Raw genomic sequence first — 72,089 nt, forward strand, 5'->3', positions numbered from 1 at the left:
AGTTAAACCGCAAAAGAAAACATTTGAGAAAGCTCAACCTATTTTATTTACAGGTAAACTCTTAAACATCATTATATATAGTTGTTTTAAAAGCAAAAGGTGCAAATTTCTTATAGATATGTTTGATACATAACTAATGCAAGACACACTCAAAATATTTGAATAAGTTGATTTTGGACCCTATATATTTGATACTTAAATATCACACGTTAATTATATTAACATCGTTTTGAACAAATTAATTGATTTATAAGTAGAAATATTAAAGGTCATATATGAATTGTGCGCCGTTGTCGATTGAGGAATGCAAACGTTTTCTTACCTTATAAAAAAAAGGTCATATATGAATTATATTATTTTTCTTCAATTACAATAATTAAAGTTTAAAACAGGCCGCGCGAAGCGCGGGATACTACCTAGTTAACAACATTACCCATTTTCCCATATAAATAATCCATCAACAAACCCTACCCCTTCATTTTATAAAAACTCTCGTCTGACCTCCCTCCCTCCCTTCTCATTTGAGTTTTCTAATTGACAACACTATCGCCGACACCGCATCTCCTCTTATTTCATTCATAATAAACTCAAATCATCCTCTTCTCTCATTTATAATCTCGTCTAACCTCGCTCCCTCTTATCAGCATTTAACTCTCCTAAATCTTCAATCTTCATCACCATCCCATACGAGATTTATGCCTCGCACGATCCTAGCTTCGTTTCTTAGTTAGATCCTCATCAAAGATGGCACCATTGATTAATAACTTTTAGAGGTCTGATTTCTTTCATTTTTTACTCGCATGCAACATAATTATCACAATTCGTGTTTAATTATTTTAAACTTGTTAAATTATTTTTACACTTCTTAAATTAGTTTTCTCGTTTTTATTCGTTTAGTTCGATTATTTTTAATTCTCTATAAATTTTTAAGTAAATATCATTTACCTGATTATTGTTTATATTTTAAAAGTTGATTTTTTAGTTAATTATTAGTTAATATCATAGATCTCTTGATTTTAAATTTTACATTTTTTTATTATGTTTATAATAGTAATTTCACATATCTGATGATTTTTTTAATTTCTATAAAATTATTTCCTGATTTAAAAATTGGTGATTTTTTTATATATGTATCGTAGATATTGTGAAAATTGTTGCTTATTTTTATAAACTATGAATAAGAATATTCATAAATCCGATAAGTTTTGTAGTTTTTTTATTAAAATGTTGTAAATGTACAAATTTTATTATAAATATTTGTATAAAACTAAATATTTGTATATTAAGATATGTATTTTTGTGTTCTGCATTTTGGAATGGATATCTTATAGGGAGAAGGTGAGGAAGAAGCTTGAAGTTAAATTCCTGAATACACATGAGTTTGATGAATAATTTGTAATTTGATGTTTTGAAATGATTATTTGTAACATTTTGTAATTTGTTTTTTTTTGACAACGGAAGGAGAATAACTTACAATGTTCTACCAGTTACAATGTAAGCTACTCGACCAGGTAGCACCAGAAACCCGATAGCTAAATCTAGCACTACAAAGCCATACCTAAGAAAAACATAAATATAATATAAAGCTAAAGCTACAACATTAAGATAAACTATAACAACGGAGCAGTGATGGTAACGGATAGAAGATTGGCCATGTGTGAGAGTACCAGCTTCATAAGCATATGTGACCTCCAAAAACCGTCGATACATACGAGCCGCAGAGAGACGATAACAAAGTGTACTTACGCTCTTGCGAAAAGAACGTAGAAAGACAAATTGACAAGCAAGACAATGAAGTCTGTCGTCGACGGAGTTAAAACTCCTACACCTTAGAGATCGACTTCTTTGATCATAAGACCAACTAAACCAGAGATACAGAATGCAGTGAAGTAGGACCGAAAGGAGCCCCGCAATCAAATTCCGAGCCAAAGCAACCGCCGTCAAACTAGAGGAAACCTCAAACGAACTAAAGGACAAGACACCTAAGTTCGAATAGGTTATTATTAGCACATGCAACGAAATTATTTGGAGGGAAAGAAAATAAAAGCGATTTTGATAAACTGACATTTAATCTGAAGAACCTCCGCAACCGACACAACCAAAATCACGGACCACCCCTGACAGGCTAAAGTCGTATGCCTCAAATTAACAATTTATATCACTTAAATCCAAATACTAAACAGTAGTAAAGCAGAAATAAGGGTTGAACCCAAGGGAATCAGATTAACAATTTATGCAAATTATAATGTAGGAAAAATCGATCTTTAATGTAATTAAAGATCGTAGTAACAAAGGGGGGAGGTTTGAATTGATTTTCTAATAAACTAAGATTAATAGCTAATGCAAATTGAGTAGTAAAACTAATGACTTTCGGTGTATCAGATGATTTAAAAGGGTCTTAGAGCCAAGCATATATCCACACTCAATAACAATTGATCACTGTAAGACGGTTTCAATTACTAATCTTGATTACTCTATCGTGAATGACAAATTCTAATTCTCCTTACGAATAGTTAATTAAAACGAATCCCGTTCTTAATCAACCCTAACTGTTAAACAACCTTAACAATCCAGTTCAAGATTTAATTCAATGGCAGCAATATAAAATAGAGAACTCGATAGAGAATAAATAATGCATACAATCCAGTTGCACTTTAGATATTTATGTGAATCGCTTCTAAGTACTAATATTAACGTATCCCGTTCAATATTAATTCCTAGTCACATTACTAGCGTAGAGTTAATCAATAAATCCTATTCAATTAACAATACTAACAATAGAATGAAGAAATCAATCACTAGTTGTACACCTAGCAATAATCAATCAACATTCATATAATTAATAACTAAGCAATTCACAATAATCAAGACAAGAAATTAAAACATTCAAACTCACAATCGTATTAAGAGCGCTTCAATTGCTTGAATCCAAGAAGAAAGATTAGTTACACATCGTCTGCTAAAAACAATAATAGGGTTTTTCTCTTCTCAAAGTTGTGTCAATCTTCTCTAAAACTAAAATAATAAGTTATATAGTAATAAGGTAAATAATTAAAGTAAGAAATAAAGTACTAAAAATAATAATAATAATAATAATAATAATAAAATTCATCGGAACAAACCGAGTCAAATAAGGAAACAAAACACGAGTCCTTAATATCACGCAAGGCTGGACGCTGAAACAGCACGCACGCGCCTTGGTCGCGCCCAGGTCGCGCACAGCTCGAATGTAGGTTGAACGCTGGTCACGCATAGCTGCTGCCGCTGCCCTTTTCTTTTGATTTATGCGCGCTCAATTAGCGCACCTTAAGCGCACACGTCTCATGTATCTCCATAGGTATCCGGGCCTATCTCTCCTCGGACTTGGACTCCGTTCTAAACTTGTAAAACCGGCCCAATAGCTAACCAAAGCTCACTAACAAATAACCTGCAATTAAGCTTCATAATACTACTCCAAGCCATTAAAACCATACTAAATCGTTCCGAATAACTACGACTAAATGAGTCGTATCAAATTCCCCATGCTTGAACTTTTACTCGTCCTCGATGTAAAACCAAAGGACACAATGAAAAAGCATACCAACACCAGCTCAAACCCAGCACATGGTAGAAAAATGACAGACAACAAGAATGCTCACTTCCCTCTCACGCCCTCCAACACACCCTCAAAAGTGTAATCATTTCCACCGCCTAACAAAGAGTAACACATCCACATCCTCAAAATACAAAAGAGCAAAGTAACAATAATTAGTGACAGTAGTCACCACAATAAAGCAATAGAAAACAATGCTACGCCCCTTATCGCTCCATCCTAACCAAAAATTCACATGGCTCACAACAAAAACCAAATAGCCATGTATATAATCCTAGACACCTCTACTCCACTCACTAGCACAAAACCAACAACCGCCATAGCAAGGTGCAACCAACAACAACATAGCACCGCAGTTCTTCTCACCTTAGCCACTAGTCCTACCCAACCGACCTTCTTTAGCACCCTTCTTATGACGCCACACCAAAAACAGGACACAAAAATTAGTGTGAAATGGATTTTTTTTTTCCTAAATCTCTCATTTTGCCTAGAGCGCCCGCCCTTGCGGGTTTTCACTCTAGCTATTTTCCTCACACTACTCTCGTGGCACGCATCTCAATTCTTCATTTTACCCGGAGCGCCCTTTCGGGTTTTCACTCCGTCCTCGGCCACTTTTCCCATTTTTGCCTAGGCGCCCTTTCGGGTTTTCACCTAGCCGGGTACTTCTCTTTTTTGTTTTTTCATTTTTTTTTCGTTTTTTTTTTCCTGTTTTTTTTTTCTTTTTTTTTTTAAACATTCAAATTAAATTACAAGTGACGGAATAAAATGTACAATAGTGCATATACCCCTCCTCATGCTTGAACTCAACATTGTCCCCAATGTTGTACGGGAACACAAAAGGAAAGGGAAAGGGCATACCACTAGCTAGGAAGAAGGAGACCCGAAGCGACGGGTCTGTCGGGCTCTAGCACGAGACTCTCTGTCAAGACGTCTCTGAGCCAACTCAGCATAGAGAGAGGCCCTAGGGGCTTTGTAAGACCCCGGATACATGGCCTGAAACATGTCACTCATCGCACGTTGAAGTGCCAAACACTCCCTGGTCGCATCATGAACACTCTCAATCTCATCCCGCAATTCCTCTAACTCAAGCTCTACATGGTCTCTCTAAATAGCATCACCAGCACCTTCACCATCACCGGCCTCCTCTGCCTCATCATTCACAGGTTCGCCCGAACCACCAGCCTCCTCCATAGCTACATCCTCACCACCCTCAACTCCATTGCTCTTCTTTGAAACTTGACTAGACAAACCGGCTCCGGAGGGTCCGGGGGAATATAAAGATCGCTGTCACGCGGTCCCACCGGAATCAGCATACCCTCCGGTCTTGGTAGTCTCAAGTAAGCTGTCTTCTCAACAGTGCCTAACTGCAAAGCATATGCCTCCTCCTCACAAGCAGTGCGTCCCAACATCTGCATATGGCGACACATGGACTCAATGTTCATAGAAGAGATCCCGCGGAGTTGATCTCTAGGGTCCATCTCATACCCCAAATGAGTAGCAATTAGTGTCACCATTCCTCCCACAGCAATCTTACCAGTCTTCGCCCCCCGAATATCAATGCACATTTGAACAAATTCACCCACCCAATATGGCCGACCCACTCCTTCCGGGCCCATACCCCACAACATTTCAATCTCAGGCCGGGTAATATTAGTAGGTTCCCCTTGGCACAAGAATGTCATGGCGAGGACACGATGAGTAAAGCGAAAGGCCGGGTGAGGAATCCTAGAACTTTTCGGAGTGTGACCATCATTACGCTGATGAGTAAGTGCATACCAAAACTCATTCGTCGCCGCCCAAGAAGGAGTACCAGTCCAACTCTCCGTATCAGCTCTCGGGGCCACACCAAAGATTTCCCTCAAAGTAGGATAGGACAAGATGGTTTCTTTGTTCATTAACTGAAATTTAATGCTAGGGGGTCACTCTCAGGCACCTTCTCAACGGTGGACAAGAACTCCAGCGTTAATCTCCTATATGTCTCAGCCATTTTATGCAAAAACTCACTCAACCCAGCCCGTCCTAACAACACCTCCACCGCCTCAAGGACTCCCAACTGACTCAATGCTTCCCTATCAAAAAATTTGGTTACGCGGATGGTTCTTTTGGGAAGTATAAGGGCTCTCCAGTATTTCTGTTGAACCTCAGTCAGAGTACATCCCATATAATCTACAGCTAGACGATTGGCACTAGCACGTGAGGTACTAGTGCTGGCCTTTGGGTTAGTTTTTGTAGCTTTTCGAGGTGGGTTTTTTCGTTTTCTGGTCATTTTACGGCACTGTCAGGAACCTGCAACAACAATACAGCAACAACAACACACTTCCAACAATTCAGAGCACAACCTCCTTCACCAACACCTACAGTACTCACAACAAAACCCGACACAGCACTCACGACACAACTCAAAAGCAACCTCACAGTCTCCCTGTAACTCAAAAACACGCACAAAACTCCAACTCCAGCAGTGATACGATTGAGCAAATTCAAATTTATGCAATAAGAAAAGGAAAACACAAAGACACGAGTACTGATAACCCAAGCAATTATGAAAAACTTGAAACTCGTCGAAACAGATGCAACAAACCCAAATCAGTCCTCAAAATCGCCTCAACTGAGAAGCAAATTTCCAGTTCATAAATTAGGGTTATAAAACCCAAGTTTTTGTCCCAATTTCAGCAAGAAAGGAGCGTAATTTAAGCAAGAAAGGATCGAACTTACACGAATTGGGGGAGAAATTGTTGAGTTTGCTGCAATTTCAGAATTAGGGTTAGAAAAACCCTCAAAATATCAGACCAAATTCAGCAACAAGGGGACGAATTTTTCGAAATATCAATGGATGAACACGAATTTCGCACCAGATTCAGCAGTACTGGGACGAATTTGTTGTTGAAATCATAGTGAATGAACACGATTTGGGAATTGCAGCTATAATCCCCAATTTTTCAGAAATTAGGGTTACAAAACCCCAAATTTTCGAACCAAATTGCACAATGAATGAAACCGACACAATTGATACAACTTTCTTTATTTTGTGATTTATTGAGCAGCAATTTGTGGGAGGGATTTGGAAATAAGATGGGATTTATGTTTGAATGATTTGATTTTTAGGAAAATAGAAGAGTAGGAGGTGAATTAGTCGTAGGAGGAAACCGTACCTGACTTGAAATTCGCGAATGCAAAGTGTGCCTGGTGTGAGCGTCGAGCGCGCGTCGAGTGCGTCTAAGGTGAATGTAGAACGCGAAATAGGGCATGCTCGTCTGATTATGCGCGCTCAAATAGTGCGACTGAGGCACACTTTAAATTCACGACTTATATTTCTTTCTTTCTCCGTCTCGAAGCATTGTTCGTCATTCCTATTACATATAATAAACCGTCAAAATAAAATTAATTAAAACAAGTAATAAAAAGATACATAATAAAATTTTTAATTACTAATTAAACGAAATAAATTAACTAATTAATAATAACTAAAGAGATATTACAAAGAAAAAGGATAGAAAACCCGGGCTGCCTCCCGTTAGCGCTTTTGTTTATAGTCGTTTGCTCGACTTATTGGTGAAATTAATCTTCATAAATGGGGTTGTAGAGATCCAGTGACTCTACCACCTCAATCTCAACACCATCATGATAGGGCTTCAGTCTTTGCCCATTTACTTTTAGCACTTTATCCGTCGTCGGATCTCGTACCTCAACTGCACCATGAGGATAAACATTAGTAATTATAAGTGGACCGATCCAACGGGATTTCAACTTACCTGGAAATAGACGAAAGCGGGATTGGAATAAAAGGACTTTTTGACCAACTTTAAAGTCCCGTCTCAATATCATCTTGTCATGCCAAGCTTTCGTTCTTTCTTTGTAAGTAGCTGCATTCTCATATGATTCAAGTCGGAGCTCTTCCAACTCTTGCAATTGCAACTTCCGATGCAACCCCGCGTCATCCAAGCTCATATTAAAGCTTTTTATTGTCCAATATGCTTTATGCTCCGATTCTACAGGTAAATGACACGCTTTCCCAAACACAAGTCGATAAGGTGACATACCAATTGGGGTTTTATAGGCCGTTCGATATGCCCATAATGCATCATCTAATCTCAAGCTCCAATCCTTCCGATTAGGATTCACCGTCTTCTCAAGGATAGACTTGACTTCTCTATTAGACACTTCAGCTTGTCCATTAGTCTGCGGATGATATGCCGTGGAAACTTTATGCGTAACACAATACTTTTTGAGCAAAGCACTAATTGTCTTGTTGACAAAATGAGTTCCACGGTCACTTATCAAAGCCTTTGGAATTCCAAATCGAGCAAATATGTTAGCCTTGATAAAATCCGCCACCACCTTGGAGTCATCGGTCTTAGTGGGAATAGCCTCCACCCACTTAGACACATAATCTACCGCCAACAATATGTAAAGATTTCCATATGAACTTGGAAAAGGACCCATGAAATCGATCCCCCAAACATCAAAAATCTCACAGTTAAGCATGTAACTTTGCGGCATCTCATTCTTTCGGGAAATATTGCCTACTCTTTGACAATTGTCACAAGTTTGACAAAATCCGTGAGCATCTCTAAACAAAGAAGGCCAATAAAACCCACAATCTAGCACTTTTCTCGCAGTTCTTCTTGCACCAAAGTGGCCACCGCAAGCATGTGAGTGGCAAAATGTAAGGATAGAGGCCATCTCATTCTCCGGTATACACCTCCTTATGATTTGGTCGGAACAATGCTTCCACAAATAAGGCTCATCCCACACATAATACTTCGCATCACTACGAAGCTTGTCTTTTTGAGATTTATAAAAACCTTGTGGAAATTTAGAAGAGCAAAGAAAATTTACAAGATTGGCATACCATGGCTCTACGGATCGAATAGCGAACAAGCTCTCGTCAGGAAATAATCCTTTCACCGGATTTTTCTCATGTGGATTTGCATCAACATCCACTAACCTGCTCAAATGGTCCGCTACAACATTTTCTGCTCCCTTCTTGTCTTTCACCTCCAAATCAAATTCACTAAGCAATAGAATCCATCTTATCAATCTCGGCTTAGATTCTTTCTTCGCCATCAAGTGGCGTAGCGCTGCATGATCAGAAAACACCACCACTTTTGTACCAAGTAAATAGGACCAGAATTTTTCCAAAGCAAAAACAATTGCTAGAAGTTCCTTCTCAGTTGTGGTGTAATTTCGTTGTGCTTCATTTAGGGTCATGGATGCACAATGAATAACATGGGAAGCCCTCCCATTCTTTTGACCCAACACCGCTCCCAAAGCATAATCACTCGCGTCACACATGATCTCAAAGGGGAGAGACCAATCCGGTGCTTGAATAATCGGAGCGGAAGTAAGCCTACCTTTCAACTCATCAAAAGCCTCCTTATAAGCCTTGTCAAAGATGAAATCTGTCTCCTTTTGCAATAGCTTGCATAAGGGTGAAGCGATCTTAGAGAAATCCTTGATGAACCTGCGGTAAAAACCTGCATGACCAAGAAAAGATCGAACTTCGCGAACATTAGTAGGGTAAGGTAGAGACGAAATAGTATCAATCTTAGCTTTATCTACCTCAATACCTCTCGAAGACACAACATGTCCAAGTACTATACCTTGTTCCACCATAAAGTGACACTTCTCAGAATTCAAAACAAGGTTAGTATCAATACAGCGCTTAAGAACAAGAGATAAATGGTGTAAACAAGTATCAAAAGAATCACCATGCACCGTAAAATCATCCATAAATACCTCAATGAAACGTTCAACATACTCAGAAAATATGCTAACCATACATCGCTGAAACGTAGCAGGTGCATTACAAAGTCCAAAAGGCATACGTCGATACGCAAAGGTACCAAAAGGACAAGTAAATGTGGTTTTCTCTTGATCCTCAGGGGCAATAGCTATTTGAAAATACCCCGAATACCCATCTAGAAAGCAATAATAAGCCTTACCCGCTAGTCTTTCAAGCATTTGGTCAATAAAGGGAAGAGGAAAGTGGTCTTTTCTAGTTACCGCATTCAACCTACGATAATCTATACAAACCCTCCACCCGTTTTGGATCCTAGTAGGTACAAGCTCACCATCTTTGTTCTCAACTACGGTCACCCCAGACTTTTTAGGGACTACTTGGGTAGGGCTCACCCATTTACTATCAGAAATAGGATAAATCATACCTACTTGAAGCAATTTGAGAACTTCTTTCTTCACTACCTCCATCATAGGAGGGTTCAATCGACGTTGTGGCTGCCTTACCGGTTTAGCGTCATCCTCTAGCAAAATCCGGTGCATACAAGTACTTGGACTAATGCCCTTGATGTCGGCAATAGTCCAGCCAATAGCTAATTTGTTCTCCACAAGTACATCTTTCAACCTTGCTTCTTGTTCCTCAGTGAGCTTACTAGAGATGATGACAGGAAGTGTTTCTCCCTCACCAAGGAAAATATACTTCAAATGCTCAGGTAAAGCCTTAAGTTCTACCACAGGTGCCTACAAAACAGATGGCAACAATTTCTCCGAAGGAACAGTTAATGGCAACTTATTATTAAAATCCAAATGAAGCTCCTCCAACTTATGTAAATCAGCCACAACCTCCTTCAAGTCAGCAGAAAAAAATATTCTACATCTTGACCATCCATACTATTTTCCAAAGCTACCTGCAACTCATCATCACCATTAAAACCAAAGAAATCTTGGGCCAAAGGGTCAATAATGTCAATAAAATTCAAAGAGTGGTAATCATCAGGATATTCCATAGCATCATAGATGTTAAACTGTACCACCTGACCACTAGACTCCATGGTCATAGACCCACTCGACACATCAATCTTAGTGCTAGCAGTTTTCAAGAATGGCCTACCTAACAGAATAGGAGCCGCATGTTTATCATGTTCCATGTCTAGCACATAAAAATCAGCAGGAAAGATAAGATTATCAACCAAAACAAGCACATCCTCAACAATCCCTTTCGGGTAGACATTTGATCTATCAGCTAACTGGATAACAACACTAGTAGCATGTAGAGGACCAAGTTTCATAGATTCATATAAAGAGTAAGGCATCACATTAATAGAAGCTCCTAGATCTAGCATGACCTTTTGAATCTTAGTGTTCCCAATGGTGCAAGGGATAGTGAACATGCCCGGATCACTACACTTAGTGGGTAATTTTCTTTGAAACATAGCGGACACATGTTCACTAACCTTCACTTTCTTCACCCCTTTCAACTTGTTATTCCTTTTAATAGTACACAACTCCTTTAAGAATTTTGCATATTTAGGAATACTTTTCAAAAGATTAAGAAGGGGGATGTTTACCTCACACTTTTGAAATACATCATAAATGTCCTTGTCGTGCTCAAAGTGGTGAGTCCTCTTAAGTGCATCAGGAAAGGGTACCTCCGGTTCCACCACCGGTATAGAAGACGAAATCTGCTCCTTCTCCTTAACAATAGAAGCTTCTTCACCTTCCTTGATCACTATCTCTTCCTCTATTTCATGAATCACTGGTTCCTTGACTTTTCTTTTCACTTTCTCAACCTCCACTAGTTGTCTCCCATTTCTCAAAGAGACTGCACTCACATTCTTTGGATTCACCACCGTTTGAGATGGTAGTGAATTAGAATCTCTAGCCTCCAATCGATTAATTACGAGAGCTTGGTGACTAACCCGATTTTCAAGATTCTTAAAATTTTGCTTATTATCTGCTCTATCTTGAGTAACACTGAGAGTAAGAGCCCGAATCATATCCTCTGTGGACATTGATGAACTCGGTGGTGCTTGTTCAGCTGCTTGTTGAGGCATTTGTTGATTAAATTGTTGTCCTTGTGGTCTTTGGAGAAACTGACCTCTAGGAGGGCCAGACGATGAACCGGCTTGAGAATTTCCCCAACGAAAGTTAGGGTGAGCCTTCCATCCTTCATTATAGGTCTTGTAATATGGATCCCATTTCCTGTTATTTGTAGTACTCTCCCAAACACCATTCACTTCTTCTTGGCCATTTTCTCGCAAGTAAGGACACAAATCATTGGGGTGACCCTCAGTAGCGCATATGCCACAAACAGTAGCCATCTGTCTCCCAGATAACATGTCACGGAGAGTGGAAACAACATTATCAACCTTTTCCTCTAAACCAGGACTAACACCCATAGCATTCACTCCTCTTCGTGATGGTTTCCTCTCAAACTGTCTAGAGGTCTCAGCTAGCTCTGAAATAACCTCCCAAGCCTCATCTGGATTTTTGTTGGCTATATTTCCTCCACAAGCAGAGTGAATCATGCGACGATCATCTTGGTTCAGTCCACCACAAAAATACATAATGAGATCCTGATCAGAGTAACCATGGTAAGGGCAACTAGCACAGAGCTTCTTAAATTTCTCAAGATACTCATACATAGTTTCCCCGTCTTGTTGTTCAACATTACTGATGGCTCTTTTCAGCTGAGATGATCGAGAAGGAGGAAAATATTTCTCCAAGAACGCCTTCTTCATACCTACCCAAGTAGTGATACTTCCCGGTGGGAGATAGTTTAACCAGTCTCTCGCATTGTCCTTCAAGGTGAAAGGAAATGCTCTCAATTTCAACTGCTCGTCAGTAATAGCAGGTGGCTTCATACCAGTGCACACAATATGAAAGTCTGAAAGATGCTTATTCGGATCCTCAATGCTCATACCACTGAAACTTGGTAATTGATGTATCAAACCAGATTTCAGTTCAAAAGTAACTCCATCATCTAATGCTGGAAAAGTGATGCACAATGGTTGAACGTTAAGATTTGGAGTTGTGAGCTCCCTTAGAGTGCGGGTTTCTCTAGCCATATTCAAAGGTTCGGGTTGTTCAGAAATTTCAGAATATTCAGAGTCTGAATGTAGATCGTCGAACTCACTGCCTTCAGGAACAACCACTATTTCACCTCGTTTATTCTTTCGTAACCTGAAAAGAGTATGCTCAATCTCTGGATCGAAAGGCTCGAGGTTCAGGTTAGAAATACGAGTATTATGCATAAACCTACACTACAACACAAAAATAATTAATGCCAATTCCCTGGCAACGGCGCCAAAATTTGACAGGCTAAAGTCGTATGCCTCAAATTAACAATTTATATCACTTAAATCCAAATACTAAACAGTAGTAAAGCGGAAATAAGGGTCGAACCCAAGGGAATCAGATTAACAATTTATGCAAATTATAATGTAGGAAAAATCGATCTTTAATGTAATTAAAGATCGTAGTAACAAAGGGGGGGGGGGTTTGAATTGATTTTCTAATAAACTAAGATTAATAGCTAATGCAAATTGAGTAGTAAAACTAATGACTTTCGGTGTATCAGATGATTTAAAAGGGTCTTAGAGCCAAGCATATATCCACACTCAATAACAATTGATCACTGTAAGACGGTTTCAATTACTAATCTTGATTACTCTATCGTGAATGACAAATTCCAATTCTCCTTACGAATAGTTAATTAAAACGAATCCCGTTCTTAATCAACCCTAACTGTTAAACAACCTTAACAATCCAGTTCAAGATTTAATTCAACGACAGCAATATAAAATAGAGAACTCGATAGAGAATAAATAATGCATACAATCCAGTTGCACTTTAGATATTTATGTGAATCTCTTCTAAGTACTAATATCAACGTATCCCGTTCAATATTAATTCCTAGCTGTTACTAGCGTAGAGTTAATCAATAAATCCTATTCAATTAACAATACTAACAATAGAATGAAGAAATCAATCACTAGTTGTACACCTAGCAATAATCAATCAACATTCATATAATTAATAACTAAGCAATTCACAATAATCAAGACAAGAAATTAAAACATTCAAACTCACAATCGTATTAAGAGCGCTTCAATTGCTTGAATCCAAGAAGAAAGATTAGTTACACATCGTCTGCTAAAAACAATAATAGGGTTTTTCTCTTCTCAAAGTTGTGTCAATCTTCTCTAAAACTAAAATAATAAGTTATATAGTAATAAGGTAAATAATTAAAGTAAGAAATAAAGTACTACTACTACTAATAATAATAATAATAAAATTCATCGGAACAAACCGAGTCAAATAAGGAAACAAAACACGAGTCCTTAATATCACGTAAGGCTGGACGCTAAAACAGCACGCACGCGCCTTGGTCGCGCCTTGGTCGCGCACAGGTCGCGCACAGCTCGAATGTAGGTTGAACGCTGGTCACGCATAGCTGCTGCCGCTGCCCTTTTCTTTTGATTTATGCGCGCTCAATTAGCGCACCTTAAGCGCACACGTCTCATGTATCTCCATAGGTATCCGGGCCTATCTCTCCTCGGACTTGGACTCCGTTCTAAACTTGTAAAACCGGCCCAATAGCTAACCAAAGCTCACTAACAAATAACCTGCAATTAAGCTTCATAATACTACTCCAAGCCATTAAAACCATACTAAATCGTTCCGAATAACTACGACTAAATGAGTCGTATCAACCCCATATCGACACAACCCAGACACACCATTTTCGTACTGATTAACCAGAATACCAATTTAAACCAAGACAAAACAGAGGAGGGACGAGAACCGCCATCCAACATACTATAACAAGGGAAAGCAAGAGTTGCAAAAGACGCAATCAGACGAACAGAAAAGAGGACCAACAGTCAAAGCCTAACAGAACCCAAAGAAACCAACAAACCCAAAGACGTCAATCAAAACCAAGAAGGAAGAGGACAACAGACAAAGGGTTAAAGACCCGTCACATAAAGGGACATGCAAGACCGAAAAAAGACACCCGATTCACCAACGACACCTCCCAGGACCACCGTCAAACAAACAACCAAACGAAACTAAAGGAAGATTCTGAGAGACACTATTGAAAATGCAAAGGGGACCGATTGATGGGGGAAAGGGGGGATCATCAAATCTGACCCAAAACACGACCACATAGAACAACAACGCATCAACGGATGAGCTATACTCATCAACACATACAGACAAGACCAATAACAAGAAAACCAAACCAGAGGTGGGGGGGAATGAGGGGATCACCTCTGGAATGGAAAAAAAAAATCAACGGCGACAGGACAAGGGAACGGAGGGACGGAAACTTCGCCGATTCAGATGCATGCAAAACCAACAAAAAACGACCCACAACACAAACCAACCAACTCGTAGATCGACGACTTAGACGGGAAGAAATGAGACGGAAAAGGCAATGACCACAGACAACAAGCACCACAACGAAAGCAACAACCTTGATTATAGAAGGGAGGACGAAAAAAGGATTCAATCCCATCGAGAAAAAGGGGGAAATTGGTATATAATGAATTAATCAAAGACGGAAATGATGGTTCGCCGGAGATGAGCGCAATCAAAGCATGATAGCCTCATCTCCGGCGAAAGGCGAAGAGATATGGGGTAGGGTGTGGAAGGATGGCAGCGGCGGCGGTACAAAGAAAAGAGGGGGTAGGGTTTTGACCGAGCACGAGCCGAGTTTTGATCGATCCGATTTCGAAGGCTCAACGAACCGACTCATATCATTGACAACCCTAATCACGAGTCAAGCACAAAAAAAGCTACAGAAGTAATAACCATCACAAATTCTCATTATAGACGGGCCAAATATTCACCCACTTTAAGCATAAGACAAGCAACAAGTTGTAGGACGGGGTCAAAAAATATTATCACTTTAATCATATTTGACCCATCTATAGCTATAGACGGATATATCTGTCTATAACGAGACTAATTGAATAACCATAGAAATAGAAGGACGAACATGTCTAATGAAAAACACAAATTCTTGTTTGTGACGGTACATATCCGTCACTCTTGAGTGACAGATACCATTTTACCTCACAAAATATCCACTTTTTCTCTCTCTGCAACACTATTCATGTGGTCCCCTTTCTCCACTAACCCATTTTGTTACCATTTTAACTCACAAAATATCCGCCACAAATGGTAACCCGTCACAAGGGAGACCAATTGAATGAAAAATGGTTTTTAACATTTTATCCGGGTTTATCTAGCGGACCCCATTTGCCTGAACTCTCTCACCTTTCATTCTTCAGCCTTGCGCAAGAATTTACACATTTTGCATTTTTACTCCTCAACCACTAACCAAGGTAAAAAAAAAAAACACGCACACACACAAAAAAAGAGTGACAAGTTGAAACCCCTCCAAAACCCCTCCCTCTCCATTACCCCATCTTAGCGGGCTCACACTTGGAAATGTCCCGCATTAAATTTAAGAATCTCAGCAACCTCTTTCGCACCGCCACCGCCACCGCCGTCAAATTCACCGCCACCGTCAAACCTTCTAAACCGTCTAAGCCTTCTACGGTCACCTCTATCGTCGGAGACGCCGCCGCTAACCGTCACTCGTCTTCCGCCAAAACGACGTCGTCGTCGAATAAAAAGGAATTACGGCGCAAACTGGTTAAGACTTCTTTAAGGAAAACACAGCCGGTTAAAGTTGTTACTCATCACGGTACTCCTGTTGCTGACTTCATTTCTGATGCCATTGGTGAAGGTATTTCTCTTGATTAATTAATTAATCGCTCCGTCCGCTCATTTGTTTACCTTTAGTTTTGGCACAATTATTAAGGAAAGTATTATTGAATGACAAGTGGATCATGGATGATCAAAATACTCATAAGAAACACCCCCAATAACCAATATAGAAAGGTAGACAAATGAAAGAGACACCCTAAAATGGAAATGATAAACAAATGACCGGGACGGCGGGACGGAGGGAGTATTATGCTTGTTTTCGGAAAGTGTTAATCGTAGTACTGGATTATTATGATTGTATTGTGGTGCATTCGACTGTTTAGTGAAGTAGGGAAGTAAGTACTTTGTTTAGTTTTATGGATAAGTATTCGTAACTGTGCGGAGTTTGATAAAACTTTGTAAATGATGATGATCATGCTTCAGACTGAGGGGTCGCTTGGGATACGAGTAATCATTAGGAGAGTAATAGAGCTCAATTGAACTAATAAATGGAGGTGAGTAATGGCCGCAGAAGGTTGAAATGAGGAAAATGGGTTGATTCTTACCTCACCCCCTAAGTAATGAATTACGCCCTATGCGGGTAATAGTTCCTCCCTCACCTCCTCTTTCAACCCTCCACTAACCACCAATCTCTTTGTTCTTCTCATTTTTAGCTCTATTATTTCCCTTATAATTATTCCCATCCCAAGCTACTGCTAAGGTTGGTTAACGTAGGGGTAAGACTATGTATGTACGAGAGTTGGGGTAATGTTATTGTGTTTCTGTTGTGCAAAAAGATGGATTAGTATTATTGAAATACGAAAGGAAGAACTGACTTTTGGCAAGGTTGAGTGGTTCTTTTTAATGCAAGACGTGATGAGGTAGAAGGTTTTCATTCTTATTTGAGGTGTGTCTGAGTGGAATGAGAGAACCTCGTGATGAGTTTGCTTTGGTATAGATCGATCATGAGTTTGAAGGATTTATGTAATGACTAGAATATTGATTTAGGATAAGGTGTTTGTTTCGCTTCCACTTATACAGATGTTGATGTTCCTGCAGCGGATGATGCTGAAGAAGGAGATATATCTACAATACTGTGTGGTATGTTTCCAATGAATATATTCATTGCTTTATAAGTTCCCCGGGGTGTCCAACATTAGGCTTTACACTGCTGAACGCGGCCTGACACTTTATTTATTGTAGGTACCACAGAATTGGACTTGTACGATCCATCTGACTCTATAGTGGCTGACGGTGATGATTCAATGGAAGACAATTCTAACTTGCCATGGTTTTCCAATTTGTTTAATAGTAGCACACCACTTCGCCGTAAAGAGTTATCCCGTGATCGGAAAATCAAATGGATTTTCAAGAATACCCAAAAGCTACGTTTTGATAAACTAGTTTCTTTGTGCTTGGCAAGACTTGGAACAGGGTCCATGTTTGGCGTTTTGACTAAATTAGGTCGGGGGTCGGGTTTGAAAGAGTACAATGCTTGTATCAGAGGTTGCATAGAGACTGCTAGAAATTGCAAAGACGAAAAAGCTGAAATAGCACAGATTTTGGAGGCCTACCGGTTGTTACAACTGATGAAAGAACGGGGTTTTCCAATAGAAGAGGAAGTTTTTGGCCCTTTTCTTATATATCTTATCGACAAACATATGGAAGATCAATTTATTCTTTTACTTGAAATTGTCAAAGATGAAGATGTGAGTTTACATCCACGATTAGGATATTATGAGATGCTGTTTTGGATAGAAATGAACAATGAGGAAAAGGTTCAGGAACTGTGCAAGGAAATTGCTGTCGGTGAGAGTGAGATGGGTTTCTTATTGCACGGTGAGCTTTTCAAACATTTCCATTATGTTGTTCCTTGGTTTATATGTGATGTTCTCTTATTATCTTGCCTTTACTGTTGGGATAAAGCTATTAGATTGTGACTTCTAATCTCCCTCAGTATAGTGTGATTAATCAATTGAAGATGTGTGTCTGGTGATTTAGCATTAAAATGTGAAATACTCAGGCCCGTCATTTCTTTACTTCGGGAGGTCAATTTGGTGAAACGTTACCGCTTGTTTATTAATCTGATTTGACATCTTGCTTATCCCGTGCTTTGCAGCTGTGTCAGATGTGTCAATTGGTCATTCTTTGGTAGAGAGGATTTTACCGTTACAAGTATTCTTAGATCATAGTTATGCATGTTGCTACTGTATACTTAATTCGTGTTTGATAATGATGGAGATGAATAATATAGCTCTCAATACGAGGTGTCTTAAGAGATGATATCTGCTTCATATGATTGGTGGACATTTGGAATAAGATCTTAAAGGCCTACCATGCTTTTAATCTTGCATTTACTAAACCTCTACGCCTCACCTTAAAGTTATTCTGTTTTGTCTTGGGAGTTTATTCACTATCTTGTGTTGCAGAAAATTATTTGTTGGCGCTGTGTGAAAGAGACAGGAAGGATGAGCTTCTTCAGCTGTTAGATATCATAGATATAACGAGAATTTCCTCAGTTGATAATGTAGCTACTATATTCAGATCAATTGGAAGGCTATCACTGGACGCGTTTGCAGAGATGTTTATCTTGGTATTGAACGATTGTGGTATGTTTAAGTTTAAACAACTCTTGGCCTGGATTAACTTTTCTAATCTTTTTTTTGGCTCTTCAAAGTCTGTGTAAGCCATAAAACCAAAACTCTGTCACTACCTTGGATCAGTCTTTTTTTTGCTATTCCAAGTGTTTATTTTACTTGCCGGAGCCTGATAGAGGCATGTTGACTTACAAATGATTATTTTGCAAAAGCTTAAGCCTTAAGGTCCTTCTGAATCACTTCATTTAGTAACTATGTATTTGTTGCGTGAAGAGTTTGTGACCTGTGAGTTGTGACCACCTTTTCTAGTTGGGATGGCTCTTTTGCTGTGCGTAAATGGTAAATCCCACACTAATAACTCCAAGGAAGTCAGAATCAGGATTAAGACTTTAAGATCGGTGATGCCGTCTACTCTTTTTTAGCTGGTGGCTAAGGCTGTTGAGTAGAAAGTCTTTTATCTGTTTCATCTCTGAAATCATCATTCAATACATAGTTACATACTCGTGCCTTCTTTATCTTAGGTGGACTGAGTCTAGTCTTTCTAGCTGGCATGGCTGAATTTTTGGTGTGTTTGTGAAGCACTTTCTCTATCTGAAGTGAATTTCAGATGATGGAATTGGTCTCTTTTCAGTGGTATGGATCTATGGTAAATCTCGTTCAATTTATTGGGTAAGCAAAAAAAGGCGTCAGGGTAGCCTATTCCAGCCTGCCTAGGAGAATTTTATTTTTGTGTTAGCCATTCACATTACATGTTCCTTACTGTTCACAGCATTGACAACAATCCATTGAAAATCCATTAAGTGCAGGGGTTTGTAGCAACTTGCATGGCATTAACCAATTGTCAAGTAAAAGTTTTTGTTTACCAACTTTGGAACTGCTGCTTCTCTCTTCCTCTGAGTGTTCCCAGAATAAGAGTTTTCTTGACATCCTAATACATTCTTAACCAATTCATGTAATTTTGCTGTGTTATATTCTTTTGTAGAAATATTGTTATTATTGTCTTCTGAACTTTTGAAGACCTTTGTAAAAGCAATAAAATAAAAAAAATATTTCCACGTTACGAATCTCAGTAAGGTTCGTTCTACTGTGTAGGGTAAGGCTGCTTATATTGATTTCCTAACCCTTCTCTAGTGGGATTTCCTCTGGCTCGTGGGTGACCTCAGGGGTGGGATTTTATAGTTTAATGTATAAAGTTAAACTCAGTTATAGAGGTACCAAACTACAAGCTATATTCTGATATAGTCTGCTGGGATGTTCGATCTACGCATGCACTCAAGAATGAATATCATACGACTTTGCTGCTATGTTAATTGAAAGTTAATGTCAGATGGGACAATGATGTCTTTGTAGACTCATGGATCCATTCTACAGATGTGCTTTAAATCACTTGCTTTTATGTCCTAATCTGTTTTTCATTGGCGATACACTGGGATTGTGGGTTTTCCATTTCATTGTTACTGTACCATGCCTACCATCTTTATTGTGATGTTCAGATTTCTTTGTTTTGCAGACTATGGGTCCCAAAATATCTCATCCTTGATCTATTCTTATTCTTCCAGCCTGAAAAATTTAGTGGTGAGGAACTTCCCATGAATTCTATTGGTAATTTCTTTTAAGCCATCTCTTTTATGCATATGAGATTATAAACGTATGGGATAATACCCTGGATTATTTATGCATTGTCAGAAGTTTACATTTGTATTAGCTCGTGTGTAATTTTACTGTATTGCTTTCCTTATCGATGCTTATAACCTGTGCCTTAAACTCTCAATGCATCAATAAAATGTTAATAGTTTAAAAAAATATGGGAATAAGAGAAAAAAATGTGAGGGACAAGTTAAGTCCTATGAAGCGCAAAGAAAATATAATGGATAGACTTTACGCAGCAATGAGATTTTCCAATGCCTTTCTGAATGATCTGGTTAGAATCCTAATTCTTTGAAACCCATGAGAACCTCTCCTCACCCTTGCTTGCCTGGAGATTTGGAATAGTAAAAGCTCCTTGTAAAGGTTTTCATTTTCAGGCTTGGACGTTAGCCAAAGAGGAAATGCCCACAAAATCATATGCGTAAAAGGAGAAGTTTCAGCCTAGCTAATCAAGGTTCTCCATGGTGTGTACGAAGAATCCATCAATCATATGTTGCTCTCTTGTACTTGCATCTTTTCTCTGTGGATTCTGTCATTGTATCTCTTTGGTGTAAGTTGGGTCCGTCCTCAAAAATGTAGAGATGTACTCTTTAATAGGAAGAGAAGGATGAAAAACAGTTGGATTGCCAAAGTATCGAAGGTGGTTTCTTCGGCTTACTGTTGGTGCACTTGTGTCCCTTCATTACATATTTTTTTTTGTTGAAAATAAGATTTAATATCTGCAAATGCTAATTACTAGTAAATCTCTAAGCTCATAACGTTACTGTTTCCATGCATTACAAAAGAACCGCCACCGCTGCACGAGCGACTGTTCTGCGTGCTTATAGCATTAAAGCATCATGTGCGGTTGCTGGTATTACCCTCTTTGGGACTAGCTAGGAGTGGGTCTGTGCGCTTTTTCTTTCCATGTCCTGCAACGATTAAGGTGAGGCGTCAAATTTCTGACAATTAAGCCTGCTCTCCTTTATGGTACCGAGTGTTGGTCTATGTTACTCTGACTCGGCTTGAAGGGTCACACGGGTGCGTATCCAAGTGTCGGACACGGCTATTTTATGAAAAATTGTCAAGTTTTTGGTCTAAAATGAAGTGTCCAAGTGTCATACCAATGTCCAAGGATCGAGTGTCGGACACGGGTACGTGAGCTCATATGAAGTGTCGAAGTAACATAGGTGTTGGTAGTAAAACATGGACATGTACAAAAGATGAGGGTTGGGTACGCATCTCAGGATGTGTGGCCACACAAGAAAGGATAGGCTTAGGAACGAAGTGGTCCGGGAGAAAGTAGGTGGTGCATCGGTTGATGATAAGACGAGGGAAAACCGTTTAAGGTGGTTTGGCCATGTACTGCGAAGAGCACCGGAGGCACCAGTGAGGAGAATTGAGAGTTGGGGAGTGGATAATGTAGCTAGGGGAAGGGGAAGACCGAAACAAACATGGATAAGGGTGATTGAAAACGATATGAGAGATTTTTGGAATCACCGAGAGTATGGCGAGCGAGAGGATATTGGGGAGAGAACGAATCCATGTTGAAGATTTTGTTTGAATTTTAGATATTTACTTATCTTTCCTCATTTTTCCTTACATATTTATTTATTCTATTTTATTTTGTTTTATTTAAAAAAAAAAGACCCCTTATACACTATTTTGTTTTACAAATCTGTTTTGCCGCTTTAACCTTTGAACTTGGTTTTCACGCTTTTCTTATTTTTATTTTAGTTTTTACAAACACACTTGTTTTGTTTACCATTTATCTATTTTCGTTTCCTTTGTTTATTTACCTTTGACTGTATTGGAGGATTCAAACCTATTCGGATTCAGATGATGATTCATGTTAGCCGACCTTTGTTGTTGTTGTTGTTTGTTTTGTTTTTCATAATTGCATAATTTTAGAGGTTCAGAAATGCAGACAAGTAATGTGCTTCATTTAAAGTGATCTTCAGTTCTTATTGATTAGGGTGCTGGACAGCGTTGTCTTTTAGGCTAAACTGCTAAAATTCCATTTAAAGAGAACAATATTGCTATGCTTAAGGATGAGGGAAAGCCTCTTATTGTGAATTATTCTCTCACTTCAGCAACATATCATTATTTGTTATGAAATGCTGCAGCTTACTCTCCAAGGTTATAGTACGATGGATTTAAATTTTACACTGTACTTAATAGCTTTGTAGATTAAAATTCCTGGCAAATGAATAATCTTGGTTGGAGACAAATGAATAATCTTGCTTGGAAACCCTCTTACTCTTTTCGCTTCATAATTTATTTATTTTCATAAATTGTAATTCACTGCTTAGTATACTGCTGTCGATGATAGGGGAGAAAAAATGTATTTGCAGCAATCTAAAATTTTGCATTTGAGTATAACTGCATTTCTGATTGAAGGTTGAGGATACTATTTCGAAATTCAAAGAGATGCATGAAAAACTGGATCTTCCACTTGTAGCTGGGTCATATGAGAAGATCATTACTTTTTGTTGCGACTCCCACAAGGTATGTATAGCACATTGTATAAGGGTTTTTTGTTTCTGAGCTATCTTCCCTTTCTCTTGGTGTTTCTTGGCTTTCCATTTTAAGGGATTTCCTTAATTTATTGCTTATCTTAATTTTCCCCTCGTTCCTATCTAGGTCCATTTGGCTTTGGATTTAGTTGATGAAATGTGTCAAGCAGGATTAACCTTGTCAGTGGGAACACTCAATACCATATGTCATACCTGTGAGGAGACCTGTGAGTATATTTTGGTATGTTTTAGTTTCTTGTCATTTGTGCAATCTCTATTTTGGAAATTCTATCAAGTTGATATCCTTTCATAATTGTACGTAACTCCCAGTATTATTGTCAAGTGACTCTAATAACGGTATCAGCCTCATCCACAAGACTTATACGGGGATAAAGTGGTTTGGAAAACCTGTATATGTTACAGTTTCTCAATTTTATTGGTCAAAGAGGACACTTCGTGCCCGAGAGAGTATGAAACATTATAATAAATGGTTATATAGACTACATGTTAGCAATTTTTTCATATGGATTTGGGCAGATTTGGCCAATTGGGAGATATTTTTACTGCTTATAGTTTACCGATTTCTATGCCCGACATCCACAAGATTAATATAAAAGTGGTTAACCCGGTTGCAAAGCCAGTATATGTTGCAGTATCTCAATCTTGTTAGTCAAAGAGGACACTGTCCGAGAGACTATGAAGCACTATAAATGCAAGGTTATATAAACTTCATTTGTTCGACAGTTTTCCACGTGGATTTGCCACTTGCGAGATACTTCTACTGTTTATAGTTTTCTGATTTCCATACTTAGGCTCTGTTGCTTTAAAACCAAAATCACCCTACTACTTGGGTTAATTTCCATTTAATTGGTCAACTTACTTGCTGATTTTTTGTTTGAAATTATGACTATTTACAACCCCTATCTGGTATGGCCTTACAAGAAAGGGTCAGTTGAGGAGCGTTTGAAGTCTGATAATGAAGTATCAAGCTGTTTTAACTGAAAATATTATGAGGAAGAATCACCTGATATATTTGGCCATGTGAGATGGTAAGGATGCACCGGTTATGAGTTTTGGGGTGGGGAACTAATAAGATGTTGAGCGGTAAAAGATGGCCTAGATAAACAACTATGCGTAGATAACAATGATTGAATGACAACTACACTTGGGATTGAAGAAAGTGTGGCGTAAGGGAGGGCAGATTGGCGGAAAAGATTTCACGTGGTTGGAGCTTGACTTTATTTTCTTACAGAGATGGTTTTATTTATTTTTTCAACCTTTTTATTTCTATTTGAATTTGTTCTTTATTATCCTTTCCAGCATTTTGTTTCAACTTTTTTTATCGGTCTTCACATTCACTTATCTCGTTAAAATGTCTTCCCATTCACTCAAAAGCTTGATCTTATTTTTTCTATATCTTCCTTTCTTCGTGTCCGCGCATTTTTTTTTTCTGCCTAATCTGCTTCTTTTCTCTATTGTTTTTTACTCCCTCCTCTTCTTCATTGTTCACCAACTCATATTGACGATTTCATATGAGATTTATTTTAGCCGAACCCAAATCATTTTAGGACCAAGGCTTTTTGCATCATTTGAAAGAGTTTTACGCATACTTTCACACGAGTCTTTATGTGATTAGAGTTTCAATGAGGATTAAAAATCAAATACAAAAACATTAGAGATTAGATCTATTCCGCTTATTTTTTAGGTTTTCCGGCCTTAATTCGTTTTGAAGATAAGTCTGCTAAAATATGTCAGACCTTGCAGTCTTACCTTCTTCAAATGAACTGCTAGTATTGTCATTCTACTATGCCTGATTTCCCTTTTCTTAAATGTTTAAATTTGTGGTCTTAATGGATGAATCAGTGATCTCATCTGTTATACAGTACACTGGAACGGTGTTTGTTTCATGAATCATGCCGTAGAGGGTATTTTACATTTGATCCTCTTGAGACCTCAGCGTGGTGGGTCAATGTCCAATTGTCTGGCTGTGGCTGTTGGGTCAAGTGATCTTATAATTAATTTTGATTATAAAAAATCTCAATGAAATTTGGTATATCCGCTTACCCTCTCGTGATACTACGGTGAGGTCAATGTCCAATTGTCTGGCTGTGGCTGTTGGGTCAAGTGCTCTTTTAATTAATTTTGATTATCAATAATCTCAATGAAATTTGGTATATCCCCCTCTCGTGATACTCCGACAATGTATCTTAACTTATATATTTGCTCTCGTTTTTGTCTAATTAGGTTCGTAGAATATACTCCATAGTTGGCCGCTACAAGTTGAAGCCAAATGGCGAGACATACAGAAGCATCATTAACTTAAATGTTAGAATGAAAGATGTAAGTTTTTATCATTCACCATTCTCATTGTATATTTGGATACCTATTTTACATATTTTGCTCATACACTACTATATTTGGGGATTATGTTGGATCCAGCTCCAATGGCTCGTTGTTTTCTCTTCATGCAGTTTCATAATGCATATGCCATGCTGACGGATTTGGATGGACTGAACTTGAGACCTTCTGCAAGTATGTACAATGCTATAATTGCTGGTTATTGTCGAGAGGTAAGATGATTTTTTGTCTCTTACTGTTTTCTGCTACAGCTTGCACTTTGTTTGGAATCTTTGGATAGATAGAAAAGGAGGGAAGAACATGTAATAAACTACCGTTAGGTTACGTAGTGGCCGTTTCATGATGAAATTGTAGGCTGTCATCACGTTATTTCCCGTATGTAAAACCCTATTAAAATGATGACAACCAATATTCCAGAATATCACTGTTACTTTACTATTATACCTATGTCGTATTCTATAGCCTATAGTCTATACGATCTATTTGCAAATGGTGTATCTCTTTGTGAAAAAAGAGAGCCCAAGAGAGATAATATAGACTAATAACATTAAAAATGAACTCTAATTTCTGATTGTAAAAACTGAACAACCGACACATTTGAGAAACATTTTTGAAATTATAAGTTGCAACCCTAACATTAACTCCACGACTTCTGGATACTGCTACTAAAATCACATTGTACATCACGTTGGAGGGTTTGAAAATTCAGTATTTGGATTGTGTTTCGAAAGAACGTGAAAGGGAGGTAATATGTGTGAACATTGTAAAAACTCTCAAGCTATGTATTAAGAAGTTAGAAACAACTTTGAAAACATTTGTTTATTTTTCGATAAAAGTGAGTACTCATGAAAGGTCGTATTTGTGGTTAGTAGTGAGTGGAATTATTGTTTTCATTTCTAATAAAGCCAAAGGCCATCTATTATTTGGTCGTAGATTACAATGGAATAAACCAAAATGACTCACTAAAGGGGGTTTAACAGTTTTCCTGAGGTTTTCAATATCCCTCCAATTAGACTATCCACTCAATAATTATCCTCTGTGTAAATCCACCGATTCAATTGTTTATTTGTTGTTTTGGTGGGTGTCTAATAGGTTTGTGGTGTTACTCTATTTACGATTTTGTTGAGGCAAAAGAAAAGGCCTTTCATACTTCTTTTTCACTGGTGCTGTTTGGAGTTTTCATTGTGGTTTTTTTTTGCTATTTAAGTAGCGTTTTGCGTAAAGTCAACCCTTAGTCAGGTTGTGGCAAAATTTCAAATGCTCCCGAGTCCAAAAAATGTGCTACAAGCTCATGTTCTGATGGTTACTTAAATTCTATAACTAAGAAGGCTGCTCAGTAATTTAGAGCTTTTTTGGTGTAAATATTTTTGAAATACTTGCTGTTTATCTTGTTTCAGTTGAAAGAAACCAAGGAAACACGCTTTCTTTAAAATATATTATTTTGTCTCATTTCCAGTTTTCCATTTACCGTCTTTTATCAAGTTTTATCCATTGGCTCTTCATCTATTTGAAAAAGATTTTGCATGGCTTTTGAATGTTATCCGAGTTCTTTTTTTTTTTTTTTTTTTTTTTTTTTTTTTATGTTTCCGGTGCATCGATGCAGAAAAACATGGATGCTGTGCTGAGGGTCCTCAAAGACATGAAGGAAGCAGATGTGAAACCAGATTCACAGACTTTCAGCTACCTTATAAACAATTGTACACACGAAGAAGACGTTGTTAAGGTTGTGCCTTTAAGAATACTCCCTCCGTTTTTTTTTGTTTTTTTCTCACTTTCCTTTTTCACAAGTTCTTTTCTTTTCTTCCTACTATTTTCTTTCTTCTTTTGGCAAGTTTTTAATGACATTTTACTAAGTTGCCCTCATCAGTTTCTAAAAGTTATAACACATGCCAGTGAATCTAATTGTTCGCTTTGAACCATTCAGCAACCAGTATTGCCAGCCTGCCATATCCTCCTACCTTCTCACCTAAACACCATCAACCACCACTTTCTCTGTCTTCACTCCGACCACCCAACCCTAATTAGTCAAGCGGAAATCACCGCCAAATTCTCCCACCTTTCTCCTTCCTCTGACCCAGTAGCGATTCACCACGCTGGCCACCATATCGCCTTTCTCCTTTCCCTCCAACCTCAATTTCTCTATATAAGTATATAATCCTCTGAAAACCCCTAAGACCTGTTGGTGATTTAAGTGAATCACCGGTTTTATTTAAGTGTAGTCGGGATTTGGTCAAAGTGAAGTAGACTCGTATCGCTATACTGAATATATCTAACAAGACCTTCCACATCTGGAACTCCGACCGCCAATACATCACTCTTCCATCTACTATTGGGTTCCTTGGCCACCTATTCATCAAATCTGAAACGAGAACTTCTCTACGTAGCCTTGCTAACCCACTACACCACCTTCGTTTTTCTCTGCTCACAGAATATTTTAGTACTCCCTCGGTTTTGTGGGTGACAGTGGTGGTGGTTTCATGGGTAGTGGCGGGCTTGTAGATGGTGGTGTTCAAGGTGTTTGCAGGTGGTTGAGGGTGATATGGATGTGGTGTTGTGATGTGGTTAAGGGTGGTCGGTGGGGTTCAGTGGTCTAGGTAGTGTTGTGGGTTGGCGGTGAGGTCGTGCCTGGTGGTGATGTAAAATTGGGTTGGGTTCGTTGATGGTGGGTTGGTGAGGGCTCTAGGGGAGTTTGGTGAGGAAGAAAGGTAATGGAGGGTAGATAAGTAAAAAGGTCTCTTTTCTTAAAAAAGGTTGACAACTCAAATGCGTGAATAAAAAAAACCGCTGGGAGTACTGTCTAATAAAATGTTAACGCAGTTCAGCACTAAAGATTCATATACCATCTGTCACCTTCTGAGTGATGGTAAGCATAGCGATTGCTTGCTTGTTTGCAATGCCTTCTGTATGATGAATAATTCACCTTTTGAGTGATGGTAAGCATAGCGATTGCTTGCTTGTTTGCAATGTCTTCTGTATGATGAATAGGCCGGAGTAGTTAACTTTATTGCATTTCGATAATCTTTTTAACTATTTGTATGAAGGTTTCTTGCTTTCTATTTCTAACTTCTACGGGACCCAAAGACTCACTATTGTTTGTCTTTTGAATATGTCGAAAGTTAGCAAAATGGCTGACTAAACTAACGCCACTTATATTGTGAAGTAATTATGGGACAATGCATTTTAATGCAATTTTTATTGTGTCATCCAGAAATAGTTTTTTGTGTTTTTGAGTTGTAAACATGTGGTGGTTAGAACTTTTGATAGGATGGTCCTGATGGACTATAACTCTATAAGCCCATTCTCTAGGTGTATTCAGTAGTTTCAGAATTACGTTTTCATACCATTTTAACATTTGGTGATTTATTTTCCACGTTGACTTGTATGATTTTAAGTGAATCAGCCTAGGATGCCAGTACTGGAGTTCCAGTGGGGAGATTAACAGATTAAGATAATACTTGATACAGTACTTGACTTTCGCTTGTGCGAGTGTGTACTTTTAAACTTTTGTGAAGATATTTAGTTAAAAGTTCGACTGATATAGTCGTTGGCCTCCTTGGAGGGGATAAGTGGAGAGAGGATGGACGTCAACAACATTACCATAATACCCCCAGGGATCCCGCAAATTAGAGGGCTGGGTCTGATGTACGTAGCCGTATCCCTCTGCTCACAGATAGGCTATTTCTAGATCACCGGTAAGGAAAATTATTTCAAATGGCTACTCTGTACTACTTTACCATAGTAAGAAGCGTAACGAATTAGTGAAGCATTTTGTTTTATTCCGTCGCAATCCACTACCAAAGAATAGCATTTTGAAGTGCGTTAGGAAAATGGTGGGCTTCACCTTTTCCCAGTTTCTTATGTTTCATCCGTAAACTGTCTTTGGGATTAGTGTTTGCACGAGGTGTTCCCTAAATTTACTATTGTTTTACTTTCTTTTATTTAACTTAATGTATCGGCGAAGAGAGTCGCAAATTTTTTTTGTTTTGAGTGGTGATTGCCATTGAGTGAGTTTATCTTTACCCAAAGTCTCCTTTCACAGTAGAATTTAACTTGTTTTTGCGTATACCATTCTAAGTCTAACTTTGCATTGTCTCCTACCCTATATTTAACGTTCCCTTTAGGTATCTATAAAGTAGCAGTTGTAAGGACTTTGTTTTGTATTTGTAAGCTGAGTGATCCTTTAATTTCTTTATGGAGCTGATGTTTTAAGGTATGGCTATTCTGAATAGCATTCACATCTATCAAAGTTATATGATACTTGTAGGAAGGTGTTCTCTTGGTAATTAATGACAAATCTTTCTCTTTATTTGAAGTTTGTATGCATGTCTTTTCACTATGCTCTATATGTTGTTTGACAATACCCTACTGCATGTGATGCAACTTTTTTTGGTCATGAAGACGATAATTTTAATCCTTTTCTATTCTCTCAATAGTTGCGTTAATTTGTTCTGCAGTACTATGAAGAACTGAAGCTCGCTGGTGTTCAAGCTACTAAACATGTTTTCATGGCACTTGTAAATGGATATGTTTCTTCTGGCCAATTTGAGAAGGCCAAGGAGGTAAATTTTATAAGTGTACAACATCCATTTTGTATAGCTAACTTCAATTCGTAACATTTTCGGTATGTACTAAACAGCTCAAGCTTAATGTTTGTATTGGTTAATGAGTGAACCATACAAGTAGTAATTTTTGGAAGCTTCCCTTCTATGCCTCTATCGTTTCTTTATGTGCTTTAATAATACGGAGTATATATTTTCTATGAAAACAAAGAAGGATATTGTATCTTTGATCTTGTTTCATGATTTTCTTTTAAATTTTTTTCGTACCAGGTTCTCCTCGACAAAGGGATACCAGTGAAGAACTTAACTGAAATTAAAAGTGCTCTTGTTTCTGCCCTTGCATATCATGGGCAGATGGCGGATGCTTTGGACATCTATGAGGACATGAAACAAAACGGTTCCTGTTTAGAACCAAAGGCCGTAATATCTCTTATTGTAAGTTCTATTTTTGTTTTTGATGTGCCTTTCTGGGGACTTGATCAACTTTTTTTGGTTGAAACCTGTTAAATGTATTCTGTCTTTTGCAGGAAAACCAGCAGTTTGAAGGAAAATTGAACTTGTTGCTTGGATTGCTTGAGGAATTAAATGATCCTGATCCACACTACTGGGTTGACGGTTGCTGCAGGGTTATTCTATACTGTATTAGAGAAAGTAATCTAAGGTGGGTCATTTAACATCCCAATTAAGCATGTGGCCAGTGTGGATCGTGTGTTTAATAGGTTGATTCCTTTTTGTTTTGTAGGTCTGCTGTTGATTTGCTGAAGAGACTTGCATCTAAATTCCAGGATGATGAGCTAGCTCAAGAATTCATATTTGATGAGGTCTTGCCTGTTTCCACTTCACCTTTCCCAAATGGCCAAATCGAGATATACGTCATATACCCTAAAGTTTCAATTGTTTTATGACCTAATTGCATTCAATTTTCTTGTTAGGTATTTTCACAACTAGCGGATATGAAGTCACCTGATTTGCAGATTGGCACAGATCTGCTTGTCGCTCTTAGAAAAGATCTTAATCTTTGCCCTTCACGTAAATGTCTTGATTTTCTTCTTAGTGCTTGTGTCAGTTGCAAAGATCTTCAGAAAGCTCAGTTGGTTTGGAACGAATATGAGATAGCTGGCCTTCCTCATAATATTTTAAGTTCGTTAAGGTATGTCTGCGTAGCATATTTCACTTCTCTTCTTGTAAAGAACATGAATGATCATTAGACTTTGGATCACGGACTTCTAACAAAGCCATTGAAACGTATCCTTCACTTTAACTGTTTGAATGCAGTTGTTTTGTACGAGTAATAGATTTGCTGCCTTTCTCCTCCCTGTTAAATATATAGTAGCTTGTGTGACCACGTTAGAAATGGTGACATAAAAATTTACGTGTCGTGCTCCACCAGCAGACTAGCGACTATCCAGACCATAGCCCTTTCTGGTGGATCGTCACCCCAGTTTACTTGAAAATTAGTCATTCAGGAGGATTTTTAGTATTACTGTGTCTTCTATAAGCCCACTTTTAGTGTTTGCTCTTTCCCTCACTCTTTAGTGGTAATAACAGCTAAGGGGTTTGAGAATTGAGGGAGACAGGGATGGGTGAGATTAGTGTAACAGTGCTCATCTGGGCGTTATGCCGCTATCATAATTCATGATGTCATTGAGCTGGCACTTATTCATCTTCCTGCACCTAGTAATATATTATAGCTCCTTTTATATTTACATATCAAAGTATCAGTGATAAAATAATTTACGTTTTCAGTGGAGTAAAAAAAAAATCGATATCAATGACAAGCTAATATTTGAGCACTTTTTGTATTATGAAGTAAGAGTAGCAGTTATCCAAACATTGCTGGCAACCTATCATCCTGCATCTAGTAATATTATGGTTTGTTTTGACAGGATGTATCAGGCTTATCTGGCTTCGGGGCACTTTGAAAAGGCTACAGATTTTCTTAGTAGTATACCGAGGGATGATATCCATGTTCGATCTATAATCCATGCATGTCGTGTGAGTTATGGAAAACAACAGGAAACGGAAAAGAAGAATTATGGAAAACAAAAGAACACGAAAACAAAGAAAAAGAAAACATAGTCGAGCAAGGCGGGAGTATTTATATTAAAAACCATTGAAAATGAACTTATTGAGAGGCTAAGGTCTTTTGCTCACTAATACTCCCTCCATCTTTTTCCCTTTAGTAATATTTGCCATTTTCAAGAGGAAATTTGAAAAACGAGGCTAAATGATAAAACCCTTTTAGTTAATGAGTTATCTTTTGTATCCTATTGATTTTTGCACGGAGTATGCCGTCTCCCCTAGTCCCCTTGACAATTGACATTGTTTTGAAGATCCAAGTGCACTCGATGAGCATAAAATGGTGGTTATACAGAGAGATGGGGGTCTTCTGCGACATTTGAACTCGTTCGTCAACAGCAGTGTACATACAACTATACAGGTTCACAATCTTTGCGGTTTTCTAAGTTAGTATATTACCGTTTTATGTTGATTGATGATGAGTTTGTTAAAGCCATTCCTAAGTTGGTCTATTTGGTGTACTATGGCAACTCATCTCAAACAGTTGTCCGAAATATAAACGATTTCTAATTAGAGTTTCTAATTAGAGTTTATGCTACATTTCTCTTCTTCTAATTTTGCCAAGGCTCTCACCTCATGAAATCACCCGCCTTTATTTCTTTAAACACCCTGCTTATCAAGTGTGGTGGGGGGATTATTACCTTTTTCCTCATCATGATGATGAATGATGAACAAGTTTCTCCTAATTGTCAAGATGATTATCTGGTTACCCTAGATGGCTTTTATGGTAATTAATATTAGTGTAGTTCATATCTTGTCTCTGAAAGCAAATAAGTGGCGAGAAATCGAGTTTGATCATCATGTTTTTGTTCCTTGTGAACAAGCAGTACTGATCAATGAAAAAATTATCTAGTCACTACTCAGTATATATATGGAGAGGCTACTAAGTATGTTGTTAGATTTGATTTGAAGGTGATTAACTTCAACTTGAACCACTTGGACATCCCGTGCTTCGACTATATATGTCCATATTTTAGGAGTCGTCATGGGAGACTGTTTGATCACAAGTGCATCTCTGATAAGAAGAAACATCATCCATATCATAAAGATAGTTAACATGGATACAAAACCTATACAATGCACAACCCTCTTGTGCTTTGATTACTTCATTTGTATTGCACCCTATTTTCCAAGCCTTGTTTCACCGTCTCCCATCGCTGAGCCTTCCAATTCGACTGGGCCCGCCGTTTCAAGGATTTCATTTTTACACTTCCTAGTTTTGTATTGTACTACTTCTTTGTACGTGCTTCCATTTTCTTCAATTTCTTGCACAAGATTTTTAGTATTTTTTTTAACAAATAATTAGCAAATAAACCAAGTATAAAGTATTACACATGAACTTGTGTTTGTTTGGATTTAAGCTAAGTTTTGTTTAATTAAGTTAACTAAATTAATAAGATTTAAATAAGTTAAGTTAAATTAATTAAGGTTAATTTGATTAAACAAATCATGTTTAATTAAATTCAGTTTAGTTCAATTTGGATCAACTCCATTAAATAATTCTATTCAGTCTAAACCAAAAAAACCAAGAAATAAAAGAATCGTCTCATAAGCCATCACAAAAAAATTATTTAAGATGAGTATATTTGTAAAACTTAAATAGATAGATGAAATAGAAGCACACCATAGTAGTTATCCAAACTTACAGTTTGTGCACCATGCTTTCACTAGCTCCGACCATTGTCCTATCTCCGTGAAATTTCATGAGCAAGCTCATAAAAAAGCACCTCCTTTTCGTTTTGAACTCATGTGGACTCTTCGAAATGACTTCCCTAAGATGGTTAAAAGTAGTTGGCAGTCAATTTCGTGGATCTTATATGTTCTGTCTCACTCAAAAATGCAAATTACTAAAGCAAAAGGCTAAGAAATGGAATCAATCTACCTTTGGAAATATTTTTAGACAACTTTCAATTGTTGAAAAAAAGTTAGAGAATATTCAAAATCAACTTGGTTCATCCCATGTTACGGTTTTAGAAGTAGCGCAGTTGAAATGGCTGAAAAAACGAGATGCTCTACTTGACTTTTTTTTTTTTTGGCAGCTGTAAAAAAGATTTACCTAACTATCCATAGCCCTACATGCGAGACTATGGGCAACATGGTTGAAACGCCTAGGAACATAACTTAAAGCTAAACAATGGAAAGAAGAAAAACAGTCACTAATCTCATCTAAGATAGCCTTTAGAAGATGATGGCGTCGCTCCATTCCTGCAACCTGCAAAATCAGTGATAAACAATCGGAAGAAATCTCCAAGTGACGCAATCCCCTTTCACGAGCCCATAGGAGTAGCAAGAGCACACCAAGACCGTCAGCTTGCAAAGCAGATTCCGCCTTAATTTTCCTTTCCATGCGTTGGAAAGTTTGGCCGTTTTCAGACATAACAATCCACCCAACACCTGCCCTGTCTAAACCTTTCCAACCCGCATCAACCATTGCCCGCACATAACCACAATCACTAATCCTTCCCACAACACAATAAGGATTACTATTACGAATCCAGTTGGCAGTATCCCTCGCAAATGGCGGTGTAGTTCCATCAATGGCGCAAGCATCTTTTTTCAACTCAGCAAGAGCTTGCAACCCAGTACCTACAATTTGTGACCAATGGTTATAGAACATCTGTGGATGAAAAACCGCCCCTTGAAAAAGAATTTGATTGCGAGTACTCCAAATACACCAAAGTGTGGCAAGGAAACGGATCTGTTGTTCCTCGCGACACTCGGACCGTTCCAAATATGTCAACCAATCAATAATCCAGGCGTCAATTTGCAAAAAAGACGCCTGATTCGTCCGAATACCAAGCTCAGAACAAGCCCATAATCTTCGGGACACAGGACAGTCCCTAAAAAGATGTTCCATTGTTTCCAAAGCCGTCCCTCCCTCCTGACAAAACTTACAACTTGTATCAATCCCAATATTCCGTTTCACAAAATTAATACCCACAGAAAGAGTATTAGTAAGCATCCTCCAAATGAGAATCTTCCAAGTCGGTGGACCCGGCAACTTCCATAATTTTCTTTTACAAAAAGTCAAACCAACATGGCTTAAACGCTCCTTATCCTTCAGCGATCCCCTTCTTACCATAAAATCTTGAAAGAGGATCCCATAACCACTCTTTACACTGTATTGTCCATCACTATTATGCAACCAATAAATTTCATCTGTCATTTGTGTTCGACAAATGGGTTTTGCGAGAATAGCATGAACACTTTCATCCACCAAAAAAGTGCGAAGAAATGCTTCATTCCATATTTTCTCCGCACCATCATAACCATTAATCTGTAAGTCTCTTATCCTCAAACTTTGAAGGCCCACATGATCAATTCCCAAGCAGTCATCCTTAGGTTCCGGATAATCTCCGTTAACCCATTTATTCGTCCATACATTCAAATCAGAATCCGAACCTGGTTTCCATCCAATTTGGTCACGCACAAAATCAAAACCATACAGAATACTTCGTGCGCCCCAAGACAAGTTTCTACCATATTGAACGTCCCATTTATCTTTTAAAATACCATCCCCCAACAGTTTTTTCCGGAAAATGCGTGCGAAAAAGGATCGATCGCCAGAGACAATTCGCCACGCATGCTTCCCTAACATCGCTTGATTAAGACACTCAATATTTCGAATGCCAAGGCCGCCTTCCCTTTTCGGCAAACTAAGAAACTTCTGACTACACCAATGGATTGTTCTCCCCAATCTACCACCCGCCCACCAAAAATGTGATAATAAAGAATTGATTTTATTAGTCACACTTACCGGTATTTTAAATACCGATAGAAAGTAAATAGAGAGATTTGATAGAACAGATGAAATTAAAGTTAACCTTCCAGCTGCAGTCAAAAAAATCCCATTCCATGAGGAAATACGCCTCATAACCATATCAATGAGTCCTTTGAAAAGTTCCCTCTTTGACCCATGCAAGTCCGTTGGTAAACCAAGATACTTTCCTAAGCTTTTATTTCCTTTCACTCGAAGATTCCTCATCCCACAACGTGCCTGAGTCAGTGTAGTACTAGGGCTAAAAAGAATTGCTGATTTATCTTCATTCATCACTTGGCCAGACACTTTGCAAAATTTCTTCAGAATAAGACGCAGATTTTTCGTCGAATTATTTCTATCATTTAGAAAGAAAACCGCATCATCGGCGAAAAACAAATGTGACAAAGCTTCCTCCCCTCGGCACAAAGTAATTCCTTTTATTAGCCCACTCTCTTGTGCTTTGATCACATTACATGATAAGACCTCCATGCACAGCACGAACAGATAAGGAGAAAGCGGGTCTCCTTGTCTTAAACCACATTTCGGTTGAAACAGCTTCAAAGGCGCTCCATTGAAAAGTACTTGGTACGAAACAGTTGTAACACAATTCATGATTAATAAAATCAATCTTTCCGGCACCCCAAACTTATGAAGCACAGCCCGCAAAAAATCCCAACTTACTCGATCATAGGCTTTACTCATATCCGCCTTAAAAGCAAACTTACCTGACTTTCCTTTCTTATGTGAATTGACTTTATGAAGAGCTTCATTAGCCAACAGAATGTTATCCGAAATTTGTCTTCCCGGAATAAACGCATTTTGAAATTCCCCAACTAAATAACTCATCACCTTTGCCATTCTGTTTGTAATACACTTAGAGACAATCCGCATGAATACATTACACAAACTTATTGGCCGATAATCTCCCACCTTCTCCGGGTTATCACTTTTGCTCTACTTGACTATAAACGCATTTATTGGCAACAAAAAACTCGTATAGATAAAGCTAAGTTTGGAGATAATAACACGAAGTACTTTCAAAACCACGCCACTATTAGACGTAGTAGGAATGGAATTAAGCAGTTCATAAATAGGAACGGTGCTTATATTACCGACCGAGAACTCATTAAACAAGAAATATCTGACGAATTTAAAATTAGATTCACAAAAAATCAACTGTCTTTTTGACAAAAATGAGGACTTTAAGTCGATTAGTGGATTAATTACAGACGAAGATAACAAATTTCTTACTAGTAATGTTAATATGGAAGAGGTTAAACAAACTGTATTTAATTTAGCCGCAAATAAATGTCCAGGTCCTGATGGTTTCCCTATAGAGTTCTTTCAAAAATATTGGGATATTGTAGGAAATTCCGTAACTAAAGCAGTTCTAGCTTTTTTCCATTCGGGTAAATTATTAAAAGAAATAAATCATACTTTCATAGCATTAATTCCTAAAATTGATAATCCTCAAACAGCAAATCATTTTCGCCCTATTAGTCTTTGCTCAACAATCTATAAAATTATTTCGAAAACTATGGCCACTCGTCTTCGTAGTGTCTTGCATAAGATTATCCACCCTTTTCAAGGTGCTTTTACACCTAATCGTTTTATTCAAGATAATATCTTTATTGCCCACGAAATTTTCAACTCTTTTAAGCGTAAAAAAGGTAAAGGTGGCTGGATTGCTATTAAACTGGATATGGAGAAAACATATGACCGACTAGAATGGAATTTTATTGAGAAAACTTTTAGACGAATGGGTTTCAATGATATTTGGATTTCGTGGATTATGGAATGTATAAAAACTGTCTCGTTCTCGATGTTAGTAAATGGAACACCGGGTGACGTTTTTACACCCACTCGCGGCATTAGACAAGGAGACCCACTCTCGCCGTATATATTCATTATGTGCGCCGAGATTCTAGCAAGATCTCTACAAAAAAATAGTGATCTTAGTTCTAGTGATATTGGTATTAGAATTGGATCTGGAGTGGAGAAAATCCCTTTTCTCACTTTTGCGGATGATACTATCATTTTCGCTAAAGCCTCTAATCAGAGTTGTAGAACCATTAAGTCTATTTTAGAAAAATTATGCACGATATCAGGACAGTTTATCAATTTTGACAAATCAACCTTTCAATGCACTAGAAATATTGACCGGCCTCTTCGAGAATCCTTTAGAGGTATTCTCCATATGAACGAGGAAGCTCACCTAGGTAAATACTTAGGATGTCTTATCATTGATAGTAGAGTTACTAAAAGTACTTTCGAGAGTATTATTCATTCTTCTCACAATCAATTATCAAAATGGAAAGCGAATTCCTTATCACAAGCAGGTAGACTAGTTCTGATCAATGCAAATTTAGCCTCAAAAGGAACTTTTCAAATGCAAAGCTTCCTTCTTCCCTCGTCAATCCATAAAAGATTGGATAAGATTAATAGAGATTTTCTCTGGAATAAGAATCATTCTCAACGATCTCCTAATTTGCTTGGTTGGCAAAAAGTTTGTTTACCGAAATCTTTGGGTGGACTAGGAATAAAAACGTCTGAAGCAGCTAACAAAGCTCTCCAAATGAAACTCTTATGGAAAATTCTTATGGATAAGGAAAATATATGGGTCAAAGTGATAACTAAAAAATATTTGAGAAATTGTTCACTTTTTGACCATAAGCCAAACTCAGTATCTTCTTGGCAATGGCGTAAGCTTATGAGTCTTCGAAATCTTTTTAGAAAAGGACTAAGATGGCAGGTAGGTAATGGTAGCAACATTAAGTTTTGGTCTGATAATTGGGTTTTTTCACACCCACTTACAAGCAGTATGGTTGATGATGATAGTAACCGTGATCCTAATCTTTTGGTTAAAGATTTCATAACCTCAGACAAACAATGAGATGTTTTTAAATTATCCAGTTTAGTGAATAACGACATTGTTAATCAGATTACTAACATTCCACTGCCACATAATGATATTCCAGATACCCTCATTTGGGGGTTGTCCGTAGATGGAAATTTCTCTACCAAAACAGCAACTTGGTTAGCGCAAGGTTTGTTCGATCATACTTTTGACAAATGTGAATTTCAGTGGATTTGGAAATTGAATATTTCTCCAAAATTTAAATTTTTTCTTTGGAAAGCCTGTGCTGACGGCCTTTCGACGAAAAGTAGACTTCTCAAGAGTCATATTGATGTCCCACCTCATTGTGTTCTGTGCAACAATCCTATTGAAAACAAAGATCATTTCTTTTACGAATGTCCCTTGATTGGGTCTGTCATCCAAGACCTGAACATTATTAGTTTCAACGAGTTTTTGTCAAATTATGATAATATTACAAGTCAAAGTTTTCTAACGAAACTTAATTATCTCAAAGATTTAATTCCAAAAGATGATTTCATTAAGATTATTTTTATTTGGTGGAATGCATGGTTTCATAGAACTGATATTATCTTTAATAATGTTAATTTAAGTATCAGCAAACTTATTACTTTATGTAATAATAGCACTAAGACTTGGAATGTGACTAGATTTAAGGATCTCAACAATCCCGAGATAGAAGAGTCAGCTAGAAACAACTCTACTAAGGAAGAAATTTGGTGGGAAAAACCTGGAAATGGTTTTCTAAAGCTAAATTTTGACGGATCGAGAATAGAAGGTAATAAAGCTGCTTTAGGATATTCTATAAGAGATCACAATGATAAAGTCGTTTTGTTGGGAGCAAAAAAGTGCGGATCCAATAGAATCCTTGTTGCGGAAGCTATTGCTTTAAAAGAAGGCATTTTAGGGGATAAATACTTAGGAATCTCAAAGTTAATTGTGGAGGGTGATAATTTATGTGTTATTAACTCGATTCGAGGTACTTGGCAGATTCCTTGAGAAATATCTAGTATTATCAAGGATGTGAAATTAGATCTTCATTTTTTCGATGAAGTGATAATTAAACATTGCTTTCGTGAAGCCAACAAGGTTGCTGACTTCATGGCTTCTATTGGACATTCATGTCCAACTCTTTCGAGGTGTTTTGATAGCCGGTGGCTTCAACTTACCTCCCTCATTCGAAAGGATGAGATATGTTGGTCCTACCCTAGAGGATCAACCTAGTTTTCTTACCTAATCAAAAAAAAAATAGCAATTGAGTAGTATTGTCTAGCAAAAAATTATCTTATTTATCTAAATGGGATACAATTTGAGCCATTTGGAGCAAAAGGCAGATGAGAAACCAACCGACCAACCGTACAAATCGATTTTTTGTTCTTTGAAGGGGCGACTTTAATTTTCCAATCACTTATTGTTAGCTAGTGTCATTATTCTTTTGTGCTTCGAAGAGGGTCATCTTTGAGTTAATTTTAAGTCGGATGTTTTGAAATCGAGTCAAGCTAAATCAATTCTAAGCCGAACTATAATTATGAATCGAACTAAAACGCCGGCCCACCGGAATAGGGGCCTATCAATCCTCTTTGTAATGTTACATGGGGAAACTGTGGAAGAACATACAATCTTGGGAATTTTTTTTCAAAATAGGGCTCAAATACAAACAATTTAACGAAATGCGTGTTATTTTAAAATATTTACTAAAAATGGGTTCACGTTATCACAGAAGTTAGACTCGAATTCAAGTCACTCACCTGCTCAGCGACCATACCTAAGGTGTGAGTTAATTGGAGCCTAACCTTGACTTTGTGATACGTAGTCAAGTCGCTTAAGGGGATAACGATTTGTGCTGAAGTCGTCTTCCCCTACAACATTTTCCTCGAATTGTTTTTTTTTTTTAAAAAAAAAAAAAATTGGGAATGAACGAAATGTCGGGGGGTGGGGTGTGTGTGTTTTTTGGTAAGAATATGTCAAGAACTCAAGTCGCTCAGCTTGAGAGTGGTTTGACTTCAAGTCATCAACCGAGTGAGCGACTTGACCTCTTCACCTAACTTGGCAAAAACCGATCCTGCGTGGACCAATTTTGGGTAATTACTTGAAACTTAAGTCTCAACCCATTACGTTAATTAGGTGTTGTTTGACCAAGCTTAAAAAGTGCTTTTGCAATTGAAAAAGTAGTAGCTTGGCCGAACATGGTAAATTAGAGGGTTTTAAAAGTGCTTTTGAAAAGTCAAAAACTGATTATTCACCCCCAAAAGGAGAAGTAGATAATTACTACTTCTACTTCTACTTTTCACATAAAGAACCAAATAAGCAAACAAAAGTTGTATTAAAGTAGTTAGGCCAAACATATAAATTTTGTGAGAAACTACTTTTACAAAAGTATGGTCAAACAACTAAAACTTTTCCGAAAAGTAACTTATGAATAAACTCCTTTTGAAAAGGAAAAACCATTTTCCATAATCAAGGCCAAACAGCACCTTAGTTTGTTAGAGATCCCATTTTGGGAAAAAAATTCCAATTTTGGATTCTTGATGAACCTAGAATTACCAAATTACCCTTTAAGACCCTCTAAGATGAGGATATACATTTGGTGGTCAAAAATAGCCAAAAAAAAGCTCCAAATATGATAAATCCGGCCACTTCTCTAATCATTCCATCACACTTAGCTCATGATGTCTCAATTGGCAAATTTACATGGTGTGATTGAAAGCTTATTGCCCATCCAAAAGCTCCAAAACCCTCAAAAGACATTCACCAAATCACGCAAAACTAAATGTCATGCTAAAAAATTGGAGGATTTGGAGTGGAAAATGCAACCTTTATTGTCAAGTAACACATCAAGAAGGCCAATGTTGGGGGTTGCTTCAATTGCTCTACTCGCACAATTTGTTGGTGTAAAGACGTCTGTAGCCGAGGAGGGCAATGGCTTGTGGCGTGATGGGCTACTTCCAGGATTACCACCCTTTGAAAATTGTATGTCCTTATGTTCGTTTATTTCGCTACCAAGTTTTTTTTGTTAGCGTCAGCTTAACGAACTAAACTAGCTATGGAGACGTAAGTACTCTCTTAAAGTATTCATTACTCACTCATTAGTAGCGCGTCATTATTAAAAAACACGGTGTGGTTTGTGGCAGATATTGGCAACAAGGAGACGGGAACAAGAACATTTCTAAAGACAGGACTATACATAGCCAACGTGGGACTAAAAGGAAGTGAATACAGGATTAAGAAATATGCGTTTGATCTAATGGCACTTGGTGATTTAATAGGCAAAGATGCCTGGAATTATTTCAGGAAATATCTCAAAATTAAGGCCACCATTATGTTCTATGACTTTGACAAGCTCATCTCTGCTGCTGCTCCTTCTGATAAACAGCCTCTTACAGACCTTGCTAATCGCCTCTTTGACAATTTCGAGCAGGTAAACCATATAATATCAATCTCATGGCTTGACTGACAGTTATTTTTTAGGAGGCTAATTAGTCATAAATGGTTTTTTCTTTACAGTTGCAGGATGCTGTGAAAATGAAGGATCTTCCATTGACAGAATCATGCTACCGCGATACAACAGTCCTCCTTCAAGAGGTGATGGATAGAATGGCATAATGGTCCGTCCTTGTTTAATGTAATTTTCCCCTTTTATAACTGTACTAAAAATTACAAAGATTCAATAGAAATATGCCCAATCTTAAGCACTGAAAATCTTGAGAGAACATGATTGAGAAAACCAGGAGTTTAAAGGTTTAACATGGTATAAAATCCATACAACCGTGACTAGGTAAGACGCGCCAGAAAAGAGATACAAACTCCACATTTTCATTTTCTTTACTGATCACTATACAGAATAATTCCTAACCTACATTAGAATATCAATCTCATTCTTCATATCTTCTTTTCTTAGTTTTAATTCCGATTAGCATGGAAAATACAAAAACGCACCCCTGGAATATCAGTAATGGATGATTAGCCATAGCTAATCCGAGATTCAGTCGACCTTAGGTTGTTTGTCTGTCGTCGAGGAACACCTATCTCACAAGCATTAACCCGGGCAGCAAACCGAAGTGAACAAAGAGACTCGTTCAGGGAAGATGATTCCGGAGAGATGTTAACAAACATCAAAGTTTTGGAGTCACCACCAAGGCATGGCTATATCATCAACAATGAGAGTAGGTAAAATCAAATATCAATGGATTAATTAAATTGTTTTAGAACAATTATATCAAGTCAATAGTAAAGGGTTTAGCAGTTAGCACCAAATACATGAGAATAATAAAGCATAGCTTTTCTCAGAATATGATTTAGCAAAAAATTGTAGTCAAATCTAACGATGTACTACTACCTCCAACATCGCATTTGACTTCAGTGATCAACTAACTAGGACCGATATTTTTCTAACAAATGTAGACCACTTGCCAACGACAAACTTTAACCATCTTCCAGCCACCACCATCGCTCCTGACAACCCCAAAACACACCAAATATCCCCTCAACCCAAGCCTAACACAACCCTACCGCACAACCACTCCACAATCAGAACCGGGGACTCATGGTCAACCAGTAAAGCAGATCTGAAAGTTACAGAGTAGCAACAGCGCAATTCTTACCAAATTCTTCAAATTTATGGGAATATTTTGATGAGTTTGAGGTTTATTTGCTTGGGTTGATTATTACTGTCGACGGTGAAGAGATGATGAGAGAAAAATCAGGAGCAGAATTTAATCGAATAACAGGGTAGTGTGAGCCTATGGGGAGAGGTTATAACTTATAAGAGAAGGGTAACAGAGGTATTTAGCCCTTAGCCCTTTTTCTTGGTCTTTGTGCCAAACACAATTGATAACTTTTCAATGGGACGGAATAGTTGTTTCTGTTGTAAATTGAATAAAACTGAATTCACATTTTACCCTGCATCTCGATAAATTAATGGTCAAAGTTACCTTGAAAGCCAAATGGACCATTAAGCCTAATTGGCTAATTGCCAATAGTTGCTGGTGATAGACTGAAAGTATCATAGGTTTCGTAGCATGTTACTCTGTAGTTGAGAGTTGAGATCACTTGAATCAATCATAAGCTCTCATATATCATAATCTAAATGGTCTTGGGGTTTAAAAATATCCAGTAAGACCTATGTGGAATTAGCGCCAGAAAGCAACACTTAACCTACTTCAAATTTATGGAGTAACATAATTTTCAAAATTTAATCACATTAACTTTGAACTTACGCACTTGGAAATCACAAGTATTAAGGATTTTGGATGTAGTACCTGGAGAAGATATGTCAGTTTGGAGTTTCGGAACGGTACATGATCTTCCCTCTTTGCTAAAGCAAATATGACATCACTTAAAGAGGATAAGCTTTTATTGATGGCCTGAAGATATAACCAACGTAAATTTGACAGACTAACTACATAAAGGGGAATAAAATATGATATACAAAAAGAATAATTTCACAAGCATCCATACTACCTGAGTTTCCTTCAATCGGTCTCCGGTTGAACCACTTTTCGAAAGACGTTCGCTTCCAGCAAGATCAATTAGGTTAAGTACACCTTGTACATGCTGCTCGGTGCTCTACACAGATTGAGAATGCACGTATATAATAATCAGCAATTTATTCATGAGACTATCAAGTAGGAGTATGTTGTCTTCATTTGACTTTCATGGTCAACCAATGTCAGGACTGATATATTCTCACAATTTATTATTGCTTCAACTTTTTTAAATGGTAAAATGAAATATTTGTTTTCATAGATTAAATGTGACAAATTCTACTTTTTTTCTTTTTCTTTTTAACATATAGTCGAAGAAATTAATGGTCAAAGTTGATATTGTTTGACCATCAAAGTCAAGGGGGACAATGTAAATGGGATGGAAGAAGTATCAAACATTTGTAGCACGCAATCTCGAAAATTTATATACCTCATTAACACCAGATATACGTAAAGTGAAAACAAAATGACTTCGCGATGATTGCTCATTCATTAAGGTCTTACCCACGGACCTGCAAGGAAACATAAACAAAGCTGTAATTCAGAGGTATACAGCAGAAATTTGTAAAATGATACCATACATCAGCACATCAATACTCCCAGGAAAACATAATCATATTCACCTGCTTTGCGCTGCCTTATCTAATAAATAGGCGACCTCTTTAGAGCTATGGACATCGACTATGGTAAGATCAGAGACGTGAGTGTTCCCGTTCGTATCATGTTTGATAGTGTATTGTTTTCCTGAAGTATTCTCCGTGAAGCTTGATTTAGTCATAGATAGTAAATCACGGATAGTTTCATTGTAGATTTCCAGCATTGATACCTGGAATAAATAGGCATACCATAATATTAGCATCTAAAAGTGAGAATCTTGAACTTTCAAGACTCCTTTTTGGCTAAAATACTAAACACACAATGTCCTAAAGTATAGATCCGCCAGAAATATTCTTCATTGTTTTTTACCTGCAGCTCATATTTCCAACCTTGAGATTGAAGAGACTGCCTCGCTGCAAAGATTTGCTCTAATGAACGAGGAATCAATCCTTTCAACTCAGGATTTCCTGGTTTTCCCATCATTGTAAATGTTTTGCCTGAGCCCGTTTGACCATAGGCAAAGATACACACCTGAAAGAAACTAAGCCAAATAAATCCCAGTTGTACTAACGGAGAATATCATATTTATTGTACAAAGTCAGGAGTAGAGTAGACAGAAGCTTTTGTATAAGCTGTAGTGGAATGTAGAAAGATCACAACTGCTTTCCAAAAATGAGAGATTCTACCCAGAAAATGAAATGACTGTAGCTAAATGTGGAACATATAATAGGAGAACAGAAGATTAAAAAAAAAAAACAAATCACAAAGGGAAGTCTCGTAACAAACGTACAAAATATATTTATCATATTCCATAAATCACAGATACACACATTCAAATAAATTTACCTTGTAACCATCAAGTGCACTCTGAACAAGTTGAGAGATCTCCACAAATACATTCTCTTGCGCAGTGTCAGGCAAGAAAACCTTATCAAACAAGAAGGGGTGCCTTTGCCCTAGTTAGAAGATAAAAGCAATGTGCTCAGCTCTTACAATTGATCTGGTAACACTTACAAATACTCCCTCGATTCCATTTTCTTTTTGCAAGCTTTGAAGAGGCAACACACTAAGTTTTTGAATTACAAATTTAAGAGCTTGCAAATAATTTGGGATAAAGGGACTATTTAATTTGCCTACGAGAACATCAAGAAGATACTTTAAAATCACATCATCCTACCATTTTGCAACAGATCAATGCCCCGTCCCATGGCTTCTGTAGATGTAGGGAAAGAAATGATCTTTGTATCTGCATTCGGACCATCATCAGGTAATACAGGCCGTACTCTGCAGAAAACACGTATATTTCCCTTCAGTTCCTGCAAATCAGATTAATTAGATGATTCGAACATTCACTCACTATTCAACTAAACCGAAATATACAAACAAATGACGTACCAATATGGTATTGTGCAACTTTTTACGTAGTATCTCCCCCTCTTTAAGTTTTGATTCTGCATCTGACAAACGAGTCTGCAGATCACAAATGATGTTGTTCTGCTCTGCAAATTGCTTTCGTGTCTCAGTTGCTGACACATCACTTATCTGAAGGCAAAAACGAAAACATATGTAACAAAAAATCAATATTTGGTAGTCCAAACTATGAGAAAATATAAGGATATCTATGATAGAATACATTCAATGATTCCTCCTACTTGTGAAACCTAAGGAGTTTATCCATTCCATTAAGTATTACTCCTTCCTATTCATTCACTAAGTTCTTCCACGTTTGTTTTTGGGTGAAATTTAGTGGTATGGTGATATGTGGATGTAAATGGAAGTAAGAGAGAGAAAGTGGGGTTATGAGTTATTATAACCACAAATAATAGATAAATAAGGAAAGTGGAAGATCTTAGTGAATTTGCCGTTTTAGGAAATGAGGAAGTTCTTAGAGAATAGGAGGGAGTACTAGATAATGAACAGACAGAGATTCACTAAGGAATGCCCATACCTGCAATTTCTTCTGTGCAGCTGCTAACTGATCTTGTAAGGTCCTAACTAGTTCATTCTGTGCCGAATACTTAACCTGCTTCGAAAATATCAAATCAAGTGTGTGGGAGCATAATAAAGACGATAAATCTCAGGAAACTGACAACAGAATCAAAGTGATCAACCTCCAGTTCATTTGATTTCATTGTAAGGCAATCCACCTCAGAGAGAGATCTGCCAGTAAAGTCTTTGTACTTGGCAATTTCATTCGTCAAAGACTGTACGTGCGATAATTGACGGTCACGGTCATCTCGAGCCTGTTGTAGCTCTGTCCTGAGACAACCCACCTCGTTGACTAAAGCCTCCTTTTGTTTGACAGCTTCTTCTTGAGATGCCTGAAAATGTGATCAAGTTCATATAGAGCCTCAGAAGAAAGGACAGGCCAATTTCGAAAAGAAACGATTTGCAAATTATGATTTATAGTGTGCAAACTGCAAAGTCTTGCTAATTGTTTGTGATTGTTCCCTGATTCCAACCAAACAACCTCAAACGAATAACATAACCTCTTATTTAGAACTTATACAAAAGGATCATGTAATGCATAAGATCATACTGCCACAACCCCAGAAAACCCAGATAAGAGCACAGATGCAAACCAGTGTAATATAACTGGCTGAAAAATTGTAGAACCCCCAAGGCAAAACTTATATGGTCTCACAAGAGCCTAATTGCCATTTTATGTTCGTGTATGCACATCATAAGAAACCAATATTTCAGCAATTTTTGGTATGTTCCCATTGAGAAGAATGGAAAAATGCTAGTAGGTCAAAACTTGAATATAGAAACAAAAATATATGTTATTATGTTATCTACTTATGTAGATGCAAATCCAGTGGCAAAGTGCACATTTACTCACCCGGGTAGAAGTCAACTGATCCAGCACGGAATTATGCTGTCCCCTCATGATGCTGAGGTTGTCAAGTATAGCAGCCTTTTCTGCTTCAACACATTTCAAGGTCTCATTGGCTGTACCAAGTTCAGTTTGAAGTTTGCTGTTGTATTGCTGCAAGCTAGCGTTATACTCCTGCAATCTTTTGTACATGTCATTGAGTGAATCTATCTGCAGCACAAACAAACCCACAAATCAGGCTCAAAAGGCAATTATCTTGTATCAGCATACCCAAACATTGGCACGAAGGTACTAAATCGGGCCATGATGCCACATCAGAGAGAGTTATCAAGCTTTTGAAGGTTACTGTGACTGTATTTTGAGGCGGTATTGGCCGCATTTATGGCGCAATGACTGACAACAAGTTGTGATGGCTGAATCTGGGATCGAAGCTCTAAACAACAATTAAAACCAGGATGGGCAAATGAAATTCACACTTTCTCTACCTTTTGATCAGAATGTTGTTGCTCTTGCTGAGCTTTTCTGAGATCGGCGGACAGAGAAGCTTGCAACTTTTCAGCGGCTATCCTAGCCTCTTTCTCTCTCGACATTTCGTCCAAAACGCCCTAATTATGATGATTAAATAAGTTGATTTCACATATATATAAAATCTATATGATTGAATAAACGCCAACCTACTTCCTTTTTACAAGAATCAAAGGGCATACCAACTTATCTGATTCTTCTTTCGCGCATTTCTCTTGCAACAAGGTATAGCTATTTCTCAACTCTATGATAATTGCATTTAATTCTTCTTCCTTATTTTGCATCATCACCTCTAAAATATTTTAAATAAATATCAGAACATTTATAGACGTAGACCCTCGACTTTCTACAAAATCCCAACTAACTAAATGAATGAAGAAATAGAAACAATTTGACTGACCAATGTTGGAACACTTTTTCTCCGCTGCTTCTAATAACTCCCTGAGATTGTCTTGTTCCAAAATATACCCTCCTTCAACCTCTTGGAACCATTTAATACACAGCCTTAGCCTTTTAATATAATCCATCATCTGGTCACATCTTTCCTGAAGTATTCCAATTCCATCAAACACCAAACACCAAACAAATGCTCATAAACCCAAATATGCGGAAAAACATCACAAATAACCACATACAAGTACAAAGTACTAACCGAGCATGAACAGGAATTATATATCGAAGAATAAATTTTTAAAGACGAAACAAAAACAGAATTTCACTAGCATTCTAATATTTTACCTTATAGTTGAACTTGTTCTTGGTCCTCATCCTCTCATTCACCAAGCCATCGACATCCTCTCTTGTGAAATCAAGGCCACCAACATCGGAACCCGAATTGCTGGCAGGAGCACTTGGCGGAGCGCTGGCGGGAAATGATTCTCGGCGGGCATTGGCTGTGGATAACCCTTGTCGGGGACGAAGCACATTTGATCTTGGTCCTACCATTATCCCTCTCCTTTGCTCTCTAGTTTCAACACTATTGAACTTTTTCTTAGACATCGTCACCATCTACCACTTATACTATTTCCGTATACACCCACCACTAACTCCAACCTATTAAAAAATTATAAAACATATTATCTATTATGGTTCACCTCAATCAGACGTGACAATCAGAATGCAACCCATGATTAATATTATACCAAAAGATTGAAAGTTTCAATCTTTAGCCTTAAAATTACACCAAATAAATTCGAAAAAGAAACATAGGCATTGTTTGAAACCCTCAACCCAGTTGACATTGACAATTTCAACTTGTAATCCCAGACAAATGCAGCAAATATAGACAGATCAGTAAATAACCCCTTTTAATTCTTTGTGAGCGTTATTTTAATCAAAGGTAAACAAACGATTGAGACTAGTGAGTAACATAAATTACTACAAATTAAATTAGGGTATTTAACACTGACAGTATCTAGTACGGAGTATTATAATTTATACCAGTATGGTAACAAAATTAACGATAATCATTTGCAAATGAATATAACTAACCCACATTAGACATTAAAGATTATACACATATCCTCCTCAAATTATCAATACTTTAGACTTTAGTATTATAAACCCTAATGACAATGACATGCTAGTAAATGGCCAGAAAAATGAAGCCAAAATTGCACAAAAAAAAAAAAAAAAAAAAAAGCATAGAACAAGCAATTATTAACAAAAATAAAAGGATAAAAAATGTTAAGAAGAGAATAGTTAATGGAGCATACAAGAGTTGCAAATTATAAAGTGTTGTATGAAGCGGGAAACTGGTTGTACAGTGGAGGTAACGTGAAGACTGATGTCTGTGTGATGAGTGCACAATTGAGACTTGATACAGGCCAAAAAAAAGAGTGACTGAAGTAGGGGGAGTAACTTCTAGGAGGACAAAATATTTTGAACGAGAGTGCTCAAATTTAAAATAACTGATTTGCAAATTGGGGTTGGGGTGTGTGTGTGTTAAAGTCGATGACGCCCGGTTATTATCTAGTAGTGATTTTGCTTTGTGTACAAAATTAAACACGGGTAAATTTGAAAACTTTTAGAGGGGTAAGATTGATGTTTCAAGTAACAGCGTAATCTATAAATTTATCTATAAATAAAAATAACATAAAAATGTGTAAGATAGAGTATTATTATATCGTCACGTGCCAGTAAGTCAGACTATAACGTTATTTATGATATCATACCTTCCATAGACACCTTTTTGCCTTCCAAAACACGATACACTTCCTCAATCAGTATAAATTTCTTGGTCTTCCCCATCTTTATCATTTTTCAAGGATTTTTTTATAATTGCTACTACAGTAATCCACTTTTTGAGAATTGCTACCAAGGTAAAAAAAAAAAAAAGATTGAAAACTGCTACCATAATCCTTGCTTTGGTAAAAACAAAACTACCTCTTCTTTAACCTTCCCCCTTTCTTACCCAATCATAAAACGCAAGTTTCTTCATCACTCATACTCTATCAAATTTCTTCATCCAAAATAAAATTCACATGTCATTCTCTTAATCATTTCAAGATTTCACCTACAATACCCAGATTATTTCTTTTGCCCATCTTTGAACCCTCATCCCTTTGTTTACCCACCCAACTAAAAACCAATCAACTTACCCTTTTCAATTAATTTGGGAAAATTCAAATTATATCAAGAGCATCTACTCTAACAAAATCTGACCTGATTAAGTTTCACAAATTTGACATATACCCAGATTAGTAATTGTATTTTTCAACCGCTCCATTTATTTTCTTCATCATATCCCATTGGAGTACCTTCTTCTGCAACATCAACTGAGTAATTATATTTTTTTGTCACTCTATTTGTTTTTCATCATACCAACTAAATTAAGTACAACCATATTTACTTGCTTAGTAATTTCTCTCTGAACAAGAACCCTTCAACATAGCTACAAGTACCGGGGAAAAAACCCAGGTTTTTGTCGAATAAACATGAATGGTAACTCTAATTTGAAAAGATTAAAGGTTAAATCACAAATTGAAGTGGAAGGTTAAGAACTTACCCCATGAAATAGATTAAAGGAGAGAGAAAGAGAATAGATTAAAGAAATAGAAGAAAAAAAAGATGAAGATAGAAGAAAAATTAATGGAGTAGAAGATAAATCTAAACGAAGAATTGTAAGGAGGGAAGGAGCAAAATAGGAATAGAAAATATGACTTAATCTAAAGATTTGAAATGAATGGATGAGATTCATTCATTTTGCCTCGTTTAACGAATTGATACAAATTTTTTACCGAACCAAGAATTATGGTAGCAGTTTTCAAACTTTTTTTTTATCTTGGTAACAGTTCTAAAAAAGTGGATTACTTGTGATATCAGTTATCAAAAAACCCTTTTTTCAATAAATTAAAAAGGTTACTGTATTATTCTAACTCTCATTCTTAAACCATTCAACTAATAGGGGTAATTATTCATATTTTTACTCTCTTGTCCTACTGTAACACTCTCGTTTAACCAAAGCCTTTAACAAGACATTCTCAGTTAAATGAGACTGTTACCATCACAGTTGTCTGAGGTAGGCAAATATCAAAAGACAAATAATGGAAAGGTACTTTAAAGGAAACTGTATAATAGATAATAAAACGGTCTTACAACATTAACCAATAACTGAAAACTACTTTACTATACAACGAAAGTCTTATTAATTGAATTAAATAACTAAGTGAAGCTAAAAGATAGAGTGATCGACTCCTATTCCGGCAGTCCATCCGTCCCCGGTTCCGAACAATCATCCAGTCTAACAAATCAACACCTGCTTGACTCACTGCTTCTCGCCGGAAATATCCAATGGTTCATCACAGAGTTGAAATAGATTTTGACATAATAGAAGCACACACAGTAAACCAACAGTTTAGTAAGGACATACCATATGCATCTTAACATAAATAACATAAACATAATGAACAATGACATTAAGAATACGCGGGAAATACATCAATTGAATTACACAACACGGTACCACGTCATCACGTGTCACCCGTCACAACCATCCCGGTCTCACGTCTCACACGTGCCAACCGTCCGAGCATCTCTATCATAGCACAACCCCCTTAACAACGTGCTTACAATCACTGTGGTATAACCCCCTGAACAACGAACCATGACAATCACATCATCGATTGCACAATCCTTTAACAATGTGCTAATCGACATCTGAATATCACATCCTCAATTGCACAACTCATTTAACAACATGCTGATCGACATCTCATCTTGTCTCATCACCATACAACATTCACGAACATGATAATATACAATAACCATCTCATTACATCCATTACAACACATTATCATCATAAAACCATCTCAGGACTATAAAACGGGCACAACATCAGATGAGTAGGATAGATCCTTGTCTTTTAGCAATTATGTGCGTGCAAAACTATTTAGAAGCCATCCTCTACAAAATCGTCACACATAACATAATTACTACTTATTCTAATCAACCTAATTCCACAATTGGGTCTCCTCTGACCATAATACCATCTATCTCGCTTTATCATATGGGCTCCTCACATAGTCAAAGTATGAGGTCAAACTCACGGTATAACGTCCTATCCTCATAGGTAAATCTTGATTTGCAGTATTGCCTTCTCACAACTCTCATGACCATACACATATGTGTACGCATGTATATCCAACAAAATCCATATCATAAAAAAATAAAAAAAATGTATTATGTCATAAAAATAATTGCAAAATAACTACGTAGTACTCGTATTACGATTCAATTACTCCAATATCCTCACTTTCATATTCATCATGCCACGTGCATGCTGCGTCAAGTCTACCACATGATCATGCATGTTTCTTCCATCCATCATAAACACTACCGTTTAGACGAAGATTATGATACTCTATCATGCACTTAACAACCACTATAAGACACATAAATGGCACCCATCACGTAATATGGACATGTTCAAAATATCGCGGTGACTATCATGTACTACACGAGATTACCCTATCACTTTTGTTATTGTGTTACTCTTGTCAAATTAATACTTGCCGATTAAATATTTTAGGGTGATAAAACGCCACATAACATTGCCAAGCGTAAACAATTCATGAGAAGACTAATTACACAAAGGTATGGTGTAATACCCCGTATTTTATTACCGTGGTCAAAGGCTAGTTAACGGTAAATAGGTATATATATTTTATAAAATTATATTATTTTGTATTTATACGAATTATGTATGAGACGGAATAATAATAATAATAATAATAACAATAATAATAATAGTAATAATAGTAGTAGTAGTAGTAATAATAATAATAATAATAATAATAATAATAATAATAATAATAATAATAATAATAATAATAATAATAATAATAATAATAATAATAATAATAATAATAATAATAATAATAATAATTCTGTGCCTGGACCTTGTTCTGCTTGTTCGTGGGTCTTTGATGGAGATATCTACGGAGATCATGTCGTGTCGTGTGCTGGTACTGTTGGTATCAAGCATCGACATAACCTTGTTCGCGACACCCTTTCCGACATCTGCTTCCGCTCTGGGATCTCCGTTGGTAAGGAGGTGGATATTGGTGTGATCGATGGGCATTATAGGCCCCTGCGTCCGGCGGATCTTCTGCTTTATTCTTGGGACATGGGACGAGATGTGTGCGTGGATTTGACTGGATCATCTCCTTTGACTCAGTCCGGGATGTCTGCCTTTATGCCCGGACGCGTGGTAGTTGATGCGGCTCAGCGCAAATGTGCTAAGTATCAGAGCTTGTGTGAGGCAATTGGCTATGAGTTCTTACCCTTTTCTTTCTCTTCTTTGGGGGGAGTTGGAGACAGATGTTGTTGCCTTACTCAAGCGGATTCAGAAATTTTCTGTGTCCCAGGATGTCGGTGCTCATGCTGCTGTTTTTATTTTTACTAGACTTAGCTTTGCTATTGCTAAGGAGTGGGCGTCCAGATTGTATCTCTGCTGCGTGCCCACCAATTTCTTGTAAACTTTTGATTAATTAATAAAAGTTTGCGTTTTAAAAATAAAATAAAAATTAATAATAATAATAATAATAATAATAATAATAATAATAATAATAATAATAATAATACGTATACATATGTATTATATACACCCATCTACTCATCTTATCCTTATCCTAACTTTATCTTATCATAACACAATCTACCACCAAGATTTTAGAAGAGAGAATGAGAGAAAAGAAAAGGGAGATTAGAAGACCCTCTTTTGTCCCTCCGCCTCGAGATTGTAAGGTAAGATCGTCTTACACTAGTTTATCTATTAAGTAAATTATATCGTTGACCTCCCTCGACCTTGACCCGCCCTAGGACCGTCGTTGACCACCATGGGGCTACCGTTGAACGCCCAAAAACGGGTTTGACCGACCTAGATCTAAGGTGGCCCGTGTCGATCCATATGATATTTCCGATCATATGGGGAGCAGGTTGAGTACAAGTTTTGCTTGTTGACGTGATCAAGATTTGGGTCGCACCTTGGACTCGGAGTCGAATAGCGTAGTATAGATGACATAGTTGGTAGTCGACTTGTAATTTGTATAGTTCACGTTTATCATTTGTATACGTTTATATAATCACTAAACTTGCTATTTATTTAAAGAGTTTATTAATTGTAATTCCAATTTCACTGCCTCGGGAAACCGAGACGGTAACATTTCCTAATTACCTTGGCCGGGTAAGAAGGAGGTGTTACAAAGTGGTATCAGAGCGACGATTTTGGAACCTAAACCAATGAACCAAACTGAACATAGGTGTGTCTAATAAAATGAACCCGACATGAGTACAATAGGAGGTCGGTTTTGGGTGAGTAGAATCCCCATCTTAAAACTAGATCCTATTGTTTCGGTTGGTCACTACGTGGGTGGTTAAGAGTCGGGAAACGTGAAGTAAAATGTTGCATGGTTATATGTGTGTTATGGTTTTGTTGAACATCTTGCATGATTTACTCACTCAAATGAAATGTGACCATGTATGGAAATTGGATGAAATAATCGATGGGCGTAACATGTTTTGGAGCGGTTGTTATGTGTCGATGTGTGAAGACTATGTGAAATGTGAAGTGATTACATGTATTCTATAACAAGTTGATAGGATTCTTACATGATGTAGTTATTCATTTGGTACATGTTAATATGTGAAAATTGAATGAAAAAGAGTAATGTGTGTAACATGTTTTGGAAGTGGTTATTACGTGTTGGTGTGTGAGGGGGCACTAGCCCCGTCCTGTAGCATTTCAATACCGCATATATGTTTGGATTTCACTAGTGCCATAGTAGGGTGTGATTAGTAATAATGGTTAGTAGAATAGTCGCTAGTATAAGAAAAGTACTCCCTAGTCGGAATTAACCGACTGCATGCAAGCTAGTGCTCAGCCGAGTACCAGTCACTCGACTGAGTGGATCATTTTTCCAGAAACTTGAAAATTTCTGGAAGTGGGTCACTCGACCGAGTGGACCCAGCACTCGACCGAGTGCCATTTTCTGGGTTGTGAATTTCGCGAGATTTGCATTTTTCCCTTATTTCTTGCATTTCTTCATCATTTCTCATAACAAAAATACCAAAATCTCTTTAATTTTTTTTTTCTCTAAAACTCCATTGTTGATGATTGTTGCTTGGACTTAAGCTTTCTACTCCATTTTATTCTCTTAATTCTTGCTAATTAAACAATGTGAGTGGTTTTCTCATTGCTCTAAATTTTTCCAATTTGATTTCGTTTAAATCCACGCTATTCCCTTCAAATTCTGTCAATAATTTCATGTTTTGTTTAATTCATGATATTAATCACCTTTTTACATCATTTATGATGTCAAGTATCAAATTTTATGTTGAATTTCGCCCCAAAAGTTTTTTATCAACTCGAAAATATGTGTTTTCTTGAGTCAACAATTTGAATTTTGTGTTTATAGCTTGGTTTAATCGTTCAACAAGGACTTAACCTTGGTTGCATTTTTAATGCTAAATCTTGTCTTACAATTGAAGTTTTACCTTAGAGTGTCACCCCAAAGCTTTGAAATTTTAGTATTCATACCAAAATTTAATTGTTTCATTTAGAACATGATTTAGTTACTTTATCGATTATGTTTCAAACCGTGTTGGTAATGTCATGTATAGTCTTAAAGCTCGAAATGTGTTTTAAAATTTTCCCAATAATTTCAAAAAAAAAAAATGGGTAGGATACATACCCAAGCTTTGATTCCCAGGTGTACTTCTTGTCCTAATTGTGTTACAAACTTCAATTTCTAGTAGTAACGCTATGTATTGTCTTAAGTTGGGAATTTCGCCTTAAAATCTTACCCAAATTTTGGATTTCCCATGTGTGAAAACTTGGCTTGATTGTGCCATGAGACCATCTTCTTTGTTAGTAAAGCTATGCATTGTCTTCAAACGAAGATTTCGTCTTGAAAATTTGACTCAATTTTTCGAAATCCACTATGACCATGGCCAAATTTGATTCCTTCTTTTATATTAAACTTGGCTTAACGATGTTTTAAGCAATAATCCTTATGAGTATTACTGTAATAACATGGTTTAAATCGAAATTTTTCGTTTTAAAAGTGGACCAAATTCTTTTTGAAATTTTATGTGTACATCACTAAATTTTGATTTTATATTTGAAACATGGCTCAATTGTCTCATAGTGCCCCAACCTTTGTTAAGGGTAATATGTGTGGAAAATTATAGTGTTGATGCTCAAATTTTGATTTTTGTGCCTAATACTTGGTTTTATTGTGCCGCAAGTTTACAATTTTGTTAATAATGCAATGGTTTGACCTAAATTGGAAATTTTATCTTAAATTTTCTTCAATTTGTATTTTATTTTATATACCCAACATTCATGCCAAAGTTTTGATTTCATGTTTCGTCATTGGTTTAATCATGTCAATTGCCTTGTTTTTCACTAAATTGTTGTGTATTGCCTCGAATTAGGATCACCATGTTGTGTGATTTCACTTCAGTTCATCTTTCCATGTGAGTCTTGAAGTTCATGAACACGAGACATGTATTTTAGTAGGGTTAATATGAGCTTAGCCTTTTGTTGTGGATTTGAACCGTGTAAATAGGTAGATGTGTGATTCATGTTTGGAAATTAGGAGTAGAAGAAAGTGACTTTAGCTTACGTAAGGTGTCTTGAACTGAGTAAAATAATGAGTGATGTGTGATCTAGGTCGAACATTTGAACTTATGGATAATGAACGAGGTTTGAGTTGCATATTGAGGGATGTTGTTATTGAGCATGACTTGGAAACTTTGGTTGATAAATAATTGAGATATATGATGATGGATTTACTATTACCAAGTTTGGTTCTCGCGGTCATGAGAGTAAGAGTGTGGCATGTAATGCTTGAGGATTCAATCATATTGTTGGGGTATTTGATCATTTGTGTTATAGAGTGTAACCGTTTAATTTAAGTGTGTATGCATGAAGTGTGAAAGTGGTTGTGTGGGACTCCGACCCTATAATTGGTAGTATAGATGTTGTTTGTAAAGTTGCCTCCCAATCATTAGATAAAGCGTCCATAGTATACATCGTGATCTTGTTATAGTGTCCATTTGAGGGGTGATGTTGTTATTATTTCTTGAGAATAATGGATGGTTAGGGCCGTGTTTGTGAGATAGTGTAAGTGTTGTGGATACCGATGTGACTATTGCGGTTGTTGGTGATGGTATGGTGATACCGTCGCCGGGTGTGGGGGAGGAGGTAGAGCGGTTGCGAAAGGAACTACGAAATAGTATGTTTTTGTCGGTAGTATGTCTCAGATATGTTAACTTAATTGTGTAGTAATGATGGCCATAGGCCAAGAGTAGTTTTAAACTCGGTTGTCAGATGGTGTATTAATCACCATCAGAGTCTATTAGCATTTGTGTGATGAAATAGGATAGCTTGGAAGTAAGTTTGAGGATGAATGCCTTCTGCCCAGGTGACACTCGACCGAGTGCACCATGCACTCGACCGAGTGGTCGCCTACTCGGCTGAGTGGCCTCCTACACTCGACCGAGTGGCCTGCCTTGACCCTTATCTTGTTTATACTCAACCCGAATATTGAGTGTATTCCCTTATTTCACGATTTATAATAGTTGGTTTGTGTCGGATCAACGTGTTGACCCCATAAGGATGAGACCTTGTGAATTATTTACGTTATGTGACTTTTGCTATTTAAGAGCGAAATTTAAATGAAAGTTGTTAATTGACATGCGTAATTGGATGACAAGAATGTTTTGACGATTGTGTGTGGTACACATTAATTGACATGAATTCAGTTTGGTATGATAACAATATCCGTACTATGTTAATTGTGTCGTTATGTGTGTGTCACATAGTAATCTTGAATGCATAATCAGAGTCTCATGATGCTAGTAGCGAAAGTATTGAGGATGGATGGGAACGGATGTGGAAACACATGTGTGATCATGGGGTGGATTTGACGCGGTATATGCGTGGCATGAAGTCCGGAAATGAGAATGTTGATCATGGTTGAGTCACACAACGAGAAATTTTGCATTATTTGATTGTTTCATGGAGTCCGCATATTCGTGATTGATGTGCATACATGTGAATGTATGAGATTTGACATGATATAGATACGTAATAATAATCGTGTTATACCCCGTGATAGATACGTATACATAGCCAACATGAATGGGGAGTTATTTATGGGATTATAGATTGGAACTGTGGGTTTGACCTGACACTTGACCTTTGGGAGGCTTCAAGAGGGAGATTATATCGATGGAATTATAACTATATGAGATTTGATTATGTATTTGCAATGAGTAAGAGAGAGTGTTGAACTTGGAACATAGTCATTTGTGGAATTTAGTAATGAACGTATGAGAGCACATTATGAGGTTTGATAGTTGAACTTCGGGACGAAGTTCTCTTTTAGGAGGAGTGGATGTAACAATTCAGAAATTAAGGAAATAGAAAGTACGAAATGTGAGGAAGTAATGAGAGTTGAACAAAGAACCTTGGGATGAGTGTGGGGTTAATAAAGGAACGTATACGGTAGACAAGCATGTGAGGCGAGAGAGAATGCATGAGAATCAGTGATGGGACTTGAGGAAAGGAGAGAGGGGGCGAACTTCAGGGACGAAGTTCATTTTAAGGGGGAAGACTGTAATACCCCGTATTTTATTACCTTGGTTAAAGGCTAGTCAAGATAAATAGGTATATATATTTTATACGAGTTATGTATGAGACGGAATAATAATAAAAATAATAATAACAACAACAACAACAACAACAACAACAACAACAACAACAACAACAACAACAACAACAACAACAACAACAACAACAACAACAACAACAACAACAACAACAACAACAACAACAACAACAACAACAACAACAACAACAACAACAACAACAACAACAACAACAACAACAACAACAACAACAACAACAACAACAACAACAACAACAACAACAACAACAACAACAACAACAACAACAACAACAACAACAACAACAACAACAAAAACAACAACAACAACAACAACATGATTGGTTGCATGCGGTTCCTATTTCTGGGCTGGGGCAGACTATGAATTGGAAGACCTATCGTAGTGTGCTTAGCTATCGACTCGGCGTCCCTTTGTTCACGGTGTCTAGGCCCTGTCCTGCTTGTACTCGGGTTTTTGATGGGGATGTTTATGGCGATCATGCTGTGTCTTGTGCTAGTACTGTGGGCGTTAAGCATCAGCATAACCTCGTTCGCGACACCTTATTGGACATCTGTTACAGGTCGGGGATCTCTGCTGGTAGGGAGGTTGATATCGGTTTGGTTGATGGGCATGGTTGCTCCCTTCGTCCGGCGGATCTGCTTCTTTATTCCTGGGACATGGGGCGTGATGTGTGTGTCGATATAACAGGGTCTTTCCCCTTGTCTCAGACTGGATTGTCCGATTTTGTGCCGGGTCGGGTTGTTGCTGATGCTGCTCAGCGAAAGTGTGCCAAGTACCGGGATTTGTGCACAACGGCTGGTTATGGTTTCCTACCCTTCTCTTTTTCTTAGCTGGGAGAGCTGGATATGGATACTGTGGCTTTGCTCAAGTGGATCCATAAATTCTCTGTTTCTCAGGATGCAGGGGCTCGTGTGGCCGCTTACAATTTTACTAGATCATAAGGTAAGACCGTCTTACACTAGTTTAAATATTAATTAAATTATAACGTTGACCCGCCTCGACCTTGACCCACCCTAGGACCGTCATTGAACACCATGGGGCCACCGTTGACCGCCCAAAAACGGATTTGACCAACCTAGATCTAAGGTTTTGTTGTTCTTGTGAAACCGTCTTAAGACAGGTTTTTAACCCACGTTCGTGGCATGACTTGGGGAAGGTTTGGGCGGTGATTATTGGGGGTTGTGAGGAGAACATGGTGGTGGTCATGGGTGGTGGATTGGTTGGTCGAAAATGGGCTGCAAAAGAGGGTACACGGGTTAGGTTTAGCCGAGTGTTTGTGTTGTTGTTGATTGTGTCGCTGTTATTGTTATTGTTACTGTCGAGGGTGGCTGCTGCTGGGTCCACCGTGGTCAGGGGAGGCCACGGTGGTGGCTGGTGGTGACCGGTGCTGGCTAGGTTAGAGTATGTATGTATTGTTGCGAGTATTTGTGTTGTTGGTGTCGAGTGTTGTTGTGGCAGTTGTTTCTGCCGGCTGTGAGAGTCACCGTGGCTGGTGGTGGTGGTCCACGGTGGCAGCAGTAGGGGTTATGGTGGCTAGGGCTAGTGGTGTACACGGTGGTGCAAGGTGTGGTTTTGACTGAGTGTTTAAGACGGGTTTGGGTAGCTTAAGACGAGTTTTATTTAATTAATTAATTACGTATTTAATTTAATTAGAGTAGTTAGTAATGATATTTAATTTTCGTAATTAGGGGCCGACTTTATGGAGGATCACATTTGTATCCGGTTGCTTTATTGTTTAGCGGGATTACTAAAAGGTAGGTTAATTCTACTCAGTTTTAATATATTTAAATGGTCGTGTGAGTCGTGTTTTAGTGGTCATTGCATTATAACATGATATCGGTTAAGATGACTTGATGAGTCGGTAATTGGCATATTGTGTGGTATCATGCATTTATTGTGTTTGTCATGTATATTGGAGGGCCTGATGGTTTATGTTGGTTACTTGTTGTTGAGGAGACGTGAGGCGGTTGGGAGACCGTCTCACGCTCGGGGTCGCCTCTTGGAGCTTCCCACTCCAAGAGGGATGTACACATTAATGACTTGAGTACGGAGGGACTTGTGTATTTGAGACACGATATCTGGCAGGGGACCCGGTTGGCTTCCGGGCCCGATACGTACGTCTGGGCGTGTCCCGGTACCTGTTTGTGTGGTGTGGTGTTGTGGGCGTGTCCCTGGCACCGGTGATCGTGGGTACGTCTGGGTGTGTCCCGTAGTCATGTTGCATACTTACACACTTTGTGTCGTGTCTCACTTTATTTATTGAAACTGACGTGTTGTGTTTCTGTGTAATTGTCACCTATTTCCGGGGTGGCCTATGTCGATCCATATGATATTCTAGATCATATGGGGAGCAGGTTTAGTACATTTTTTTGCTTGTTGTCGTGATCAGGATTTGGGTCGCGCCTTGGACTCGAAGTCGAGTAGCGTAGCATAGATGACATAGATGGTAGTCGAGTTGTAATTTGTATAGTTCATGTTTATCATTTGTTTACGTTTATGTAATCACTAAACTTGTTATTTATTTAAAGTGTTTCTTAATTGTAATTCCAATTTCACTGCCTCGGGAAACCGAGACGGTAACATTTCCTAATTACCTTGGTCGAGTAAGAAGGGGGTGTTACATATGGTGTCCACATAGACGCATGGTGAACGATACAATTGTAGAATGAAGGGTATAAGTCTATTACTTGGTCAAATATGGGCAAAGGAGCCCTAAAACAGGTCACTCGGTCGAGTGTAGGAACTACTCGGCCGAGTAAGAGGCACTCGGTCGAGTGTCACCTGGGCAGAACACGGCTGCTGCCAAAATCGGTTCCAAGCTTACTTACTCTACCATACAAATACAAATAGTCTCCAATGGTGACTAATACACCAACTAACCATATTCAAATAACTCTTGGCCTTATGGCCATGATTACAACTTAATTGAAATAATTATCAAAGTTTCCAACCGACATAGTATTACTCCATAGTCCGACTCATAAAGCATTAAGACCATCGGGATGTCTCCCTCTTCACTCTCCTCCTTCCTACTCTTCATCCTCACCGTCACTAGCACTATCATCGCCATCGTCTTCTTCTTGCTCTACATTCCCCTTAGCCACTCCAGATGGGCCCGCCTCACCATCGCCACAGTGCAAGTTGCCAATGAAACCGGCTCTGCTAGCCCCCTACCGTCCCACCCAAGGGCCAAGTAGGTGCCCGTCACCGTGGGAAATTCTAGTTCCCTAATCCGTTGGTTCCACACCATATTCCCGGAAAACGCCGAGTCGTCTCCCAATTCGGTCTAATAACTCGGCTTCTGAGGGGGTCTCACACCTTGGCTCCATGACAACTCAAGCATGCTCCTTATCACTAGGTCGTTGTTCATACGACGGGTGAGCTCCGCATCCTCGAGAATGGTTCCATGAACGGTTGATCGTGGGGACGCTCACCGGTGCTTGGTGAAGGCAATCCACCTCTAGACGAAGGAGGCAATGGTACTCGCACGGTCGGGAGGGTTGATGCTGTTGGAATATATGTCCTCCGACAATAATGCGATCACAATTGTCGATCATATTGATCACATGTTTAAATCTCATTTTAAGAATACATGTGGGATGTAATATTTTACAGTCAACTGGTCCACACATATCGGTAATGATTGGCTGACTAGAGTTTGACATTACTGTCGTGCGACGGTGGTGATCAGTTGATCCCCTTAGGTCATACCTATAGGGAAATACTCTTAATTGATTATTTAATTAATCGTATGCCGATACGAGTTAATTAAATTGCTTAAAAATTGACGGATGATTTTATGAGTAAAATTAACGTGTCTTATTGTAATTCGATTATATTAGATACGGTCTACGTAATTGAATTGTTTTATTACTTAGATAAAATTATTGTTTACGAAACAATTGAAACTGAATGAATGATTTATTATAAATACAAGACGTTGTGATTTATAATGGGTAAACCGTTTTGGTACAAGTAATTATGAATTACTAAGTCGATTTTGTACATGACGTATTTTTATTAATACGTTGATTTTTAACATGTTCAAAATACATTACAATTTCACATGTCTAGTAACATGTCACATATGTCACAATTGACAAATGACAAAATAAAATGGACCATCCATTTTATGTTATAAGTACCGAAATGGTGGAGGGAGTATTATGTTTTAAATTGTGTTAATTGTTTGAGTGGAAAACAAAATGATTGCACACCTATTTGTAGCCATGCAAGTCTATTTTTCTTGGGAAGAAAATGAGCCCATGCATTGGCTCTCCTCCACCCTCCCAACCGGTTTTCAACAGCATCATAGAGGGTTTTTCCTCTAATTTTATTCATTCACAATTTGACAATATTTTCTAGTGTAAGAAAATAGAAAATACTCTCTACATCTTATGTAAAATTAGAGAGTTAAAATCTCCAAAAATCCTCCCTCTTGAACCGAAATTTCAAGAGCAAAAATAACATTTTGTGTCTAATTTAAGTATGATTAATATTATTACTAGATCAAAATAATATTAGTTATTATGAGTTTTCCTTGGGTATATGCTTTTGGGAGAGATTCTATATTTGAATCTTTGTTCATCCATTATTTGGAATGCTCAAGAACTAACAAGAAGGAAATCTTGTTGGTGCCCTTATAATCCGAAAATCATATGGTGAGAAAACGATTTCTTCACTTATCTATTTTAGTTTGCATGCATAAGATTTGTAATTAACTTTATGACTAAATTAATTAGAACATATATGAATATGTTAAGTAATGAGATATATATTTCTAACAAGTGGTATCATGAGCCTTAGGTTGTTTGCATGCAAATCGGTTATAGTTTTTCCGAGTTATACGATTAACATATAAAACTTATAAATTTGTGTTATTATGATATATCACGAAATAAATTTTGCATGTTAAAGTTTCTGATCCTAAAATGTATTTAGGATATTTTGGTTAATTTATGGATTTTTATTGTTCATTTTATTTAATAATGGCATTAAAATGTGATTTTATGATAAAAATGTCATTTTCGGACTAAAATTAGCTAAACTTCGAATTTTCCAGTGTTTTTTGGATATGTTTTCACATATATTATTTTTAGATGACCTGTAAATTTTTATAATTTTTGGAGTTCTTATGCTGGAAATATGGATTTTTTCATGATAAAATCGAATTTAAATGATAAAATAGGTTAATATGAGTAATATTTCGAATCTGGTCATAGAAATTTAGTATGTTGTCACATGAAATTTTACAAGACGTGTGTAAAATAATTGACTATAATGAAGTCTTTATGCATGATTTATGAATTATTGATGAAAAATAACATAAATAGTGACTTTAATTAGTGAAAAATTGCTAAAACATACTTCATGACTAAGGAAAAACGTCACATGTTTCATTTTATCACCTATTTTAGATCTAAAAGTGAAAAGTTAATAAAAAAAATTTTCTCATATTTTTATGGTAATAATTGATAAATCCGATAAACCGCAACATTGTTTTTTCTCGATAAATTTCGAAATTTTTAACCTAAGTTTTTGAACATTATGAGTGTCATGGTATTTTTCCAGAATGTTCATGAGTTTAAATTTCAAATTTATTTGAAATTTTTGTGATTTATTTGGTGTTTATGGCATTTTATAGTAATTTTGAGTTCATTAATGAACAATTTTAAGAAATAAAAGTTAATTATTGTCAATATGTTAGTGAAGACTAATTTTGAGTCCTAGGTTGGTTAGGGTAATTAACTTATGCATAAATATGATTTTATGTAATTTATTGTGATTTTAAAAGGTTGAATCACGCAAATCCGTAAAAACCGATTAATATACGATATTGGCTCCTTAAAGGCGATTTAGCATAAAATTGGGCATGTTCATACATATTATAATGCAGCATTTTATTTATGATTGTCATAATTTTTTTTTATGTAATTTTTGAATTATGTAATTTTACTTAGTATGGCCTTAGTTTTTAATTGGTATTACCCGAAATGTATGGGAATATCGATTCGGTTGTAATTTATTGTGATCTCGTATCACCGTTTTGTAATTTAATAGATTTATTTTTATTTTAATTACAAATGTATAATAGGAAATTATGTAATTTGTTATGTAATTTATTTATTCCGGAGATTCTTGAAGACGGTGCCACTCAAGAAGGCGATCCTTTAAAGACGGTGTTACCTCGAGATGCGTGCCAAAACCGAAGTTCAAGGGACCAAAGGAGTTGGTTTCCGAATTTGTAATAGTTTATGAGATTTACTATTTTAGGAAGGCCATACTAGGATTTTATTTATGCTTTGCATTTTATTTATATATTGCATGCATCGCTAAATCGCCATAACTAAAACATGCATTGTCTTTTTAATCGAGTTTATTGACCGTGTCAATTACAATTATCGTAGTTCACCGCTTTAGTTCACTTAAAACGTGATAGATAATAAATTGACATGACCTCTCGCTAAAATAAACAATTGAGACTTAGCCTTACCAAAAAGTAGAAACCATGAAACCTATTTCGTGAGGGAGTGCACTCGGCCACACCGGGGTACAAACCTTGTTAGGTAGGGGAAGTGGGTGATAAATGTCTATCCACCGAATTTATGTTAATAAAAGGTATTTCGGCACACCGTGCCCTAAGTTGATATGAGTTTGGATCATGGACACATTTATTCGAAATTTGGATTGAACTCAACGAAAGTATTCACGACGATTTCCGGATGTGTTTCGGGCTAGAGATAAATATTAATGTAATTTTATCGACCAAGAGTTCTAAAAGTAGAATCGATTAAAGAGTTAATCCACCGAGTTATGTTAATAAAGGGTATTTCGGCACACCGTGCCCCAAGTTAATATGAATTTGGATCTTGGAATCATTTATCATAGTTGGGTAGAAGTCACTATGTAAATGGTTTACTTGTTATTTACAAGTATTAATAAAACGATAAATGTTAAGTTTTCCACTATTCCGTTATTATATTGTTCTATTTCTTTACCACAATTCATATACGATATCATTTCGATTTTAAATTCAAATCTCCATTAAAACATCGTAACTAAAGACAAATACGAATTTTCTTCTAAAACCTCATATGAACCATTGCTAAAGATCTCTTGTGAAGAGTATAGATAAAAGTTATTCATTATCAAACAGGTTTTTGATTCTTGACTAACACATCTACTTACAATGGATTGTTTTTCATATACTTAATTGAATTAAGTACCTTCAAGCGATAAATTGTTTTGGTAATTAGATTTGTCGGAAATCGTAATAGACCAAAATACCGCAACCACTTCAATGAAAGTTTTAAGACTAAACAAACGAATGAAGAGTAGTCTTCATGAATATAATTTTGTTTCTCAAAGCAAAGACTCATTGAAATGAGTGGAAGCATTCTCTTAAGCCGTTAAGAAAAGGATAAGGTTTTAAAGAACTAAAATTAGAATGGAATTGATACAAGGTAATGTTAAAAGTAACGTTATTGAGAATAACAATACTAAACCTACCAATCCCAACCGATAAAGTTTCCATTGTCTTAATTGTTGGATGATAGAAAGGAAACTACCCCAAATTATTGAAGAATCAACAAGTTAATTGTGGGACATCTAATCGGACCTTCTACTTTAAATGTTTATTTGATTGACATAAATTTTGCTAGTACTACTTCGTCAATATTAGAAACCGGTGGTGGTTTTCATCATTGTACTTGATACATAGGATGATTAGAATATGACGACTAGCAACAATCATGTTGAGAGATAGAGTCATTGTGTAATCAATCTAGTTTTGGGTTTATAGTTGTACTTAATTATGATTATTAAGTGCATAAATTCTAAATAAGAATATAAACTTGTTAAGATACAAAAGAAGTTTCAATTTTGTGACCCTATACACCATGATTTGATGTATGGCTAGCCCATTATCAAGGTGATTATATTCTAAACCAAACTAGAATGATATATCATAAAGATGATGCAAGACTCAAATTGGTAACCCAAGATTGAACCTTAGATTCTGGAATGATGAACGCAAAGAGTTATCGAGTACTCGTGAAACCATTAGATCTTATGGTATATGCGTATCTTGTATTCAAAATAAGATATCTCGTGCCTTTTGGTTGAAAAGGAGATTGAGGTTGTAAATCATTGATCCAAAATAGGTTGATCATTTTCTTTTACCAACGATTTAAGTTGACGCTAATATGTTCACTTAATAAGGTAAATAGAGAAATCTTTGAAGAAGTTCAAAGAGTTCAAAGAATCACGATTTAGTCGTGATGGGATTATCAAAGTGAAGACTTTGATATAAGCCAAAGGAAATGTGATATAGTATCACAAATTAATCTCTCCTAGAACGCATTATGGGATAATGTGTGGTTGGATAAGAAATCAAACTCTATTCGATATGGTTTGGACTTCAATCAAGTTACTTTGAGTTACTTGATCCTTTTGGGGATTTTATCATTTTGTCTAAATTATTTTTCCACTAAATCTAAAACGAATCATATGAGATATGAAATGGTAGGGTACCATGTTTGTAAGTTTTCACAAAGAAACAAATGCTCATTTTTCCTTACTATAATCACGAGTACAACGAGTTTATGGTTATGAAGTCTGTCTTTCTAGAATACAAGTTTATTTCTAGAAGACAGAGTGGGAGAAATTATTCAAGAGCCACAAAAGAATGTTATGTCGCGAGAAACTAGTCTTTCTTGGCTACATGAGACGTTCCACAAAAGAATGTTATGTCGCGAGAAACTGGTCTTTCTTGGCTACATGAGACGTTTTGTACGTTTTGTGTAAGACGTTGTTTCTTCAAAACCTAGGAGGTTAAAGTCATCACTTGTTGAAGATGACGAATTCATGTTACTTTTAAGAAAGTAAAGAGCTTACAACTTACAAATAAATTGTTTGATTCAAGTTAATTACTTCTGGAAAGTAATGAACATATGACTTACATGAGAATGTTTAAGTCACAACTCAATACAAGGCTTAGAACCATGAAAATCCGAAATAAAAGGCTTGATTAGTGACAAAGGGTTTTGCACTAATAAAGAGAGATTTCAAAGCTTGATTGGTAGCAAAGGTTTTTGCACTAGTTGAAATGCTTAAGTCTATTTGGATCTTCTTAGGGATTGTGTTTCATTATGATGATATACATATAGCAAGTGAATCTAAAACCCACTTCTTCAATTAGAAGGAATGTATTCAATACATGTCTTGAGTTTTGTAAATTCTTGCAATCCTGAGATAATGTGCAACTCAAGAGAAGTTGTGTTTATACATAAAGTTTAGTGGGAGTTACGGAAATTTTAATTAGTCTAATATATGGATGACATATTGATCATTGGGAATGATTTAAGAATTGGAGTAATATAATACATCTTTAATATCCAGATTTATGTAGATAAATCCACATAATATTAGCGTCAAATAAGAAGTCTTATGTTGATAAGATTCATGACTAGTTCAATCAAGATTGAACATATTTGATTGATTCCATTTTCTTCCGCTGCCGGATCAATTAAATAGGAAATGATGTATAACACTTCATATACTTTGAGTATGATGAATTGTTTCAAATCGAATTTAAGTAATAGTTACCAAGTAAACCATAAAGATTACCCTTAAGTGCTTGCAGAAGCATTAAGGATATAATGCAAAGTGTCTTTGATGCAATTTTGTGTAAGGGTGTTACACAAATGACAATTGACAATTGAGATTGCGCATGGTTTCCGACAAAACCATAATCAAAACACATTAGGATGGTTAAGATACCATTGTGGCTATGTTATTTAAGAAATAGATTTTCTAGAATCGTTCTAGGCAATAAAGAACAATGAGAAATATTTACAACGGAAATTGATTACACTTGCAATCATGAGATGTGCAAGAAGGATGAGTCCCGCACACTGTGAAAACAGTGGGAGTTATTCTAAGGTTAGAGGGCCTATGTCTTGATTAGATCTCGACACGAACTCAAAAAGTTTTGTAATGCAAATGTATACATTACAAAGGAAAACGAGTATGTAGTAAGGTTGAGTGAGGTACAAGAAGATGATAAAACCTACTAACCAAAGCCTTCTCATAGGCTTAACATGATGAGTCATGTCATTTCAATTGAATTAAGATGAACAACTACATTTAAGATCAAACTGGATTATAGAATATGAAGTAGTAATCAAGTATTGACTACTCATGTGATAATCACATTTATCGATCGAGTTTTTAAATCAGAAAACTCCTTTTATACTTTGTTACATCCAAACGGGTTGTAGAGACAATATTGAACCCCGTTAAAGTGAACTCGGATTAACATTGTATTCGCCCATAGTCACTTATATGAGGTGACGTCTTGAAGTGACTAGAGTGTGATGCGATTGATGGCAAGTTCAAGTGCCATGGAGTCATATGAGAATGACTAGTCGATCACATAGGCAGACTGTTAAGAACACCTTGTCGGGCCTTATGACCGCTTATAGAGTTCTGGCAAATTTATATAGCCTGGTCGTGGCGAGAGCTACTATAGTATTCTAATGAGTCGATTCTTTTGACTAAAGACTGTTCGCCTAAGGTGGCACAGTTTCAGATTAACTTTGATTTGTGTTACTACGACCTTCGTAAATGGGGTCAAATGGGCATATTTTGGGTTATGATGGTCGTGGCTAGTCGAAGGGAATAAGTGCGATAGGAATTGTCTATCCCTTTGTCAGGGTTAAAACAATATCTCAGGGCCACTCGAGGAGTACTGAACTGGAAATGCGTGGCCACGCTCGGAAGGTATCTATGGTAGATAAACTCCGGTCAATCAGTTATTCTCCAGATCGAGGAAACCACTCTCGATATGATCACTTGCAAGTACGACCCGAAAGACACCTTGCATTAAGTGGGAGATAGTAATAGGACAAGAGAATTGGTGACGCACACTTGTCGAGGACAAGTGGGAGATTGTTGTAATATATGTCCTCCGACAATAATGCGATCACAATTGTCGATCATATTGATCACATATTTAAATCTCATTTTAAGAATACATGTGGGATGTAATATTTTACAGTCAACTGGTCCACACATATCGGTAATGATTGGCTGACTAGAGTTTGACATTACTGTCGTGCGACGGTGGTGATCAGTTGATCCCCTTAGGTCATACCTATAGGGAAATACTCTTAATTGATTATTTAATTAATCGTATGCCGATACGAGTTAATTAAATTGCTTAAAAATTGACGGATGATTTTGTGACTAAAATTAACGTGTCTTATTGTAATTCGATTATATTAGATACGGTCTACGTAATTGAATTGTTTTATTACTTAGATAAAATTATTGTTTACGAAACAATTGAAACTGAATGAATGATTTATTATAAATACAAGACGTTGTGATTTATAATGGGTAAACCGTTTTGGTACAAGTAATTATGAATTACTCAGTCGATTTTGTACATGACGTATTTTTATTAATACGTTGATTTTTAACATGTTAAAAATACATTACAATTTCACATGTCTAGTAACATGTCACATATGTCACAATTGACAAATGACAAAATAAAATGGACCATCCATTTTATGTTATAAGTACCGAAATGGTGAAGGGAGTATTATGTTTTAAATTGTGTTAATTGTTTGAGTGGAAAACAAAATGATTGCACACCTATTTGTAGCCATGCAAGTCTATTTTTCTTGGGAAGAAAATGAGCCCATGCATTGGCTCTCCTCCACCCTCCCAACCGGTTTTCAACAGCATCATAGAGGGTTTTTCCTCTAATTTTATTCATTCACAATTTGACAATATTTTCTAGTGTAAGAAAATAGAAAATACTCTCTACATCTTATGTAAAATTAGAGAGTTAAAATCTCCAAAAATCCTCCCTCTTGAACCGAAATTTCAAGAGCAAAAATAACATTTTGTGTCTAATTTAAGTATGATTAATATTATTACTAGATCAAAATAATATTAGTTATTATGAGTTTTCCTTGGGCATATGCTTTTGGGAGAGATTCTATACTTGAATCTTTGTTCATCCATTATTTGGAATGCTCAAGAACTAACAAGAAGGAGATCTTGTTGGTGCCTTTATAATCCGAAAATCATATGGTGAGAAAACGATTTCTTCACTTATCTATTTTAGTTTGCATGCATAAGATTTGTAATTAATTTTATGACTAAATTAATTAGAACATATATGAATATGTTAAGTAATGAGATATATATTTCTAACAGATGCTTGCAAGGTCGGGCTATCGCTCAGAGGAGAAGGGGTTTTAGGTCTACCTTTCGCATCAAAGTCAAAGAGAAGTCTCTCGGGAGTGGTGTGGTTTGTGGTGGAGGGCAAGGTTCATCCACTTTCCCAAGGTGGTAAGTCTCTAAGAGGTCATCCATTGCGGGAAGCCTCATCCATCGTTCCCCCTTTACCTTCCAAGCATACTTATCCACGCCCAACTCCTTAAACCACTTCAACTTTTCTATGTGAGCTTGATTGAAATATCTCACTCCCTCAATCATGGGCTTTTCATTCTCCCCCGGGTAAAACTTTAAAACTTTCCCCGCGATGTGGGTGATGAGGGCTCCACAATCTAAGGAGCACGCCTCCGATTTTGTCATTCTCTCCAAGGCAAGGCACACTATGGATATGTCACTAAAGAAGAAAGGTTTCTCTCTAAATGGGTTCAAGTACGAGCTCAAGAGTAAAACCTCCGTGGAATTAAGCTTACTCACATCATCTCTCCCTAAGAGAAGAAGGGTTATGAGTCAGAAGAAAATCCTCAAGGTTGGGTTCTCCACATCATTAACTTTCATGGCAGATACCAAGATACATTCCTTTCCAGTATACAAGCCTATGTATCTTGTTGCTTTCATCCCCTTTGGAGGTTCCTGTAGGTGGGTTTCTTTCCCTTTTTATACTTTCAAAACCTCCGCAAAATCGGCATAAGGCATGTCAAACTTGGTGTTTTTGAGTCTAAAGGTCACCCTCTTACCCGCCTTGTGGTACTGGAAGGAACTCAAGAATTCAAGGTTAAGT

The 72,089-nt window shown here is 37.1% G+C and overlaps 3 protein-coding genes across 5 annotated transcripts; 2 read left to right on the forward strand and 1 right to left on the reverse strand.

Moving 5' to 3' along the window:
* Nucleotides 1–15,668: 15,668 nt before the first annotated feature.
* On the forward strand, nt 15,669–32,341 carry LOC141617234 (pentatricopeptide repeat-containing protein At4g04790, mitochondrial-like). Of its 3 annotated transcripts, none has more exons than XM_074434417.1 (16): nt 15,669–16,091; nt 17,111–17,152; nt 17,255–17,890; nt 18,481–18,660; nt 20,159–20,223; nt 22,675–22,782; nt 22,918–23,031; nt 25,035–25,130; nt 25,262–25,360; nt 26,752–26,871; nt 29,603–29,707; nt 29,978–30,142; nt 30,235–30,368; nt 30,450–30,528; nt 30,640–30,857; nt 31,594–32,341. In XM_074434417.1, exons 1-16 carry the CDS (start codon nt 15,791–15,793, stop codon nt 31,784–31,786), a joined length of 2,655 nt encoding a protein of 884 aa, XP_074290518.1. In that variant the 5' UTR covers nt 15,669–15,790; the 3' UTR covers nt 31,787–32,341. The 3 variants fall into 3 exon arrangements, with proteins under 3 accessions (XP_074290518.1, XP_074290517.1, XP_074290519.1); XM_074434416.1 differs by having other exon boundaries at nt 15,671–16,091; nt 17,093–17,152; XM_074434418.1 differs by lacking the exon at nt 26,752–26,871 and having other exon boundaries at nt 15,671–16,091; nt 17,093–17,152.
* Nucleotides 32,342–41,014: 8,673 nt separating this feature from the next.
* Nucleotides 41,015–42,120, forward strand: LOC141617237 (photosynthetic NDH subunit of lumenal location 3, chloroplastic). Its single transcript, XM_074434422.1, has 3 exons — nt 41,015–41,391; nt 41,553–41,839; nt 41,926–42,120. Exons 1-3 carry the CDS (start codon nt 41,088–41,090, stop codon nt 42,022–42,024), a joined length of 690 nt encoding a protein of 229 aa, XP_074290523.1. The 5' UTR covers nt 41,015–41,087; the 3' UTR covers nt 42,025–42,120.
* LOC141617236 (kinesin-like protein KIN-14N) lies at nt 42,085–49,805 on the reverse strand. The gene is made up of 17 exons (XM_074434421.1): nt 49,578–49,805; nt 48,601–48,915; nt 48,263–48,407; nt 48,045–48,154; nt 47,823–47,942; nt 47,344–47,547; nt 46,613–46,822; nt 46,450–46,524; nt 45,897–46,043; nt 45,679–45,817; nt 45,348–45,457; nt 44,871–45,032; nt 44,528–44,730; nt 44,335–44,416; nt 43,882–43,986; nt 43,680–43,784; nt 42,085–42,564 (listed from the first exon to the last, which is right to left on the reverse strand). The coding sequence occupies exons 2-17, from the start codon at nt 48,868–48,870 to the stop codon at nt 42,382–42,384; spliced, it is 2,370 nt and encodes a 789-aa protein (XP_074290522.1). The 5' UTR covers nt 48,871–48,915; nt 49,578–49,805; the 3' UTR covers nt 42,085–42,381.
* Nucleotides 49,806–72,089: the final 22,284 nt, after the last annotated feature.

Source organism: Silene latifolia, chromosome X, assembly GCF_048544455.1.
Source record: "Silene latifolia isolate original U9 population chromosome X, ASM4854445v1, whole genome shotgun sequence".
In the NCBI taxonomy this organism is placed as follows: domain Eukaryota; kingdom Viridiplantae; phylum Streptophyta; class Magnoliopsida; order Caryophyllales; family Caryophyllaceae; genus Silene; species Silene latifolia.

Coding starts and splice junctions, on each gene's coding strand:
- LOC141617234 (XM_074434416.1), top strand. CDS start 15,791: ATGTCCCGCATTAAATTTAAGAATCTCAGCAACCTCTTTCGCACCGCC. Junction 23,032..25,034: donor AGACCTGTGAGTATATTTTG/GTATGTTTTAGT, acceptor TTGTCTAATTAG/GTTCGTAGAATATACTCCAT. Junction 25,361..26,751: donor TTGCTGGTTATTGTCGAGAG/GTAAGATGATTT, acceptor GCATCGATGCAG/AAAAACATGGATGCTGTGCT.
- LOC141617237 (XM_074434422.1), top strand. CDS start 41,088: ATGATGTCTCAATTGGCAAATTTACATGGTGTGATTGAAAGCTTATTG. Junction 41,392..41,552: donor ATTACCACCCTTTGAAAATT/GTATGTCCTTAT, acceptor GGTTTGTGGCAG/ATATTGGCAACAAGGAGACG. Junction 41,840..41,925: donor TCTTTGACAATTTCGAGCAG/GTAAACCATATA, acceptor TTTTCTTTACAG/TTGCAGGATGCTGTGAAAAT.
- LOC141617236 (XM_074434421.1), bottom strand. CDS start 48,870: ATGGTGACGATGTCTAAGAAAAAGTTCAATAGTGTTGAAACTAGAGAG. Junction 46,044..46,449: donor CTGCACAGAAGAAATTGCAG/GTATGGGCATTC, acceptor TTTTGCCTTCAG/ATAAGTGATGTGTCAGCAAC. Junction 45,458..45,678: donor CATTGATCTGTTGCAAAATG/GTAGGATGATGT, acceptor TCTTCTAACTAG/GGCAAAGGCACCCCTTCTTG.